Source organism: Nelumbo lutea, chromosome 3 (assembly GCF_056320005.1).
Source record: "Nelumbo lutea isolate HS-2025 chromosome 3, American lotus-T2T, whole genome shotgun sequence".
Lineage (NCBI taxonomy): Eukaryota > Viridiplantae > Streptophyta > Magnoliopsida > Proteales > Nelumbonaceae > Nelumbo > Nelumbo lutea.
The window spans coordinates 55589598-55649998 of NC_142686.1; the positions used below are offsets into that span (position 1 = coordinate 55589598).

A 60401-nucleotide genomic window follows, 5' to 3' on the forward strand; every position below is an offset into this window, starting at 1 on the left:
AGATTCTTTATTGTGTTGTCAGTTCTTCAAGGTAACTGTGCTACCATCTGACACCACTTGATACGATGAAAACTATAAAATTTAGGAAAATTATACAAAAGCCACCATCACCTTTTTATGAATTCTCTTAAACTCATCATAACTTTTCAAAACATCTAAAACTCATCATGTCAGCGAGATAACGGTAATTTGACTAATGGGCATCGTTAATTTACTATTTTACCCTTCATTAATATAGCAAAATTAACCCATCATTCTTCAACCCAAAACCCTACCAGTGAGAAAGCATTTGCTACTACTTTCTTCCTCCATTGACCGTTGCTTCTCCCTTCATCTGAGAACTTGAAGATTTGAGACTGATATAATGCTGATAGCACCAAAGAAGAATGTGTCTCCCATCAACGACTAATGGACAGGATATTCTCTTATGAAGTTTTAGACAATCTCATTAACAACTGTTCCCATCGTCTGAGAAGAACTGTCGGAATATTGCTGCAACTTCTCACCATTGGCCGCTGCGTCTCCCATCGTCTGAGAAGAACAGTCGGAATATTGCCACAACTTCTCACCAGCGTCTGAAAAGAACAGTCGGATTATTGCCTCTTTTATAGCTTGTGAGCTCTTGCAATTCATTTTATCACTGCTCCTTTACATTTTCAGTCCTATGCCCATGTCTTGGTCCAACAGATTGTGAGTTCTTCTTGCTGTCTGATACCATTTTGGTGCAGCTGGGGTCCTGTTAGAATCTAAAGCAAGGATTGAACTGGAGAGCTTGTTAATGGCATCAACAAGACCATTAATGGCTTCCCTATTGATCTCAACCCTTAACTCCTCGATTGCCAGTCTTCTCTCCTACACTGTAAGAAGGTCTTTGTTCCTTCTCTATTTCATATTCTGTTTCATATTTATCAGACAATGTGTTTGATTGGGGTCGTTGAAAAGTACAAGGAGTTATCTGAATTTTGATTTATAGCCCTATAATTGACATGCTAGAACTCTCCACTTATTGATAATTAGAGTTGCCTTTTGATCTTATCTCAAACTATTGCAAAAGTTATCATTTATGATGATGTTTAGGGAAAGTTTTAGTCGCCATTAACATGTTTCTGGATTCAAACCTGCCATTTTAACCTTCTCAAAAACTTTGATCAATCCCAATTTCCTTTATTCGACTCTGTGATGTGAATATGATAATGGATGAGCATGCTTGATAGATTAAAAATTGGACCGAGAGTTTTCTTTCCTTTTCTCTTTCTTTCTAGGGTGGCGTGAGTATGTTTTCTTTGGAAGGAATCATTAATCCACTTAGGATATTCAAGAGGCAGGGTTTGAAAATAATCCGCTTTAAGACTTCCCCTTTGGAACTGCAATTTCCAAAACCATTACTAGAAATTCGCCTTACCAGATGAGCTCTTATTGGAAAAAGATGACACCTTGGTGCTTAATTGAAGTGACGGACTACCGATCCAATAGTTGTTGGTCATAGTTGTAACTCGGTCTGGGCTCAATTCAAATCCAATAGTTGAAGGTGAAATACCTAGTAAGAGGTTCTTTAGATGTTGAGAGCAAGAAGACCCTTCCTTGGTGGTTGACGGGAGACGCATTCTTCTGTAGTGCTATCAGCATTAATCAGTCTCAAATCCTCAAATCTTCAAGTTCTCAGACGAAGGGAAAAGCAGCGGCCGATGGAGGAAGAAAGTAGCGGCAAATGCTTTCCCACCGTTAGGGTTTTGGGTTGAAGAATGGTTGGGTAATTTTGGTATATTGCAAAATGGATCGAATATAATGAAGGGTAAAATAATAAATTAATGATGTTCGTTGGCATATTGAAAAACCATGGTGAGTTTAAGAGAATTCATAAAAAGTGAGGGTGGGTTTTGGAAAATTTTCCTAAAAATTAACAGAAGTTTTGATACCATAAAAAGGAAAAAGCATAACGACAGAGAGATTATCATTTTCGGGTGTGTTGGTCTTTTTCTTCAACAGTATTTTCGGGTACTGATAATATCCCGAGAACAAAGAGAGACAGAGAATGAGATTACCCATTGCCAAGAACTACATGAAGTTCGATTGTGAGGTTCTCTTATTGCTGGGACAAAGGTGCCTCTCTTCAAATTTGGCCTCAGGTAGTTTATCCACCTTTGTCGGCAGCTCTTCCCACACCTTTTCAGACCTACATAACTAGAAACTATCAGAGATCGGCTTCCCAATTATGCTTGCTCTGCATTACAGCAACGTTGTAGATGGGCTAAAAGTAAAGGACGGTACTGGGGACAAAACTCCAACACCCATGTCCTTTCTTGGTAATATGCCTCTACAATTTCTCATCCTCCTCCAGGGACCAGAGGCCTTTCCTCAGCTTTTGCTTGTAACAGCAGGACTGTCTACCCATCTGGTTTGAAAATAAAGTCTACCAGCTGAGGAGGGGCACCAGGATCAAATTCATCAACTTCATCGACCCCATTAATGCCATTAATCTTCTCCTATCCTATCTCCTCATCAACATACGCACCCTCACAGCAGCGCTCACCTTGAGTGTCCAATCTTAGTGTCTAGATGCGATCGAGACCCAAATCGGAGAAAAGCGATACTCCTATCAACACAAATCAGCAATTTTTTTCTTTTCCGACGATGATCAGTAGTGAGAAAGTCAGATTTCTCACTGTCGGAACTTTCTCATCAAAGAAAATCATATTGTTTTTCCTTTTTGGACGATAATTAAAGGTATTTTAATTTGGGTCAATCAGGTTTTAAGAGAGAATGGAAAGAAAAAGAAAATTGAGAAAATTTAGTGGGGTATTTTTGTAAATTAATATTATATTAATTTAATAACAATTTAATAAATTAATAGAATAATTTGTATTTCTTAATAGTAAATTAATATTTATTAATAATTTAAGAAACCAATATATATTATATATATTTATTATGTATAACATAAATACTTTTTTTATTATATGTAATAGTGTCAGATCGGGCTCGGGCCTAGGCCGATCTTATTTGAGGAAGCCTAACCCCGGCCCAAAAAATGATTGGGCTTGGTATTTAAAGCCCGAATCCGAGCCCGCAGGTTTGAAATTTTGTCCAAGCCCAAAAAATAACAAGCTTGGCCATCGAGCTACCCGGCCCATGAACAAGTCTAAATGTGCATATAAACTTTCAAAGGCTGTAATTTTGTGTTCAGTTGTCTAATTGAGGTGATTTTTATACCATGTTGGGGTAGTTATTCAAGATCTATGTGTCCCAAGACACCACCCTACTATTTTCACAAAAAAAAGGCCTTTTTTGGCTTCAAATCACAATTTTAAGCATTTTTTAGAAATAAAAATTAAAAATATAAATTAAACAAAAAATAATACTTATGCAAATATTACATAGAAAATATAATTATGTATTATTTTATTGATAAAATGCATGTGCGTGTATGCATATACTAATGTGTCATGGTTTGACCCACTTGACCCAAACAATTGAACTAGTGATCTATGACTCAAACACAAAATATAGCCTTTGTCATGATCAACTTGCATGGTTGCACCCCTAATTTGGGTATGATGCCAAAATAGAAATATTAATAATTCTTTTGGTAAGAAATAAGAGGAGCTACACAAGACGGGGATAATTCAGCCCCACGAATCATTGATCTCTACAAATCCCTAGGGAGAGAAGAAATACAAAAGGAAAAAGGATCAATAGAGGAAAGAGATTGATGCCCTAACCAATCCACAACTTGATTTGCTTTTTTGAAGGAATGGACGTACAAGACACCACGATCCAACTTACTAGCCAACCTTGAACATTCTTTGATGATGGTTTTCAGCCTCTAAGGCACTTTAGTCTGCTTCTTTAGGCATGAAATTACTATGAGCAAGTCACCTTCAAAACAGGTGGGATAACTTTTGAAATTTTGAGCCATATTATGGGATTCCCAAGCTTTAGCAACATTAATTGTTGTGAAGCCAATAAAGAAAGCTTTGACATCCAAAACTTCCCCACAATGGCTTCAAGCTATAAAAGCAAAGGAACATGCTCCATCCTCTCTTCTCGAGGCATCAAAATTTATTTTAATAGTACCCTCTCTTGACAATTTCAAAACGATGTTCTCCAAGATTTTGAGCCAACTGGCTTGCTACTAGTATCCAAACCCAAAATAGAATCCCTATAAGAGATAAGGGCTCTATCAATAATACTCGAAGGGGGGAAAGACCTATTGTTAAAAACTTTATCGTTTCTGTTTTTCTAGAGATAGCATAAGATGAAGTTGCATTTCCCATAGAGCATCTTATCTCCACTGTGAAGATTTGACCACCAATCCTGAATTAAAGGGCCTTCAAAGCTCTAGTTCACAATACGAGGCTTAATGGTAATCCAAACTTGATTTGAAATGAGCATTTAAGAAAGATATGCTCACTATTTTCTTCTTCATCATAGAAGCAACAAGCGCTATCAATGGGGATTCCCCTAAAAATGAGTAGGATTTTAGTAAGTAAACAACTATTCAAAAACAAGAAAGGGAAAGTTTTTAATTCTGGGAGTATCTTAAGTTCCCAAATCTTACTTAGGATCAAATTAGTGCCCCCTAGTCCTCTTAACATAGAACTAGCTTCTTTATCGGAAGATTTAATGGTGAAATTCCCCTCCAAGTCAAACCTTGTTATGTTATCCTCACTAGAATCTAAAGAGATTAAAATGGGCCTAATGTTATCCCAAACATAGTTTGGCACAATTCTATACATTTTATCTTCCTTCTACACTTTCTTTCTTGACCAATGAAACTTGAAAGCCGCATCTCACTATCAACACTAAAGGGATCTCTGTTAACTAAATCCTCAATGACACCTAAGTCAATCCATTTGTCTTTCTAGAAATTGATATTTTTACCATTGCCAATGTTCCATCCAACCCCTCTTGACAAGAATTCTAGAGTTAAGAATTCCTCTCCAAGCCCAAGATATCCCTCTTCTTATAGGGTCATTCCATAGGTTTTCATTCCTTAAATACTTATGGTCACAACTTTCACCCAAATGTTTTGCTTGTCTTTTAGGATTTCCCAACCAAGCTTTGCAAGACAAGCTTCTTTAACCCAGAATATGTTCTTGAGTCCAAAGCCACCCCATCTCTTGGGTAGAGAAAAACTATTTCAACTCATAAAGTGGAATAGTTTTTTTACCATTATCTCACAAATCACACCCAAATTATTAAGTGGGGAGTAAATGCCAACTTAGATAGGTGCATACCCTTGATGTAGATCTCCTATTATCCAGACATCTTGTTCAATCTGCATCTGTATAGGATTCCATGTTCAAATTCCCATAATCTAATAATAAAATACCTCTGGTTGCATGTTTCTTCCTGTATGCAAATATCCTTTGAATGGCTTATCAGTGCATATACTGACTCACAACACTCATAGCATAGGAAATGCATGGTGTGTCATGCATAGTATAGTAGTTGACCTACCATCCTTTGATATCTCCCCACATCCTTAACCAACTCACCATCTAAAGCATTAAATCTTGTAGTTTGGATCAATAGGAGTATTATCTAGTTCAACTCCTAACTTCCCAGTTTCCTGTAGTAGGTCCAATACATACTTTCTCTGAGAGATGAATATCCCATGCTTGGATCTTGCAACTTCAATCCCCAAAAAATATTTTAATTCCCCCAAATCCTTAATCTCAAATTCTTGTTGTATTGACTTCTTGAGTGCATCAATCTCCCTTTGATCATTTCCTATAACAACTATGTCATCTACATATACAATTAGTATTGAAACCAGTGATTCTCTCTAATAAGGGGTGATTTGGCCCTCTAGTGACATTACATCACATGGCACTTCTAAACCCTTACGTAATACCTCGATGCCATGTAGGCAATTATGTGCCCTCACCAAGTCAACCAGAACCACCTTAGATTCACCTCGGAGCCACCTCAGATGTCTTGAGAGAATGAGCACCCAACATCATTTTGGCTAGGGCTGAGGAGAACATAGCCTTATGCGGTGTACACACCTCGATGGAGTAGACCAACGACCTCAACAAGAGCATACCAAGGACCTTGGCAAGAGGGCCAACCTCCTACCAAGCACTCACCGACCTGACCAAGGTCCGAGGTGGTGACCTACGTCAGCTTCCGCTACGTGTGACTTATCATTTCTAATTCCTCCAGGATCACATCACCTAATCGATAGGACTGACTTTTGTGTCAACCAATTCAAAGATAATTGGATAAATCTTATCGCTATCCACTAAAACCACCTTCAAGGCTGGCAGGCCACTAAGCCACGTCTTCTCGGAAATCTCGGACATGCCACGTGAGACCCATGCCTATATAAAGACACTTCCTTCAACCATAGAAGGTATGCATGAATGTGCACTCAATGCTCTCATGCATTCTAGCTCTCTTGCTCTCTTTTACTCATCGCTAACTTAAGCATCAAAGTGCCCACCTCGAGTAAAGCATCCCGAGTATTTTAACATTGTTCTCTTGCAGTTTGGCCTGCTAACCTCACCAGTTTGACGTCTGAGCTATCTTCTAGTAGGGAGCTACCTGATTGTGCATCATCACTCTCATCTTCATAAAGAGAGTATATTCAACTTAAGTCTGTGTATATCCAAGGTAGATTAATGCTCCCCTAAACCTATCGAATTATGCTCTAGATGACTGTTTTAAACCATATAATGATTTTTTTCAACATATATGCTCTTCCCTCACTAACATTCTCAAAAAAGCCAATTACAATATCCATATACATAACTCTTCCTACAAATCACTATTAAGGAAAGCATTTTTAACATCAAGCTAGAAGAGTGGCCATGAGTAAGTAGCTGATAGAGGCAAGAGAATCAGAACTAACATCATCTTAACTACTGGTGCAAAGGTTTCTAAATAATTTATAGCATAGGGCATAGGTCTGAGTATACCCTTTTACAAACAACCTTGCCCTATACCTTTCAATGTTGTCATCGGCTTTGTACTTTATAATGAACACCCATCTACAACCAATTGTCTCATTTTCTACACAAAGATCAACTATCTCCCATGTCTGGTTCTTAAGCAAAGCCTCTATCTCTTCTATCATAGCTTTCTCCACTCAAGTTTGGAGAAAACCTTACTAACATTCATGGATATAGATACAAAATTTAGTAAAGAAAGGAAGGCACGGTAGGAGGGTGAAAGGACACTATAGGAGAGATGATGTGAAATGCAATGGGCTGGACACTTCCTTTTTACCTTGTGGAGTACAATGGGAAGATCAAGATCAGCTGCAGCATCATCAATATTAGGTGTAAGAACATCATCAATACGACCAAAGGTAATAATAGGCTCAAAGAAAATATTTGGAATTGTATCAGACGAACCTGGAATCTCGGATGAACCAATGGAAAGTGGTGCAAGTTCTTTTACTAGAGAATGTGTGGAGTCAATCCTCTTGCATTGGTGTTGAAAGAACTATGAGGCAAGTCGAGCCATAATGGGTTAGGTAGTGGTACAAGAGTTGATGGTGAAGCACTAGATAGAATTGATGATGGAGCTAATGGTGGAGAAACATATGAAACTGATGGATCAAATTGATGAACAAACTGTAAGCTTTCCCCCACCAAAACACTCCTAAGGAGAACTACCATAGAAAAAGAATATAGACTCAAAAAATGTAACATCCATAGTAACAAACTCGCTCCTCATCATTGGGATCATAACAATAGTACCCCTTCTAGTTTTAAGCATACCCGAGAAAAACACATTTCTTATCTTCAAGGTCTAACTTCCTACGATGAAGACCAAGAATGTGAACAAAACAAACACACCAAAAAACTCCCAAATGTACATGAAATATCTTTCCATTTGGAAATAAAAGACTGAATGGAACCATGAACCCTAGGATGTGTTAAGGAACAAAGTTGATCAAATACACAACCATGAGAACTGCTTCCCCCCAAAACCAAACAGGAACCGAAGTACACACTAAAAGACTCCTTGCCACCTCCATAATGTGTCTACCTTTCCTCTTTGCTACTCCATTCTGCCGTGGTGTATAAGCACAACTACTCTAGTAAATCACCCCAATTCTTCAAAAAATACATAGCCAAATCCTTATCAAATATTCTCTAGCATTATCTAATATGAAAATCTTAGTTCTCACTCCAAAGTGTATGAGAACCATATAGTAGAATTGCTACACTAAAATAGGTACCTTATCACAAGATTTCATTAGATATATCCAAGAATACCGAGTATAATCATCCACAAGCAAAAGAAAATACCGGTAACCACCCATGAAAGAAATATGATAAGATTCTCATACATTACTGTGAATAATATCAAAAGCAGAATAACTTCTTTTATTACTTGGTTTAAAAGAATGTCTACAATGATTTCCTAGTTGACAACTCTCACACTCTAGACTAAAAGATTAAACAGACTCAAACAACTTTGGAAACAAACATTTCAAAGAACTGAAAGACATATGACCTAAACGATTATACCAGAGCATAATTTAACTCACTAACTCTGACCCATTACTACTACCACTACTAATGTTGGAAGCTTATCTAGAATGTAGGCTCTATTCATCTCACAACCACTCATAATCATCATCTTTGACTCTAGGTCCTGCAAAACACAATTATCAAAAAGAAAAGCCACTAAGCAATTCAAATTATTTGTCAAATTACATATAGAAAGAAGATTAGTATGAAGTTTAGGAACGTGTATGACAGAAGACGAAGTAATTCCATTAGTGACCCTAATTGTTCCCTTCCCAACAATAGATACATGAGAACCATCTGCTTTAGAGACTTTATCTCTATCGAAACAAAATTAATATAATTAAAACGGGTAGACATACTGATCATGTGCTCAAATGCTCTTGAGTATATAATCCAGGGAGGTCCCTCCTTACTTGAGGTGGGGGCATAATGTGCACATGTGAACTACCTAATTGAGCAAAGGAAGTAGTGTGACTAGTGCCTGCACTCTACTACCCACTTGAAGAACTAGAATTAGTCAAATTCTTCTTACTCATAAGTTGTTCATACTTTTCCAATTCAATTATGACTGTTGCTATTACAATGAACTCCAAATCGGTTTGGGTAAGAGGTCCCAAAGAGTATTTAGTAACTGCCACATTTACACTTCCCTTCTTGTTCTTGACCCAACATGGTATGAAATGTGGATGGATTTTTCAACAAGTGTTTCTGGTATGCTTAGGCTTCTTGCAGTAATCACCCACCAAATCCTTATCCTCCCTCCTGATCCTCACTACTCCCCTGTCTCTAGTAACTGCCACATTTACACTTCCCTTCTTGTTCTTGACCTGGGATGGTATGAAATGTCGATGGAGCTTCCAACAAGTGTTTCTGGTATGCATAAGCTTCTTGCAGTAATCACGCACCAAGTCCTTATCCTCCCTCATGATCTCATTACTCCCCTGTCTCCATTTGGCTTAGGTTTGATTGTACTAATCATAACCGACTAGTCACCTCTAGGCTATCTCAACATGACATTCATCCTACTCTCCTCTCTAGACACGAAGGCATAAGATTGAGAAAGGGTCACACTCTCTTTGGAAAGGATGTGTTGCCTAGCAATATCAAATTTAGGGTTTAGTCCATCCAAGAATTCAAATACCCTATTCTTCTCTACCAACTTTTAATAGGTTATTGCATCCTTCGTACTCCCCCTATGGAGAAATACATAGCAAGAGGCTTATCTCCCTGTTTTGTATTAATCACCTAATTCCTCAACTAATAGGTTGCAGCTACAATCTATTTTTGGGAATAGGTCTTAGTCACTCCATCCTAACTCTCATTTGTTGTATTTTCCTACGAAAAATTATTTCCAATATATGGCAACATTGAATTATACAGCCAATTCATCACCATGTAATTTTCCTATACCCATCGGGAGGAATTTGTATCAGGTTTCTTCTATTCCCCAGTAAGGTATCCCAATTTCCCATGAACTCCAATAGCCATCTTGGTTGATTGTGCCCACACTAAATAGTTTATACCATCTAACTTAAGTGTGGTAATGATCCCAGGTCCAAAAGATTCTTCAAAGACTACTATACCCAATCCCATGTCACTAGTTGAGCTCTGCTCAGTGCTCAAACCCTTCATAAATCTTAGAATATATTAGAAAAGCAATCATAGGTGAGAAAAAATAAATTTATCACCTTCAGATGTCGCAATCCCCCTTTTAGCACTCATAAACCTCCTCCCACCAAGATTCCAATCTCTATAAGAGCAAGTAGGAAGAAGAGAAAATGTTGTCGCTCCCTCCAAGACCTCATAAATCATTAGAACTTGAACTACCCCTTAAAACTTCACCAAGAAATTTAAGAAATCTAGATCTCCCCTTCCCATATCAAAATTGAAAAGTCCTATTGCAATCGAGATTCTTCCCCCTTCTCCAGTTCTTCCTGATTTTGGTGATCAACCCTAAATCTTTCATAAGGGGTTCTAGATCCACCAAAAAATCCAAAAATTGGGCACTTTTAGGTCTTCAATCAATCCTCTAACTCATCATGCAATCCAATGATCTATGGCTACATGATTGGAGTACAGAAAAGGCTCAAAACCTACTCTGATACCAAGTAGAAATCTATAGAAATAAAATTAAAAAAAAAAAATTGTAGAATAGGTACAATAACAAGTATGCCCTCTCTCATTATTATTAATACTTAAAGGTAAAAAATAGGTATAATAACAAGTATGCCCTTATATGGCGGCTGAACACAATCTCAATAAAGAACTTAAAAAAGGCTCTCTAAAAGACTCCAAAAAATCCCAACAAGTGTGTTATGGTCCCCACTACCTACACAAATAATCAATAAAATTAACTCATAAACCTACAAAAAATCATCAACAATATTAAAACAAACTCTTAAAAAGTTTTAGGGTAAATTGCATATAGGTACTCTATATTTTGGGGTTAGTCACACTTTAAGGCCTGAAATTCCATATAGGCCTGAAAGTCCAATTCCGTTAAAAAAGTTATAGTGACAAGTAAAATTATGAAAGTGCCCATGTACTAGGCTCTTTTTTTCACTATTCATCTTTCTTCTACCTTTGACTTGGGACACAAACCAACAACAAAGTAAGGTCACATGACAAGTCATATGGGCATGTTACCAAAGTTTTAGTCCTTTTATGAACACTTTCAGTCACTGAAACTGACATCATATCAGTGGAGGGTAGAATAAATGATTTCAGATCTGTTGCGCACTAACATTGCGCACTCCATGAACATGACACCATAGTTTTAAAAAACGACCTGGAAATGGAACCATTCTGGCTACTAGTTTCTGGGTAAAGAGTCCGATTGTTCGGTTTGAATGGGTGGCCTGTTCTAACCAAAAAATAAAAAAATAATTAAAAATAAAAAACAACCAAAAACTATTGAACGGGTCAATGGGTCGACAATTCAACCACCCGAGTCAACAGGTCTTTGACTTTTTTGACGGTTTTTTGCCAAAAACCAGATTTTGAGTAAAATGTAACCGGATGCTTGGACGGTTACTGGGCTGAACGGCCCAACTGTCCAGGTCAACGGCAGTTCAAAAACCATCGATGACACTATAGCTACACATCATCAGGAGGTCTCTCTGATACTTGTATATTGTCATTAATGAGGAGATGTTACCAATGTGCAACCGAAGTGTCTTGTTCATAACATGCGCACAGCACTTACCACAGCAGATCACACTGAGAATAAATAACTTGACCCTAAATGAGATGCTTGTTGGTAAACTTGAGTAGAGGTCTTAGCATTTGACCAAAACCCTAGGGGAAGTATAAAGTAATTTACCCCCCAAAAGAAGACAAATTGCTTAGAATTTCTAAACTCAAACATAGAACATGGATAGGTTGTTCCAATGATCCCTATAAAACTCTTCATTGAACATACAGATTTGAGATTTGATGAAACATGAACTTCACATATTGAGGTTTATGTGAAATTCACCCCCCCCCCCCTCATGAATTAAGTGTTATTTCAAGTTGGCAGTCAGCATTAGAACCTTTTGCCAAACTCCTAAAATGTCATTTCATTCTCAATGTACTTCAAATCTTGTTAGTTTGGAAACAAAATGGATGCACAGAAACATGAAAAATGGAACAACTTTGTAGTATTGCAGATTGTGTTAGCAAGTTTTTTCTACATATAACCAAGGTTTTGGCTCTTAAGAGTTAATAGAAGTCCCTTACACAGTAGCTCCCTTTGTTTGGCATACCTTTGCGCCGCCAGAAAGGGGGCACAAACAAGTTGACAAGCGTATTACACAAAATTCAGAAAAAAAAAAAAAATACAACTTTTATTGACCATCAAGAGTGTATACCATTGTCCAATCCCAAAAGGAGAGGCAAAGTGGTATGGTGTCCAAAACTCCTTGTAGCAGTCAACAAAGTACTTTTCACTTATTAATCATTACTCAGATCCTCAATACTCATGCCTACTGTATCTTTAGGATCTGGAATATCAGCAGTATTGGTTTGTCTGTCCGATGTTGGTTTAGTAGATGGAATAGTTGTATCATCTGCTCTTGCACGCTTTGTGGATGGAATAGCAGATGGAATAGTTATATCATCAATGCCATCTGGTTCTAGATCCTTGCAACTGTGGGTTTCAGGCGCTTTTTGCTTCACACCCAGTTTCCTGTAGCTTGCTTCTGCTATAGCACTGGTATCAATGCTGTCATTTCCTGTTTCAGCACAAACCTTTAGGGCATCCACTCTGTTTTGAGTAGAGGATTGCTGCTGCATTGTATCCGATAATGCAGTAGAGGGTTCTTGTGGGTTGGAAGACGAGCCCTTGAACTCGTCATTATTCGCTTTGTACTGTTTCTCGAACATCATCTGAAGATACCTCCCTTGTTCTTCTATTCGCAATTGTAGATTTCTCTGAATCTGAGATGGGAACCAAGGAGATAAGAATATACTGAGAACTATTTTTTTGATGAATAATATACCAAGAACTATTGTTGTATGACAATATATCCAATGTCCCCTAACAAAGTTGGATGCAAGTCTTCATGGTGTGTCCAACTATACCAAGGTATGAACAAATCACCTACATACTGGGTGCAACAGAGTAAATAATACAAGGGTAAATAGGGGAACTTAAAGCTGAGATGCATTTTCAATAGTTATTTTGTTTTTTGGGATCACAAAGTTATCAAAGGATTTTACAGTTGTTTTGTTTTTTGGGATAACATAAGCAGAAAAAAGAAACCATAATTGTCAAATCCCAAGGAAAGAATGGGAGAGGGTAGGTCCTTGCAACTGCTAAGCCAGACAATTTGGAGCTAGAAAACTTAAATTACTTTCATGACAGATATTGGTGCTTCAAACTAGCACAGGGACAGATAACAATGGAGTTGCTAGGTCATTGCAAATAGATCAACGCCAAAGCAACAACTATACAATTGGATCTCCCATAGGCTACAGATCACAAGTGAAAAAGTCTGAAGTCAGAAACTGAAAGGGATATAGATGATGCATTTTCCGCAGCTGGAACCCCAAAAGAATTTATAGTTTATAAGATATAATCACCATCATCTAAGCCTTATCCCAACTATATGAGGTTGGCTACATGAATTTATATAGTTCATATGACATGCCCATCGAAACCCATCATGCAAGCATAAACCCTTCAATGTGAACAATGGTGATAATGTAACAAATAACCATTCATTTTTCCTAATCAGCCTCAGCAGTTAATTTGACATTAGAAATTCATGGTAATAACAACTAAGGGGAAAGGATTAGAGAACAGATCCTCAATTGGAAGCCAATCTTTTAATAACCTCAAGAACTCACTTGCACCTTATTGAATTTTAAGTAGTTTATTTTCTTCACAGTCCAAAGGTTTCAATGGATAGAAACAGAACATTAAAGAGAACAGTAGGAAACCTTAATAAGTGGTGTTGTCAGAATTGGACCAAAGACAGAACTGCTTTTGTCAATGGGTCACAGATCAAATAGTATGGCCATCCAGTTCATCCGTTCAACTCACTAGATTAGGAAAAAATAAAAAAGTAAATAACTTTAGATGATACTTTAAAGCTTTTTTTATATCAAAATAAAGCTTAAAATAATAAATACTACATGTTATAAAGATATTTAATCAAATAAAGTTTAAAGTTACTGCTTACCAATAAAAAAAGAGATACTTCACATGTATTTAAGAAAAGTTTAATTAAGTAACATTTCTAAGAACCAAGCAGCCTAGAAACCATTTTGATTGATGATAAGAAGCATACTGTAGAATTCAGGAAATTGAAGTTAAAGTTTCTCTAAGAAAGAAGCAAAAGGGTTTAGGGCTGAATGGTATCTAGACAGAGATCTGAAATGCACGGATGAGATTAACCTTGGCTAATTAAATTGTCCAATCATATCTGGAGGAGGAAACATATCAAACCTTCATTGTAATGTGTCTCAATCATAAGTTTTTACCTCAAGTTGTTCATGCAATTGCTTCTGAACTTCCATTTGTAGGCGCAATGCTTCAGTGATATCAATACCCCTGTCATTTAGAAGAATTTAGCAAGCTAATTGACAATTAACTGAAATTAAAACATATCTTTAACATCATGAAAGAAAGAAAGCATAATGTCAGACTTCAACTGGATGCAAAACCATTTTGGTCACTGGGTCATAGGTTGAATGGTCCAACCACTGGATGCAAAACATATCTTTAACATCATGAAGGAAAGAAAGCATAATGTCAGACTTCAACTGAATGCAAAACCATTTTGGTCACTGGATCATAGGTTGAATGGTCCAACCACTGGGTTGGTAATGCAGCTACCAAGATGTACCTATTGTTTTAAGTTTTAAGGTGTAACAAGCAGGGTTGATGAGTGGGGGGTAGTGTGCTGGCCATGTATTCAGGCCCTGTAGGAGTGGGAGACTCCTTAAGGGCAGAAGTTCTCACTTTACTCCAAGGTCTCAGATTGGAAAAGCAATGGGGACTGCAGCAGTTAGAAGTGGAGGGAGTCTCCAAACTGGTAATAGGCTGGTTGCAATCTAGAAGCTTGGGCACCTGGCTTGTCAGACAACAGCTAAGAGAAATCTCGGGCTTAGCAAGCGAAATTGGGGTGAGGTTTATTTGGGCAAGAAGATCAGTAAATGGTACGGCTCATGCTTTAGCTAAGGAAGAGTCGAAGGCAGGAGTTGTTTTGGCCTATTTTTGAGGCATTTTTATCAAAGGGTACCTCATCTGGCCCTTGGATGGTGGAAGTTGTAATCTTTATCCATTATTGTTAATGAAAGTTACCATTTCCCATAAAAATAAAAAATAAAAAAAAAAGCAGGCTTGATGAGTAGCCCTGCTGCACAGTCCACTGAAGCAGTCCTTAAACTACTTGTTTTAAGGAAGAAGGGACTGAGTTCTAAAGTGTTGAAAGTTGAAACTGCTAGGGTCTGAAGAAACTGACAGAAACCAGGGCTGATATCCTCTGGTTTTGTGCAGGAAAACAAGTAGAAGAGAAGAAAAAAAAAAACATAAATAAACTGTCTTTCTTCCTTCTAGAAAAAAGTTCTTTTGGGGGGGGAGACACTAGGTACGGTCCTAACCTTTTGCATGTTTTCACACAAAGTGGCTACCTAAACCTGCGTTCTCATGCATGCCAACACAAGGTTTTACCATTATACCAAGTAAGCGCCCCCTTACCAATAGAGATCAGAGCTTATCTCCTCCTCCATAAAATGTTCTTTGGTAGCTTTAACACATGATCCCATAATCATCTCTATCTAATCTACCCTACTCTAATTTGATCTTTCATCCACCCCTACTCACATACTACATCACCTGCAACCATTCATGTTTTGATATTGAATTGATGGTTGAGACAAAAACGTAATGAACAAAGGCTATGGGATGACATTGGAGAAAGCACCAGAAGATGCAAATGGCTTCTTCTTGCCAGTGTTCTCCCAAGCACTAGAAGGGGAAGGATGATTAGGATATTATGAGAGCAGCTGTGTTATAGGCAGTATAGATTATGGAAAGAGAAAAGATGATAGAACCCTCATATAATTGGCATCAATTGGAAGAGCTGATTGATCTAATAACAATCAGGGTGATCCACTTTTTATAGACAGAGCAGGAATTCAGGATGTTAACCACGGATGACAGTGAGAAATTGGAATGCTCAAATCATCCTAAACCCATGGGGTGACATCAGTTGAACTTTGGCAGGACGTTAGATTAGATAAACTTTCATGCTTGCTAAATAGGCAATCCTGGCCCTTCTTGGATGGCTGATGCTTTTGGAAACCTTATGCTCTGATCCACTCATAGCCTGTTGGTAATGGGAACTTACAATCAGGACAGAAATTCTTTCCTTACAATAGGGACTAAAGCTTGCACAATCTATTGGCTACCGATCCTTGGAGGTGGAGTAGGGGTGCAATCGAATCACTTTAATCGAACAGTTCCAGCTTGAGTACAATTAGGCTCAATTCAAATTGGACCAATAAAAAGTTCGACTCTGCCTGGCTAATACACACACACATGTATAGAATAGTAAAAAGATATATTATAATATAATATTTATTTATCATCATCATCATCCATGCTTATCCCAACTATATGGGGTTGGCTACATGAATCCCGTTTCACCAATCTGTCCTATTTAAAGCCATATCCACTGTTAAATTATTAGTGCTTAAATCATTTCTTACTACTACCCATGTCCTTTTTTGTCTACCCTGAGCTCTTCTAGCCCCTTCAATGTGTAACAAATCACTTCTTCTAACTAGCGCAGTTGGTGGTCTTTTATACACATGCCCAAACCCTTAGTCTACTCTCTCATTTTTTCACCTATTGGAGCTTACTCCTAGGTTCTTACAAATAACTTCATTCCTAATCCTATCCTTTCTAGTTTTTCCACTCATCCATCATAGCATTCACATTTTTGCCACATTCATTTTATATTTATAAAATATAAAAATATATTAGTTTTTTAGGCTCTCAAACTGAACTCAAACTCATCAAATATTTAATTGAATCAAGCTCAAACCAGAAAATAGAGTTCAAATCTAACTCAAATTTGAACTCGGACATAGTACTATTTTATTCAAACCAAGCCAAGACATGCTGAACTCGGACATAGTACTGTTTTAGTCAAACCAAGCCAAGGCATGCCAAAGTTCGGCTTGGCTCAGCTCAATTACACCCCTAAATGGCAGGTAGGACTGGTAGGTGGTAATAAGATGGATGAATAAAGGAGGTAGTGGAACCTTGGCCCTTAGACACCACATCAAAATGTACATAATGCTACATCAAGACAATTACAAAAAACAACCCACATAAAGAAATAAATATGCAGTTTACTTACGTTTTCAGGTCTAAAGATGATATCTCTTCAATAGCAGTCTTTTTTTTCTCCGTTGATCCTGCATAAAGAAAAGGGAGGGAATTTAAGAATTAATTCCATATATGTCATTCTTTCATTATACCATCTCCAGTAAAGAAATAAACATGAGCAAGCTAAGAATAAAAGGTTGATATGTCAATAGAAACTCCAAATTAATTCAGAAAAGCAAGCAATTCATCAAAGCCAAAAATGAAGTCTGAAACCCAATGATCAAGCTTTGTCCTATGAGAGCACGGTTGAAGATTTGTACTAGTATCTATTCTCTTATAAATAAAATCATTGATCTGAAAGGCTTTTATTAAATTTAATTTCTGTATCATTTAATAGATTCATTATTAGTCTTGTTCAATTTTAAAAAATTTAATTAGGTGTGCTCTCGTCTAGAATTTGATCAATTAATAGAAAAACGTTAGAATATTCTGTGTGTGTGTGTTTTATTTTATTATTCTATTTATATTAGGTAAGGGGTTCTTAAACTTTTTTTCTTTTTTCTAAAATGTAGCATGTAGTATGGCGAAAAGAGACGAAGATATGAATTAAAATTTCTTTTCTTAGCAACGACAAGTAATTCAATTTCTATGATAGACAGTGAGTGCTATAGATATAGATTCAAATGAGGATATAAAAGTACCAATCAATACGAATTTTTCTCAGATATTGTATGTAATAGAAAAAAAAAATCTTTTAGAAAAACAAAGTATCACATTATTTCATTTTTCTTTTTTGTCCCTAGTGTAGTGATACTCTATGCGATGCACATGTATATATATATATATATATATATATATATATATATTTATCTTTGCATGGTTACCAAGAAGAAAAAAAGAGAAAAGGTCTGACAACCAAAGAATGAGAAAGCCTACAAGTTCATTAGCAAGTAGAGTATTTCAGCAATCAACAAAAAAAAAAGGATAATGGTCCTAAGATTCTTTGATGAAGAAAGCAAGTTACTAGCAGTAATACAATTTACAAAATGTAAATTAAAGTCTGGTTCATGAGTAGTCCCATCCTCATATGTTGTTTTGAGCATTGGGACTTTTTTATCAGCAACAATGAAGTATGATTTTATTGATGAAGCATCAATTTAAAGCTCCTTTGTCCTAACAGCTGAACATCTAAGCAACATTTATAATTAATTTTTTTTGATAAATATGAACATTTATAATTAATTAATAACAAGAACAACAGCATTGTGCCAACCATATATGCATACACACACACAAACAAGCAACAATACTTGAAACCCTACTTGAATCTAATTCATGGACAAAGAGACAAAACCCATACATGCATCGATATAGATACATGCAAATATTTAGGTGCATAATCAGAAATGAAGTGTTTAAAGAAAATAGGGCAAAACAGATGAATTTAAACAAAAGATATGGAATTATGAATAAGAAAAGTGACTGCAAGTCAACTGTTATTACCTTCTGATGAGTCTGGTCTATACCTTGCCGTTCTGTATTTCTGTAATTCAGGAAGCACAAAGCTTAAGTTTTGTTTCTTTATCAGCATGCAGAAAGCTCAAGTCAAGAGAAGGAAAAAATAGAGAAAAGAAAGGGGAATAAAAGTGCAATTAAAGCCTCATTCCTTTACAACTTTGTAACTTACCTTACCCAGATAAATGTTCCTGGGTAAATTCAACTACCCATGTTTTTTTTTTCATTCCTAGGATTCCCAGGTAAATAACAGGATGACATTTTTACCCATAAAAAGCTAAAATATTAAAATGGGCAAAGTTGTCCCATTATGTTTTATAAAATTTTCCCCCATGTGGGAAAGTTACCCCCACCTGGGAGATGGGTAAGTTTTACCTGGGGAAGCAGAGCTGATTTTACCATGGGGCCCATTACTAAATGTAAAAAGAACATTGTAAAGTTGGTCAATGGGAAAAAGATGCCCATTGCCCAACTTTCCCCCTCTTATTTACCGGTAAACGAACGGGGCCTAAAAGGAAACAATCTTTTTTGGGGAGATTGGGGCATAATATACAGACCTGCAGGTGGCTTTTTACATGGTATATGGTCAATCCTTCAACTTTCATGAGTTTGAGCACACCCTTTGGAGTAGCTCCTGCATGTCATGCATAAGAAACGAATAAGTGAAGAAACTCCATGGTTCCTCTGGCTAAAATTAGATCAAGAAATATGGCCCAAATAGTTACACACTTTCACTTCCACCAAGTTGATTGACAGCTTCTACAAAGCGCTCATGAAGCTCTGGTGTCCAACGCATACGTGTCTTAGTTGGAGCACCATTGACCGAAGAACAGGGGCTGGCAACAGAGCATAGTTGACCAGAAGGATCAGGAAGCTGCTGGTGAATTTGGGGTTGGTGCACTGTGAAATTTGGAGGTGGTTTGGGAACCTGGTATGCTGCCTAGACAAAACAAAATAGAATAAAGGAAGGCGTAAGCTCCCCAAATAATGTTTCCCCTTTCAGTAAATGGGACTAAAATGTAAAAGAAAAAAAAAAAAGATTTAGCAAATTTACCAAGAAATTTCAATACATTTGAGCCAATAAAAGAAACCAACCTTTTTTTCAGTATCTGCAACATTGGTGTCAAGAAGAAGTTCATTCCAATTAGAAGCCAAAGGATCATCATCTGTGATTAACTGGTCTGCCCACTCCTGCCAATCATTTCGTTTTGTACGATCCTCAGATGGCATGACACCACCATTGCCACTTTCCATTTGACTGCTCTGGGTAAGAACATTTTCAGGAAAATCAAGAAAACCCTGCAGTTGATCTGCAGTCCAGGATATATTGCTGTTTTCTTTGGGGTAATGATTCAATGCCCTAGATTGATATAGACCTGAATGAGAAGAATGCGTCAATGGCAAAGCTACTCCACTACTTAATGACTGAGAAATAAATGGAGCATTTTTAGAATGCCCTTCACGAGCAACTGAAGAGAATTGGAGATCTGTGGAGAATCCTGAAGCTGATGAAAATATGTGACCAACCACTTCACTGTTAGAGACCAATGGAGGCACTTGAGGAACCACAGGATTTGTCATTATTTCCCTTCCCAAGGAAACTTCTTGTGAATCTGGCAATTTGGGATACTTCTCTTCTAGAGGAGTTGGAAGAACTGGTAGAGATGAAGACATGGCTCCTGATGCTACCAACTTACTGAGCTACCGACTTACATCATATATTCATCCACCTATTATTAGTTTGGCATTCCCCATTTACTCTAACAATACTGAATACTCACTGAATGTAAAGTCCCTATGTGCAGCTTTGTCACAAATTATCAAGCCCCATGCTACACTGCTGTCATCAATTCTGGCATCTATAAAAAGAACGCACTGAAAGAGCCTATCAGTAAGAAAGAATACCTACAATGAACACATTTGTCTCAGAAGAAAAATAAAATAATTGAAACATACTTTTAACAACATATGAAACGGTCATACACATGATAATATTAAGAATTCCCACAAAGAATGCTACTTATATGAGGAATGCAAGTCCATTAGTATAATAGTGAGTTAAATATGATTTTGAAGCAAAATAAATAGAGACTTATATGTGAATACTGAAAGTATCTATATCAAATGCTCTAATATAAATATTTCTTACATGAATAATATGTCTATCATCATAAGCTTGTTTTCCACTGCCCAAATAAATGTGGAGGATTATATCAGGTTGGAAGATGGGATAAAACCCTTTCTTCCAAAACTATATGAACATAAATCCTGAACCATTGTGTTCAGAATGGAGAAATAGATAATGCTTGCTCAAGGACAGGAATAAAAGTTAGCTAACAAATGTATATTGTAAAAGGTGGCAGAAAAGGATGATCATCAGCTTTTCCCTCAATAAGCTGGCTAAGCAGGAGGGGTTTTGTTCTCTGTGACTTTGACAACAATTGGAAGATCTGGCATCAGGTCATATGATGTAGTAATCTTAAGTAAACAGCTAGGCAATTTAAAGCAAAGGCCCAGGTGCTTCGAAGAATAAACCCTTTAGCCATCTTGTAGGGTTTGTCCAAGGAAATGAATGGAAGGATCTTTAATAATGCATCAAGACCAGCTCACGGGGTTTGAAAGGATATCAGTTCGTTCATAATGGACTGAGCTACTTCATGAGTTCAAGGAAATGGGCAGGACAAACTTTTATAGGCACTGCGAGGATTTAATAGGAACTAATGTTAATTTGTGTATTTCTCATCCTTTTGGACATCATCTATATTTTAATAAATGAAATTTTTGTATTTCAATAAACTAGAGCCAGATTTTCAGCTCTAATAGATAGCCCAATATGAACTGCTCATTGAAGTGGGTTCCAAGATCTGTTAATAGTTCACAGACAACCTTGCTAAGGAGCGACTAGAGGGAAGTTAATTTGGGGTTCACCAGCTTCAGGGAGGGACTTGTAATATTGTTCAATAGTTTGATTATAATAAAATTTGTATACATAGGCTGAATTAAGTCATCTCTTTGCTATTGTAGTTTATGTCTTTTGTCCCAAAGCTCAGAAATGGAAGGTTTTCAATCTTCTTTTTTTAATGTTGAGGCATTTGATCTTCATTTTCAATAAAATCTTTTCTGTTGACAATAAAAAAGATTCCTGTCAAATTGATTATTGGTGGGGCTACAATGGAAAATCTAATTAACTAAAAGGATAACAAAAATATGCAGAAGGCATGTGGAAAGTGGAAACTGATAAATGTAAACGAATACAAACTAAATATCCTGAGCTTAGTAAGAAATAATCTGCTGTTTCAATGGACAAGGATTTAGCAAAAGTATGGAAGTAGACAAAGGTGTCATTTGGCAAGTCTTTTTAGGAAGATAATTGATAAAAAAAAAAAAAAAAAGTCTTTTCAGGAAGATATTCCAACAGCCCAAATGGCCAAAAGACGTACTGAGCTTTTGGGGTCTTGTCTTCAAAGATCAAGACCGTTTGGTAAGTATCCTGGTCTACCATGGTCTACTGGGCTGTTAAACAAAATATTTTAGGCACGGAAAAATGGGAAGCTTAGTTTGAAGCTTTCTGATTTTTGGCTGTTCCAGGCTTCTGTGAGCTTTCTGGGACACAGGTCTTTCCAGCTTCCTGTCTTTTGTTGCCAAAAGGAAAATGACTGTTTTTTGGTCTAGCAGTCCTTGAAAAGCCCAAAAGATCTTCTGAAAAGACTAGCCAAACAGGCCCACAATTTTAAAAAAAGAAAGGTTAAACACACAACCATAACCCATGTTCTAGAAAAGGGCCTGGTCCAACCCACTATAAAAATCTATATATATAATAAAATTGGACGGTCCATGTCAGCATGTCTGTCCTTTGAGAGAAGCTATTTATCTATTTTCTCCATTTTCTGCATTTTTTCTTATTTTCTTTTGCTTTAAAAATATAAAACAGTAATCATTGCTTATCTTGATTAGATTAATAAAGTTGCACACTATTAGAGTTGTACACAAAATGTCTTATTTTTAGTATACTTTTATAAACTAATATTATATTAATTTAGTAATAATTTAATAAATTATTAAACTAATTTATAGTTCTGAATAGTAAATTGATATTTATTAATAATGTAAGAAGTATATATATATATATATATATATATATATAATATAATGTAAGTACTTTTTTATATATGTAGTAGTATTGGATCGGGCCCGAGCCGGGCTTATATGAGAACGCCCGAATTTGAGCCCACGGGCTTGAAATTTTGTCCAAGCCCAAAAAAATAACAAGTCAGGTCGGGTCGAGCCGTCAGGCTACCTGGCCAATGAATAGGTCAAATTGTATATATAAACAATTGTATACACCAAAAATCATATGAAATAAAAATTTAAACATCTTTTTCAATTTATTTTAAAAATGGACCTCTCATAGATTGGCCTAGCCCAAGGCTCAGCCCACGGCAGGGCACATGCCTATGCGGGCTCAGGCCATGGGCCATGCCGAACCGACCCCCCAAATTAGGGATGACAATGGGGCGGGTTCGGGGAGGGTTTCGTAAATTCTAGACTCTACCCACCTCCCTGAACTTCTCAACGGGGTGGGCTACCCAGCCCATGAATCAGTGTTTTAAAAGGCACACCTGAGGCACAAGGCGCGTTTTCCAAAGTAGGCACCTCACATGGGTCAAGGCAGCCAAACTTTAGGAAGGCGCTCGCCTCTGCGCCTAAGGCGTGCGCCTCAGGCCAGGTGCCAGGCAGTCCAGGCAAGCGCCTATTTTAAGTTGCCCTTTGTTTTTTTTTTTAATTTACTTTTATAGATTGATGTAATCTCAATTATGTGCCGCAGGGGCATTTTTGTCTTTTTAACCTTTTATTTTTTATGTTGCCCTAACTTATAAATACAAAACCTGGGCACCGCCAGTTTAGGTTTTTTGGTCTAAATATTTCGCTTCTTTCTTCTCTCCTCTCTTCTTCTTTCTTCCTTCTTCTCTTCTCTTCCTCTCATCTCTTGATCGAGATCTTTCTTCTTGCCGAAATCATGGTACCAAAGCAGGTTGGTGCTCTGTAAATTTTTTTTTTGGTCGATGACATCCTCTGTGTTCGCTTGACTGAGAATTGAAGAAACGAAGTCAGCTCTGGACCTGAGAACTCATCGGCTGAATCCCCCTCTCCAATTCTGGGCAGAAACTCAACGGAAGTGATTGCAGAAGATTGTTCTGGACCTGAGAACTCATCGGTTGGATCTCCCTCTCCTGTTCTGGGCAGAAATCAACTGAAGTGATTGCAGAAAATTCTTGATGACTGGTTGAGTCCTTCCAAGAGGTTGGCGGCTCCTTTTTTCCTATTCTCTTTTATTATTCTTGGACTGGAAAATCCAGAAACCACATGAACTGAACTTGGACAGGTTTTTTTAAACCTTTTTCTTTGGTTCTTGGTGCTGGTACCAAGAACAGGTTGAGGGTTGCCTTGACCGAATGGTATAAGGGAGGTTTAACCTTTTCTTTGTGGGTCAGATGATCCAGAAACCTGTGAACTTGTGGAATTAGTTGTAGGTCATGAGTGATCTGGTTTGGTTGACTGTTACAGCAACCGTGTACTGATGCTTGTGGCTTATATTAGCCTTGGAGAAGTCTGTTACACCTGTGAACTTGTTCAGATGGCTAGTACAGCAGCAGAGTATTGATGCTTGTGGCTTATATTAGCCTTGGAGAGGCCTGTTAGATCAGTGAGTGTGTTGCAGCAAGGGCTGTGATTGTGTTCTAACTGTCAGAAAACTTAAAGTAAGGGCTGTGTAGCCCATTTGTGTGTATTGACTGAAGTGAAGGGACTGTTGTTGTCTTAGTGAGCGTCAGTCATGAATTCTGAAGATTCAGCAATCTCTGGAGCCTCTTTTAACCAAGGAGGAATGAACAACAGTATTGACTCCATGAGCTTTCCAATGACCATTACTCCCTTAGATGGCAGAAATTATTTGATATGGTCTAAGGAGATGCGACTGTACATCACAGCCCGGGGTAAAGCAGGGTATATCAATGGAAAAGTGAAGGAACCTAGGACTGGTATGGCTGAATATGATAAATGGGACCAGGAAAACTGCATGATTATGTCATGGCTCTTGACTACCATGCTACCATCAGTGAAGCAGAACTTTATGTGGGCTAAAACAGCCAAGGAAATATGGGAACAAGAAAGGTCAACTTACTCCAAACAGAGGCACTATGCTAGAATCTATCAATTGCAAGCCGAGCCTGCAACGTATAAACAAGGGGAAAGAAGCTCATCCACCTACTATTCTGCCCTCGCATCTATCTGGAAAGAGTTAGATTACTATCAGAATATTGACTGGGAGAGTGAAAAGGATGCCAAAGCCTACAAACAGTTAGTGTCACAGCAGCGGGTGTTTGCTTTTTTGTTGGGACTTAATCCCATATATGAACCCATTCAAGTTCAAATTTTGGGCAGCAAGGATCTTCCCTCTGTCCAAGAGGTGTATGCGTTGGTTCAATCCGAGGAAAGTAGGAAATCTTCCATGAATTCTCCCGAGGGGGAGACCATTGCCTTAGCCGCAAGAGGTAATATCAACTCAGCAAGAAAGGGAGATGGTCAGAAAAGGGTTGATGATAAGGATAAACTGTGGTGCTCTCATTGTCAGAAATCCCGACACACACGGGAGACATGTTGGGAATTGCATGGCAAGCCGAAGTAGGCACAAGAACTAAATAAGAAATCAGCACAAGAACAGAACAAGAAACCAAATAAGAAAAGGTTCACCTCGGCTAACTTGGCCTCTCATGAGTTGCAGAGTGGAGGAACTACTATGAAATCTCAAGATTGCCCCCCCAGGTCCGATCTTAAGGAAAACATTATCACTGTCTTTCGTGACCATTTGGAGCAATATGGTAGGGCCCTCACACAAACTGATTCTGGACCCACTCCTTCAACCTCTTTTGCCTCTTCCTCAAGTAACTTAGCTTCTGCATTCCATGTGTCTACCGAAACCTCTGAATCCCCATGGGTTATTGATTCCGGTGCTTCCAATCGCATGACGGGTAAGTCGACCTTTTTCCAATCATACACCCTTCTTTCTGGCAAAGATAAAGTGAGGCTAGCTGATGGATCCTTCTCCTCCATAGTTGGTCGATGATCTATATCTTTGCCATTTGGCTTACCCCTATCAGATGTTTTATATGTTCCAAAACTGCCTATTAATTTACTATCTATTAGCAGCATTACACACTCTTTGAACTGCTCAGTAACCTTTTTTCCTATGTCTTTTAGGATTTGGCCTCCGGGAGGACGATTGGTAAAGGGAACATGGTGAATGGCCTCTATGTGCTGGAGAATAGAGTTGGTCTTGCAGCCTCAAAGTCTTTGAGTCAGTCAAATAAAAGTTACATTACTTTGTGGCACAATTGTTTGGTTCATCTGTCTTTTGAGTCCTTGAAGTATTTGTTTCTAGAATTGTTTAAGTCTATGTCTATTAATGATTTTCAGTGTCAAGTGTGTCAACAAAGCAAGCATTGTAGAACTTCATTTTCTTTATGTAATAAAAAATCAGATGTTTCCATTTCCATTGTGTATTCTGATGTTTGGGGACTTGTAAATATTCCAACAGAGCATGGCTACAAATACTTCATATCTTTCATTGATGACTTCTCTCAATATACGTGGGTGTACCCTATGCACTCTCGAGACAAAGTTCCTAAACTTGTGAAAGCCTTCCAACATATGGTATACACACAATTCCAAACGGAGATTCGAACTTTCCAATCAGACAATGCCAAAGAGTACTTTCATGGTGACCTCATAGAATTTTTTGAAACTTGTGGTTCTATTCATCGTAGTTCTTGTGCTCGAACCCCTCAACAGAATGGGGTTGCAAAGAGAAAGAATTGCCATCTCTTAGAGGTTGTTCGAGGGTTGTTGATACACATGAATGTTCCAAAAAGGTTATGGGTGGATGTTGTTATGACTGCGGCTTCTCTTATCAATTGGATGCCATCTTGTCTCTTGGAGTACAAGTCCCCTCATCAACTCATCTTCCCTACAACTCCATTATTTCCTATCCCTTTGCGTGTCTTTGTGTGTAAGTGTTTTGTCCATGATCTATCACCTACCCATAGTAAGTTAGATCCCAAAGCCATTGTTTGTGTATTCCTTGGCTATCCCCTTTCCCAAAAAGGTTATCGTTGCTTTGACCCTATTTCCAAAAAGTACTTTGTATCTATGGATGTTTCTTTCTTTGAAGATGTGCCTTTCATTCTTGCTTCTCCTCAGGGGGAGAGTCCAAGTGAGGAGAAACAGAGATAGGTTTTGTTGCCTTCTCCTCCTGACCCCCCTCCATTTCGGGTCTTTCGTAAACAGCGGTACAAAAGTCAAGGCCGTGATCAACGAAGTTCAATAGACACAGAGCATCCTGAAGTTGTGCAACCTATGCCATCAAACTCTCAGGGGTTAAATCAATCACCGCATCCAAGTACTATTGTTCCAGTTGACATCCCTGAGCCCATTGATATTGATACTTCTAATTGTGATCTAGATCTTCCTATTGCTAAGAGGAAAGGTGTCAGATCATGCACCACACACCACCCGATGGCCCTTTCCTTATCCTATGAGCATGTTTCACCCTCTTTTCGTGCTTTCTTCTCTGCTATTGACAGTGTTCCCCTTCCTAAGAGTGTTGTAGAAGCTTTACTTACTCCTGAATTGACAGATGCAATGAAGGAGGAGATCAATGCCCTTCACAAAAATGGCACGTGGGAGCTGGTAAATCTTCTTGAAGGAAAGGAACCTGTGGGGTGCAAATGGGTATTCTCTATTAAACATAAGGCAGATGGCACAGTGGAGAGGTACAAGGCCCGACTAGTAGCAAAAGGTTTTTCACAGGTGTATAGAGTTGATTATGCGGAAACCTTTGCACCTATAGAAAAAATGAATTCTATTCAAGTCCTCTTTTCTTTAGCAGCAAATCTAGATTGGGAACTTCATCAGTTGGACATTAAAAATGCTTTTTTGAATGGTGACTTAGAAGAAGTGTATATGATCCAACCTCCAAGTTTTCGTGTTAAAGGAGATGAGTAGAAAGTATGTAGACTGAAGAAATCTTTATATAGTTTGAAACCGTCTCCAAGGGCCTGGTTCAATAGGTTCCACAATGCAGTTCAACATATGGGTTTTAAGCAGTGCCAGTCTGATCACACATTCTTTGTGATGAGAGAGCAAGGAAGAATGGCAGGTTTAATTGTGCATGTTGATGACATTATTATCACCAGTGATTGGAACTCAGAGATACAAAGATTGAAGAGATTCTTGGCCACCCAATTTGAAGTGAAGGATTTGGGGCCTTTACGTTATTTCCTTGGAATTGAAGTGGCCCGCTCTAATCAGGGTATCTTCATCTCCCAAAGGAAATATGTTCTTGATCTCCTGAAAGATACAGGGATGCTTGGAGCAAAACCTGCTGACACTCCTATAGATGTAAACCACAGGCTCGAGGATTGCAGTGATGAGCCCATAGCAGATATGAAGCAGTATCAAAGATTGGTGGGTAGACTTCTCTACCTATCTATGACAAGACCTGACATTGCGTATGCAATGGGAGTCCTTAGTCAGTTTATGCATGCACCCAAGGCCACACACTTGGAGGCAGCACACAGAGTTCTTAGATATTTGAAGAAATTTCCTGGGACAGGACTCCTGTTTGGAAAACATGGGCATATGAGAGTTGAGGTTTACACTGATGCAGATTGGACTGGTTCTGTGGATGACAGAAAATCTACTAGTGGCTACTATGCTTTTGTTGGGGGAAACTTTGTTACTTGGAAGAGTAAGTAACAAAGTGTGGTGGCCAAATCGAGTGCAGAACCTGAATATAGAGCCATGTCTCATGGTGTGGACTTTCTTCTCAGTGATGTGGCAGAACTTCTATGGATAAAGAATCTCTTGGGTGAATTGGACTTTCTTCTCAGTGATCCTATGTCATTATACTGTGACAATAAGGCTGCTATTAACATTTCAACCAACCTTGTTCTCCATGATAGAACTAAACATATAGAGGTTGACAAACACTTTATCAGAGAAAAATTGGAAAAATGAGAAGTTTGCCCTCCCTACATCAGCTCTGAGGAACAACTGGCAGACATCTTTACTAAAGGATTAAATTCCATGCGGCACTGCAATCCTTGTGACAAGTTGGGGATGATTGATGTCTACACCCCAACTTGAGGGGGAGTGATGTAATCCCAGTTATGTGCCGCATGGGCATTTTTGTCTTTTTAACCTTTTAATTTTTATGTAATCGCCCTAACTTATAAATACAAATCCTGGGCATCACCAGTTTATGTTTTTTGGTCTAAATATTTTGCCTCTTTCTTCTCTCCTCTCTTCTTCTTCTTTCTTCTTCCTTCTTCTTCTCTTCTCCTCTCATCTCTTGATCGAGATCTTTCTTCTTGCCGAAATCATAGATGATTATAATCATATATATATTGTTTATTTCCTTTTATGTGCCAAAATATTGGGATATGGTATGGCAAATTTGAAAGAAAATTCACGACCCAATCGAGAGAAAAAAACTTCCCATGCAAGGTTTTCACAAAAATCTTCTTAGACTCCCAGTATCAGTCGAAGTCTCGAATGGCAAAGTTCAGAGCCCTCAGCCCCCACGTTCTTCTTAGATCATCAAGTTCAGGCCTTCAACTCAGTCGAACAACCACCTTCAAAATTTGATTATCAGAGGCCATCTCTCGGTCGGACGACCAACTGTAGCTTCTTCAACTCTTTAGGCCTTCAGCATTAGGTACTTCTTCTTCTTCTTCTTCTTCTTCTGGAACAGGGGCTCTGCCCAATCTTTTTTTTTTATTTGTTTCTTCACTTTTTACACTAAAAACAGGGGTTCCACCGGCCCCCTTCTTCTTTTCTTCTTCTTCTTTTCTTCTTCTTCTTTTCTTCTTCTTCTCGTTCATAGAAAAACAGGGGCTCTGCCCAATCTTTTTTTTCACTGTATTTCTTCTTCTGGAACTGTTTTACACTAAAACAGGGGCACCGCCCCACTGTTACACACTGTTTTTTTTATCAGCAAATATTAATTCGAAAATAGTAAACCAGGGCTCCACCCCATTCTTTTTTTTTATTTTCAGTTTTTTCTTTACTTCTCCTTGTTTTTTGGGATATGGTATGGCAAATTTGAAAGAAAATTCACGACCCAATCGAGAGAAAAAAACTTGCCATGCAAGGTTTTCACAAAAATCTTCTTAGACTCCCAGTATCAGTCGAAGTCTCGAATGGCAAAGTTCAGAGCCCTCAGCCCCCACGTTCTTCTTAGATCAACGAGTTCAGGCCTTTAACTCAGTCGAACAACCACCTTCAAAGTTTGATTATCAGAAGCCATCTCTCAGTCAGACGACCAACTGTAGCGTCTTCAACTCTTTAGGCCTTTAGCATCAGGTACTTTTTCTTCTTCTTCTTCATCTTCTGGAACAGAGGCTCTGCCCAATCTTTTTTTTATTTGTTTCTTCACTTTTTACACTGAAAACAGGGGTTCCACCAGCCCCCTTCTTCTTCTTTTCTTCTTCTTCTTTTCTTCTTCTTCTCCTTCTTCTTCTTCTTTTCTTCTTCTTCTCCTTCTTCTTCTCCTCCTTCTTCTTCTTCATAGAAAAATAGGGGCTCTACCCAATCTTTTTTTTCATTGTGCTTCTTCTTCTGGAACTGTTTTACACAAAAACAGGGGCACCGCCCCACTGTTACACACTGTTTTTTTTATCAGCAAATATTAATTTGAAAATATTAAAACAGGGCTCCACCCCATTCTTTTTTTCTCAGTTTTTTCTTTACTTCTCCTTGTTTTTTGATATTTTCCAGAGATTTCTTAGAATTTCTACATGTTTGTTTCTATTTTTTCTATTTTTTAGTTTTTTTTATTGTGTGCCTTTTTAAAAAGGCGTATGCCTCGCCTTGCGCCTTGCGCCTCAGGCGCATTTGGAACATGTCACTTTTTGTGCGCCTTTCGCTTTTAAAACACTGCCATGAGTAGGTCAAATTGTATATATAAACAGTTGTATACATCAAGAGTCATATGAAATAAAAATGTAAACATCTTTTTCAATTTTTTTAAAAAATGGACCTCTCATAGCTTGGCCTGATCCGTGGCTTGGCCTGGCCCAAGGCTCGGCCCACAGCACGGCATGGGTCCGTGCGGGCTCAGGCTGTGGGCCATGCCAAACCGACCCCCCAAATTAGGGATGACAACGAGGTGGGTTCAGGGAAGGTGTTGTAAATTCTAGACCCTAACCACCTCCCTGAATTTCTCAATCTGTATCTGCCCCAAAACCCGTAACAGGTTGGATTTTAAGAATCCAAACTCTACCCGCACATGAAAATGCAAAACCCTCCCGGACCCTACCCTCCCCATATTCAAGGGTAGGGCAGATTGGGTTTAGAACCCGGCCCACGAATAGGTCAAATTGTATATATAAACAATTGTATTCATAGAAAATCATATTAAATAAAAATTTAAACATCTTTTTCATTTTTTTCAATTATTTATTAGAAATAATGTATTTATTTCAATAATTAACAGTGTTAGTAATTACAGTATTTTTAATAATTAACAGCATTTACTAATTAGAAGTATTAGTATTACAGTACTTATTAAAAATAACGTATTTATTTTAATAATTAACAGTATTTATTAATTACAAGTAATAATAATTAGAGTATTTATTCAATATAATGTATTTATTAATTAACAGTAATTTAATAATTACAATATTTTCCATAATTACAGTATTTTTCTAATTTTTAATAATTAACATTATTTTACAAAGTACAGTATTTCTTAATTAACAATATTAATTACAGTATTTAATTAATTAACAGTATTTTCAATAAATACAGTATTTTGTTAGTTACAGTATTTATTTAAAAATAATGTATTCATTAAATAATAGTATTTTCAAAAAAATAACCAAAAACAATGTAACTATGTTTCTGAAAATATGAAAATATGTAATTAACAGTAATTATTTTTTATAATTAACATTAATTATTTTATAATTAAAAAATCAACATATGGTTATTTTATAATTAACAGTAACTATTTTTAAAATTTACATTTAATTACATTTAAATAATTACAGTATTTTTAATAATTAGGGATGGCAATTCATACTTTGATATAGACAAGTGAATGCAACATTTAAACTAGGGATGGCAATTTCTACCCTACCCGGTGGGTACCCTCCCCAACGGTGGCGACAGGGCAGGTTTTTTTGCTTGAAGAATGGGTTTTGGGGCAGGGATGGGTTTTGAGATTCTACAACCCGTACGGGTATGGGTAGGGTACGTATTAGGCTAAACCTGACCCTCCTCGACCTGCATATTGTTGGAAAGCATATAAACTTTATGTACTAGGTCTTGAATTTAATAATGTTTTAAATTTTACATGAAGGACAACTGATAGTTAGTGTTTTTTACATGACTTAATCAAATAATTGGAAATTTTGTTGTTATTTGTGTTATTTTTCTTATTTATTACTTTTGTATGACAAGAAATAAAAGGAAATTATATGCGGGTTCTAAACCCAGCCCGCCCTACCCTTGAATGTGGGGAGGGTAGGGTCCAAGAGGGTTTTGCATTTTCATGTGCGAGTAGGGTTTAGATTCTTAAAATCCAACCCGCTACGGGTTTTGGGGCAGGTACAGATTGAGGAGTTCAGGGAGGTGGGTAGGGTCTGGAATTTACAAAACCTCCACGAACCCGCCCCATTGCCATCCCTAATTTGGGGGGTCGGTTCAGCACAAGCCGTACCGTGACGTGGGCCGAGCCTTGGGCCCAGCCAGACCACGAACCAAGCCAAGCTATGGGAGGTCCATTTAAAAAAAATGAAAAAAGATGTTTGAATTTTTATTTCATATGATTTTTGAAGTATACAATTGTTTATATATACAATTTGACCTATTCATGGACCAGGTAGCCCACCCCATTTTTTATTTATACTTTGTGCGGGTCACATGCAGGTCATGTCGGGCCGGCCCAGTACAACCCGATTTACACCTCTACTGGGGACGGGGCGGGGAAATTCGAGGATTCCCCATCCTTGATGAGGAGTGGGATGCCTTGCCCCTGAACTCATTCAACATTGAGGAGTGGTTGCCTTGCCCTAAACCCACTTGACACTGGGGACAGGGCGGGGATGGGGTAGAATGTCTTGACCATGGGGCAGGGACAGGGATGGGGTGCCCCGCCCTGAACCCACCCCGTTGTCATTCCTATATAATTTTTAATTATTAGTGAAATTAATAAAAATGATAGCTTTTGTCGTTATTTTTATTTATTTAAAGTTAATCAAATTTTCATTGAAAAATAATAAAAATAATAAAAATTATTAAAATTACTACAAATTATTAATAAAACTAAATTTATTAAAAAATATTTGTTCATATTAAATTAACAATAATTGTTTTCTGTAAATCAACATTAAATGAAAAATAAAATTATTAAAATTTTAGATATTAACAATAACGTTGAATACTTATAGTTAGTTAACAACAAATTTTGATTATTAATTTAAGATTAATTAATAGTAAATAAATGTATTAAATCTTTCAGATTTGCACGGATCCCCACTAGTTGGAAAAGAAAAAAAAAAGAAAAGAGAAGGGTACATAAATGATATTGATCAAAAAAAGGGCACATAAATGATCCGTGGAAATGAGATGCAGCCAAATCCAAGATGGTTGGAACTTGGAAATTGCCAATCATTCATGAAGTACAGCATACATTTGAAAGTCCCTGAACTACTGCTACAATGATTTAAATACCACTGTTAAAATCACAGATCTATTAATAATTTAATATTTTTATTGATCTCAAATGTTTAGTTTGCAATCCATATATTGAATATTTATTTTACCTAAGAAGCTTAATCCAACTGAATAAATTAATCAACAACAAGATAGAATATTTTTGGATTGCAAGAAAACAAGGATATATTCTGTGAACAATGACCCATTTATTTTATGGTTAAAGGTAATCAAGCTGGTTTTTATCTTAAAGATCTCCTAGGAAGGCTCTACAAAATATAAGGTCCATCTGGTCAAAATCTCTTATAAGTTATCTGAAATAAATTAGGTATCATCATAATTATAGTAGTAAACAGGATATTGAGTGCTTCTTATATGTACTCGATTTGATAGAAGAGAATCAATGAATCATAGATGGACAGTTAAGATATTAATAATGATAATAATAGTATGGCATATGCAACTTAAAAGTCATAATTCTACACCAGTTTTGCTAATACATTTGCGGAGGATATATCATGGGACAAGGATGATGTGTCGATATCATCAAAGCTTGATGTTTACTACCATGGAATAAATAATTGAAAAAAGTCAGTTAATGTCAGTCAGTACACAGATATCAACATAATAGAGAAATAAGTAACTTAGATGCATAATTCATAAAATAATAAATGTTGGTCTGGAATGTCCAAAATAGTGCACGAAGTACTTATTTTCGCAGAATGTCATCATCTCATGTTCAATATCAACATTTGACCAAAAACAAAAAAGAAAAAGAAAAATAGTTCAATTTTTGGGGCAGAGAAACTTCTTTTTGCACTCTTTTCTCCCCAACTCAATTTTTAGGGTGGAAAAGAAAGAGTAGGACTCTTGGAAAAGGAGCAGTAATTTGAGATTTTAGAATCAAGCAGTGAATCTAGGTCAAAATTCATTCCAAGGTTTTCAAAACTGAACGTTTTTTTCTAAACAAATTTTTATTTTTCTTCATAGAGTTTTAGCTTGGTGCAATGGTAAAAACCCAGTCTAACAAGAATGAGAGCACAGATTTAAGTCTGAGAGTGGCTACTTGGTGCCAAAAAATATATATATTAGAGGCTTAGGTCCACATCCAGTCCACTCATTCCAAGACCCTGGATAGCCACGACCAAGACTAAGCGATGGCCCTTTTAAGTTTTATCTGGTCATACATCAGATACAGATCCAAATTCCACTTTTATATTTCTTCCCGTTTTTTTGTTAGTACACCTAACTAAACTATGTATTAGCTAGTTGCAACTTGAAACTGATATACAAGGTCATCAGAAACAATGTATTGGATCTTTACTTATAATATAGTAGTTAAGATGACAACAATTTGAAGCATGTGGGATAGCTGAGCATATCTGCCTATTTAACCCCTTTTCAACATGTTCTCAAATAGTTCATAGTGATTTACATCTTATTTACCTAAATATCAACTAATTTTACAAATTCTAAAAGTTACATTACATCCATAATAATTTACAACATGTATCTCTGATAAACCTAGAATATGTTGATATCCTTTGTGGTGATATGGACATCAAAACTGATATCACAATCCCATAATATTATTGCAAACATTAAAGGAAGTATCATGGAAGGAGACAGAGTCTCGGCTCTAACTGCAACTTGGAGTTTTTCCCCCCTTTTCTTCACTTGGTAGGAAGAGATTTTTTATTTTCTGAAAACAAACATGGATTAAGCAGTAAGCTTAAAACCAACCTGTCTACATTCTCCTTGATGGTATTGTTTCCTTGAGCAATTTAAACCTTATGAAAGTAATAACACATACAAAGAGCACATGCACCAAAGGACTTGCTCTAAGGCAGTTGGCCCAAGCCCAACACTTGGAAGTTCAGGTTAGTCTCAGTTCTCTGTTCTTCAAGAGAAGCCAACAGCAGCCAGTTTTGAGCACTATTATGTATGCAAATTCAAACACCAATTCTAGAACATCTACAATCAATAGGGTGCCAATCCACATGACAATAAGACTTCTCCATCTCATTTTGCATAAACCCTAGAACTGACTTGCAACTCGTAAACTATAAATTAGTTTGCAACGGGAGACATACGTAGGATTTTTCACCTTAAAACAAAGAAATAGCACAACTGCAAATTTGGGATTAACATCCCCTTCCTTTAAACATCTAATTCCACCAAATTTTCCTCTACTTTGCAATTCGTAATAAGATATTCTTGAGAATAATTATCTTCCTTTTTCTTCCACCAAGCAAGTGTACCCAAATTTAAGAATTCAAAATCACCTTATAAAGATCACATCTTGATAAAAAAAAATAACAAGCACACCCAGAACATCAGAATAGAACTTAAGAGGACAAGAACCACAGAAATAAGTATGCAATCGCTATGCATATTTATAGGAGAGATATATAATCCCAGAAAAGGGGTCAATATTTATCAATCCTGAACAAGACACATCTAATAATTTCTCAGTGTTTATACCAAACAAACTTTTAAAAAGATGAAAAATTAAGTAATCAACGCTAACCCCTCCCCACTTCATCCATCATCGAAAAAAGAAAAGAGAATTTGTCCAAAAAATTAAAAAAAAAAAAAAAAGGAGAAAAAGAACAGAGGAAGCACAAGAGCATACTGCCAGATTCTCCATCAAAAAAGAAAGAGAACCCAATTCGAACTGGAACTAGTAGTAAGGGTTGGAAATCACGAAGAACGTAACCGCAAAATCGGCATATCGAATTCTCAAGTAGAAAACGAATCATATCAGACAAGAAGAAGCACCAATATCCAATCTTTCTACCTACAAAAACCCCCAAAAAAAAAACTAATAATCGAACTTTTTTGGTAGAAATAATCAAAATGGGTACCTGGAACTCTCTTCTGAAACAGGAAAAAATGCAGAATTGGAGCTTAAGAGGATCGATGTTGAATCAGAATGGGAAGTATTGTGGGAAACTTGAGAAGCATAAGCTACAAGGAAACAAGAACATTCCGATTGCTCCTCCGGGCGGTCTGATATCCATATCAGCATCAAAATCCAGAAGGACCAGAACTATTAAAGCACGCTGCAATTGCCTAGTATCCCATTATCGTTTCAAAGCTCTTTCCATAGTGAGGTCAAATTCCCTCGTTTGCCCTCTTCTTCTCCCGAAATTTCAAAATTCCTCGTATTCTAACTTCTACGGCTCTATTCCACCGTGTATTTTGTATTTATCGCGATTTTTCAACTATTTTTTTTTATTAATTTAGGTTGTGTTTTGGTACCATTACAGTTTGTTCCTGCAACGTTTTGGGGTTGATCAACAAAATTGATAAAAAATATGAATTGTCATGTTAACAAGGGAGCCACTCCAACCAAAAAAAAGTACAAGGGACTGATCGTTGCAGTTTAGAGTTGAAACATCAAATTTGATGTTTTAAGTAACAGCAACAATTGAATACCAGAAAACAAATAACAACAACGTATTGATCAACCCTCTCATTGTTTGACATGATAATTCATAATTTACCTCCTATATATTGACCATTCTCAAACATTTCATGAATAAACCGCAATGATACTAAACATAACCTTAGTTAGACAACCTCTTTCACGTATCTAGTAAAACTTTGGTAGTACGGGTGATTTTAGGCTCAATTTTCCAAAAAAAAATGCCCACGCTTGTTTGGTAAGGCAATTTTCCCTTAGGCTGTGTTTGATAACAATGCAAATAAATTTGCGTTGATGCAAAATCATGGTAGTACAAATGATTTGAGTATAAATTCTGACTTATTTTTGTTTTAAATTTTAGCTTATTTTGTTTGATTGCAATATAAATGAAGTAAATTAAGACATGAAGTAGAATAAAGTAAAATCGGAAACAAAATTAAACATGAATTTGCATTTTTTACATTTGCATCCCATGCATTTGTACTGCAACCAAACATAGCCTTACTGTTTTTCATGCTCAAGTAAGCAATACAGTGTTAGGCATGAATCTCTTTTACCCTAATACCATTATGTGTTTGATCCCGATCAAATAGTCCTTGTGCAATTTTGATGAACTCAAAACCAAATAAGAAGAATGACAAAAGAGACGGAACTGGTGACGATGGTGGGGCTCAGATGTGAATATTCATAACAAAGTATGTGTTTGGTTACATTTGTGTTTATTGGAGGGGCGTTTATCAAATAATCGTTTATTTGATAAACACTCATTTTAAATGTTTTTCCTTTGGTTGTTTGGTTAGGCCTATTTTGGGTGTTTCAAGAAACACCCCTTTTACAACTCGACAAAATAAAACATCTTTTCATATTTGTTGTTTGGTGGCGTATTTCAAGAAACAACTATATGGGTGTTTCAGTGTGACATTTTCACTTAGATGTATGGGAGCCATTAGTCAATCCAATGGTCCAAATTACCTATGCTTGCATTTAATGAATTAGCTCTAAGAAAATCAATTGAATTTCATTATTTCTATCCTCTCTGCTAAAGCTATATGCATGATCTTTCTTGTTCATAACCTAAGAGAGTAGGGTGATTGGAACTTGGAAGACATTGACCTAACAAAAGTCGAAAAAAGAAAAAGAAACAGAACCTGAAACTAAATTTTATCTCTCTAAAATGGTGCCTATTCTCAGTCTCTTTAGACCTCACTGATGTGTTAAATAATTTAGCAGCCAATAACAAACATCTTCAATACCAAAACCTTTTTATGTTCCAATAGCAATTCTAATGATCATTTCCAGTGTCACATTTACTTTCTTCCTTTATGCACAACAATGGGTTTTGGCTTTATCATCCTATGTATTTGGATCCCTTATTTTCTCTACCTGTATTGACTAGGCTGTAAAGGAGAGTGGATAGGAAGAAACTAGTATTCTCCGATATTTCTCACTCTATTATCCTGACACTGGTCAGACTGATAAGAACACAACAAAGGTTATGTTTTATCAAGACTAGCATTCAATTGCCAGTAAAATTCAAGTCACCTAAGCTTACCAAAGTAATGAAGCAACATCCAGCCAGTTGTGACTGCAAACTCCATTAAAAGGAGATATTAATCCACCCCCCACTAATCTAAAGAAAAACTACCCACTCTAAGCAAAGAGAAGTTTGAGAAGTAAACAAATTTTCATCAATATTCTTTCTTTAATTAACAAATCTTAGAAAAAATAAAAAATTATATTAATTCTTTAGTTATTAGACAACCCCACAAGTTGATTGACACATCTCTACAGCCTTGAGATTTGATCATATGATCTACATGAGATGAGTGCTCTTCATTACAAAAAAACTTTCACCAATTCGCACTACAAATTGACTTTCTTTGTCAGACTTCTAACAAATTAAATTCCAAAACTTCAAAATGTTCAAGTAATCCACAAATAGAACAAAAAATGGTCGTTGGTAATTGGGAAAGATGAACTCACAAAAATGAAAATGAATTTTCTTAAGCTTATTCAATAAACAAATACATCGAAATGTCAATGAAGCCAAAAATGTTGTATACAATGGGTTACTAATAAGTTAACGCATTTGTATTATAGTAGGAACATGTTTTCTGTCTTGAGAAATAAATCTATTTTCAAATCCAATGACTTTGATTTGTTTTGCAACAAGAAAAGGAATTCACGCTGCAAGAGAAAAGCCTTTTAATTTTTAATTAAGAAAGCATACAAATGACAGACTGATTCATATCTAACATCAAGTAGAGAACAACCCAAAAAATAAAAAACGTTCAAAGGAGGGGAATGGCGGACATATTGTTCAAATGGGCAAAAGAAATAGCAATGATTTACAAGGGATTAATGGCGTATGAATCACCTTGCTGATGGGTTACAGAGTTGTAAAAAACAAGGAGAAAATGTTACGATTCATTAGAAAAAAACACCTTGTCGATGTCAAGGCAAGGGATTAACAGGGTGTTGATGATGAACTTACCAGTGTCCACTAGTCAATGTCAATGCGTGAAAAGAAAAAAAAAAAAAAAAAAAAAAAAACTCCTTGTAAGTTCGATCGTCTACAACGTCCACTTACCTCAATTTGATACCCTAATTTGTGGTTAGGGTTACAAAATTATTTTTTTCTTGTGGGATGGAAGATCTGCGATGCACCGGATCAAATTGAGGTAAGTGGACAGCCATTGGGGGAAGCAAGAATTTGATGCTTTTCCTAATGGCTCCTTTCATGGAAATCAATGAAAAAATGTTTATCAGCGTTTTCTCAATAAACACTCTAGCAAACGATAATTTCAAACCCAAAAAATGTTTATTAACCCAAATGCTGATATGGTGCTGAGGTGGCAGTGTTTTTTCAATAAACGTAAACAGAACCAAAAACACGGAAAAGAGACTCAACTGGTCAATACTCAATACATTCATAACAAAAAAATCCTTTTCATACTTGTGAGTCCTGCTCACTTATTCATACCAATGAATACTTGTTTGTTTATAAGTAGTAGCAATGGAAAACAAAAATCTCTCTGCAATATATCTAGCAACAACAACAGGCAATGCAGCAGCAGGCCGCAACAATGAAGAACAAAAAACCCATTGGCAATACAACACGACAAGTAGCGGCAGTGAAGAACAAAAAGGCTGACAATTTAGTGCAATGCGGTGCACATTATCATTTTTAGTTCACACCAAGTTGGATCCATGTAGGTGCCATGTCATTGAGTCGTTGGGGGCAATGATGGCACATTGGGGAAATGACAATTTCAACGTTTTCCACATCATCCAAATCTTGATTTACGAGGCATTGTCGTTTTTCAACATTTATTGAAAAAAATGTAAGCCAAACAACAATTTTTCAAAAAAAAAATGGCCACACTTAGTTGATTCTGACGTAGCATCATTTTTTGGATAAACGGCATTGATACCAAACATCCCCTTAAGAGTAAAAGGGTTAAACTTCCCTCTTGTAACAGTAATAAGTTTTTGGATTCTACAAAACTAATGAAAAGATCTTTTTAACCCTTATTGTTGTTCAAGTTTTCAAACAAAAAGCAAAATTTGTATCATTCCGAATAGCCCCAACATGTGTTTCTTGCAAAATAACAAGAGCTCCATTGTACAAATAGATAAGTTCACAAAAAATACCTATGTTTTTTTGAAGTTTTTAATTCCACCATTAAATTGTTTGGCTTGGAACAAGTATTAAGCTATTGTTTTCTTTGTTAGGTAGCGAAGTTGGTTACACGATGATTGAGATATTAGTCATTCGAATTTAGAATTGTTGGTGGTGAGTGGTTCGATGGGATGAGGAGAAGAAGGATGTTATGGCTTATAAAGCCATAAAACTGAAGTTGAGTGAGAGATGAAGAGTTCTCGTTACCGTGGTGATGTCTATTTGGGTATTCATATATGATGGCAACTGATTTGCCATTGTGTTCTAGCAATGATGACCAAGGGGAAAACTTTGACTATCTGCAATCTAATAGCCTACATTGTCAATAGGCTACTTTTGCACTAAGGAAGAACAAATGGTTTTATAGAAGATTGCATCAATTTTATTGAGCATTATACCATTGAGGATGTCGAATGACAACACACTTGATTTTCCAAAATATACATGTTATGTATTCGATTTAACATCACAGTGCAAGAAACATCCACTTACCATTTAATGAACTTGAAGATGGTAGTGGTCAATTGGATGCCAGTGAGTTTTTTTTAACTTCACCTAAGGTCACATGTAACTAGTTTTTAATGGAACCCTAATAGATGGGAAGTTTTTGTCCAATAACATCTTCCAACAAGGAAGGTATTAGTCCATTTTGACTTAGTACTTAACACAAATATCAAGGGTTGTTTAAGTTTTTTACCCTAAAACTTAACCTCAAATTTGTGTATCAATAAAATAAGAGTTCAATTATGATGTATTCAATGTTGCATGTTCAATCCAAATCTCACTTAATCATTGCATGTTTAATTCAAATCATAATATCAATTACAATAAAGTGTTTATTTTTCATTGGTTCTTTAACAATTCATAATATATATATATATATATTTATGTTAAACAAATTATACCCATCATCACATTCAACCAATTTCAACATATGCATATAGCTTGCAACCACTTTACTTAATTTAATATTTTAATGAAAGGAGCCCAAATTTCCTACCAGGGGCAGAGCCAAGTATACTGGTGGTGGGAGGTCCTTGGCCCCCCAAACTTTTTGTTAAATCATTATTTATATAGGGTTACTAATGGGAGATTAGGTCAAAATTTGAATTAAAATGTAAAGGATCCTACTCTAACTCTCCTCCAACCTCTAAAATAAAAAAAAAAAATGAAATTGTTTATTTTTTCTTTAAAAAATATAAATGTAATAGATTTGAACTTTCTCAAACCATTTTCCCCTATACCCTATTTCTTTTGTTCCCTAGCTATCTCATTTTCTTGTTCAACTTGGCCCCCCAAAAAGAAAATTCTTGGCTCCGCCATAGCTCCTACTAGCCAAAAACTCTTAGAGCATAATAACTAGCCATGCATTAAGAATATCTTCTTTACATACATGCTTAATTCACAAGGAGATGTTGCCAATGTGCATTTGGATGCCCATACTTTCAAAGTATTAATAGGTTTTGCTTTCAAAGACTGTTACCATATGACCTTTTAAGGTCGATGGAAAATATAAAAAGGCATGGGTTCAAGGTTTATTATTTCAAAAATGTAGATGTGTTCTTTTTGTAGTTATTTTCATGTTTTATTTGGTTCACAAACACAACCAATATTCTAGAAGGCATTTTCATTTTTTTGTTGGTTCTAGAACCAATAAATCATAGTTCTAGAACCAGCAAAATCCTTACTTTTTAAACACTCAAAGATATAACTTTGAGCACAACCACACAACTCAAAAAAGCTGAGGTGGCCAAGTGATTCAATGTATTCTAGGCCATATTAATTCCTATATTGTATAAAATGCAATGTATATGTTATACACATAAAAATATATAATTAATTATATATACTTGTTAAAATATTAAATTTATTTGTACATATTATATTAGATTTTTAACATACTATATATTATTGTTCACATATGATAAATAAATAGTCATATGATTGAAGTTGAATGGTGGTAGATGAATATATGACTCACACAAAAAAGCTAACAATGTGCTAAGTCAAAAAAATGAATCATGAACAAAAAAAACAGTGGTTGTGGCTTCAATGTGATTCATAACACAATCACAAACCATACATAAAAAAATGCCTATGATGGTTTAAAACCAATATTTTCATTTTCAAAAAGAAGTGATAAGGTTCTTAAACACAACCAATTAGGTATCTCGCAGGGGTAAGTTGGCCAGCCGGGTAATTAACTAATTTCCCTACGTTTGAGTGTTAATACAATGGGTCTTGTGGAAAGATTATTTTTCAAAGAGCATTCCTGATAGAGGTGTAAAATGGTCCATGCTGGGCCAGCAAGGCACGACCCACGAATGGCCTACGTAAAGTGTGGAGTGGGTTGTATCAGTCAGGCCGAGCCGTGGACTGGGCCAAAGTTATTTATTAAAAAATGAAAAACAAAACTTAAAATTTTAATTTTATATGAACTTTGATGTATATAATTGCTTATATATACAATAATTAAATAAAATAGTATAATAAAATTGAAAATTTTGTTTATTTTATTAATATATTATATACTATATATTATATTATTATATAATTATAATTTATATATTATATAATATAAAAATATTATATATATTATATATATATAAACATATATATAATATGGGTCGGGTCGGGCCGTACCAACCTAGGGGCCACAGGCGGCACGACACGATAGTGCGGGCCATGCTGGCCCGACCCGCTGACCTGAAACCCCAAGCCCGACATGGCCCATCGGCCGATACAATCATGTTGGACCGCGGCACAGCCTGATTTGCACCTCTAGTTCTTAGATAACCAATAGTCTTAGGAATCATTTGCCTGGATAAGCATGTTATCTAGGTAACGTCACCATTCCTCGATGAAAATGCAAACAATTTGCAACAAAAGTTTGATTAAATAAAACAGTTGCAAACCGTAAGCGGTGTTTTAATGATATAGAAACTACACGGTAGGCTTTAATAAATACATTAAAGTACAAAAGGTCTTTGAATAAATAACCATTTTCTTTCTTTTCTAGTAAAGATATATTTTCAACTTTATTTTATGTGCCCGTTTTCTTTTCTCTTTATATTTTCCTTTCTACAAATCTTGTATTTATATATATGTTGGTATTCCCTTTCAACAAATCCAAAACATAAGAAAAAAGGAAGTGAGGAAAGAAAGGGCAAGATTGAATGGATGGAATCGATTTTTAAGTCGGAGAAGTAATTTGGAATTCTAGAGAAAAAATGAATTGGATCATGGCTGCACAGGTGACAACTTGGAACCAAAGTGCTTTGCACATGTTGTGATATCACCATCAATGAAGAAATGTTGACATGACAATATTTTAATCCAAACACTAGTTGATATGATGTTTTTGTTTTTTCTTTTAAATACAAGCCTGTTAATGAGTTTTTTTTTTTTTTAATAGATAATCAAAGTTGATTCATTGCATCAAGATCATGCTGAAAGATAACAAAGAAATTGAAATTGTTCCAAAGCATAGGAAAGCCTGGAGGTAACTATAACACGTTTGCAACTTCATGGGCTGTTGTATTAGCTGATCGAGCACAATGGTGGAAACTGATCTCTCTAAAATTTTGGGTGAGAAAGGTGATATCCTTGATGATGTGGACAAATGGAGACATTGGGCGGAACTCTACCTAAAGGATCTCACGAATTACATTTATTGCATCCACTTCTATGACAAGCTTTTGGATTCCCATTTGAACAGCTAGTTGGAGGACCATTCTCACTATAATGATCTCTACAACATGAACTGACAAACACCAAGATTGGGTTCCATGGAATCTTACTACAACACCTATAGATGATCTTAGGACTACTCCCAACCCATCTTTTAGAGAAGAGGCTATGAAGGATGCATCGATATTCAACTTGTACCAATCGAGGGGAGGGGGATTCCATTTTTAAGGAGTTCTATGACTTATTTGCATGGATGGTTGTGATTGTGAGATTTGATCCCATCAATAGAGCTTCTTCCTAATCTTGCAAAGTATTTGGCCTAGCGATTGATTTTCATTAGAGAAAATGAATATGTTCCTAACTGTCCAGATGTTCCAACAAATTGCTGCCATCAATCGTTGAGTTTGCTTTTTAGGTTCATCCTCTTCTATTTTAATCCATTGCATTAACCAACCCGATAGAGTGTCCTCTTAGCTCAGTTTTGCGCTAAATGTAGAACCAAACCACACTGCCTTGCTAAAGCCATAGTGAATGAAAAAGTAGTCTGTGGTCTCATCACTCCTTTTACAAAGGAACCCATGACTCACTCTCTAGAGAAAATTTTTAATTTTTGGCGGGATTTTAAGGCTCCATACACCTTTCTAGTATGATTTAGGTCAAGGGGGCATGTAGCTCACGGTCTGAGATTCCTCTCCCATCATTTCTTTTGCAACATAATAAACTGTTTTCATTGTGCATTCACCTGAATTGTGAAAATTCCAAATTATGGTATCCTCTTAGGTTCCCCAACTAATAGGAATGCTTTAGATGACATTGGCTTCTTAGGGATGGAACCATTGGCAAACTGTCTCCATATTCCATCTTCTAGGATGTTGGGGTTAGCAAGTCCTGTACTATTTGAAGATGGCAATTCTCCTTGTTTTGGTCATAAGTCTGGATATTGCCTTGATTTGGGATCCACTTGTCCTCCCATATTCTCGCTGAACTCCCATTCCATATATGCCATATACATCCTTCTTTAAGAACATCTCTCCCCCATAGCAGGCTTCACCAGACCCATGATGCTTTATGACCTATTGTAGCCTCCCCCATAGAATGAGGGAAGTATTTCCCCTTGATCAGTTTACTCCATAAGGAATATGGGTTTCTGATAAGTCTCCAAGACATTATGGTGAGAAGAGCTCGATTAAACGCCTGAATATGCCAATAACCCATTCCTCCTTCACTTTTCGAGTTACACAATTTTTGCTAGCTTAGCCAATGAATTCTTCGTTCTTGTTGTTTTTGTCCCCAAAAGAAACTCACCGCCCTTTGATTTATCAATTTACAAATGCTGATTGAAATGTGACATTGCATAGATGGGTGTAGATAAAGCCACAACTTTTAGAAGCACCTCTGTCCCTGCCTATGAGAGGAGCCTCCTCTTCCATTCAGTAGTCTTCTTCTCCACCTTTTCACATATCTCTAGGAAGAGGGTTCTCTTACTTCTATCCATCCCTACTGGAAGGCCTAGCTAAATATTTCCTTGTACCCACAATTGGTATATGGAGCCATTTAGAAATCAATCTTCGGATTCTAGGAAGGGTGTTAAAGCTAAAAAAGATACTTGATTTGCGAAAGTTAATTTTCTAACCTGATAACTCACAAAAACTCTAAAGATATGGATATCTCTGCAATTTACAGTATGTACTTTTGAAAAGACTATATAATTGTCTGCGAAAAGTAGATGAGATATACAATGTGCTGATTTGGCTATCTTCACCCCTTGAAAGTCTTCATTCTTAGTAGCTTGTTTGTAGTAGGAAGAAAAACTTTGCATGATTAGAAGGAACAAATATGGGGAAAGTGGGTCTCCTTGGTTGGATATGTCTAGTAGGTTAGATTCTACCCATTGAGGTCCCATTGATCAAGACACTATAAGAAATTAACTAGGTGCATTTGTCAATTTGCTTTATCCACCTCTCGTTAAATCCCATTCTCGCCATAATTGATTCCAAGAAATCCTAGCTAACATGATCATAAGCTTGTTTGAGATCCATATTGATTCTCATTTCCATTAGTCTTTCCTTTCTTTGATTGTATAGGTGATAAAACAATTCATGAGCCATGAAGATGCTTTCCGAGATCATTCTATTGGGGATGAAGGCATTTTGCTCGAGATCAATAAACCCTTACATAAGGCGCTTCATGCGATTTGTCAATACCTTGAAGAAGATTTTATATATTACATTACTGAGAGATATTGGTCTATAGTCAGCTGTTTTGCAAGGATTTTTAACTTTAGGAACAAGACAAATGAATGTATGATTTAGGTCAGATGGTATTACCTCAAAGTTGTGGATTTGCTTGATTAGGGAGTTGATATCAGCACTGATGTCACTCCAGAAATGTTGGTATACTCCTGCCTGGATGCCATCTGGGTCGAGGGCTTTGTAGGCACTCATTTGGAAAAGAGCCATATGAACTTCTTCATTTGGTATGGGCCTAAGGAGCACTTCATTTTGGTTGTCTAAGATTTTGGTAAAATCCAAGTGTCCTAAATAAATGGCTTGGTCCTGAGTACTGGACTTACTAAATAAATTTTGGAAATATTGCAGCAGTTGCACTTCAAATGATCTAGCTCCTCATTCTCTTCAATCTCTCAATATTATTCACTTGTCTCCTTTGCAGAGTTGCCTAGTGGAAATATCTTGTGTTTCAATCCCCTAACTGTAGCCAATTAGCCCTGGACTTCTGAAACCAAAGGGTTTCTTCATTTCAAAGAATTTCTTGAAGTTCTTTTTTCTTTTACTTCTACATTAATTCATTGTTATCTAAGCTCCATCTCTTGGCTTGAAGTGAACTAATTTTTTATCTGATTTGCTTCTAAAAAATATTTCAAAAAATTCTTTGATTCCAGTTCTTCATCTCCTGGGCTAACTCCTCAGTTTTTTGTTTAAAAACTAATGTAGAGAGTGGAGGGATCGAAATTCATGAGCAGTTCGGCCTACTGAAAAGTAAAGCATGGAGGGATCGAAATTCATGAGCAGCTAAGCTTTTCATTTCTGGTTCAAGGGGGGAGGTTCGATTATGTCATTGTGAGGTTTTGTATTTAATTCAAGTTCTTGTTTTTAATTCAAGTATTCATTGGTTCTTGTGCATATTCTCATTGGATGTTAATGTTAATTAGTCTAACAAATTAATTAATATTGATTTTCCTACTGCTATCCATGGTTTGGTGATCCGTAATTGTCATGAATAGTGTTACAAGTAGCAATTAGGTTAATATCTTTCTAGGTCAATTGTTCATGACAACCTTTGACCAATGTACTGACATGTTTTAACCTAAAGGGAATCGATGGAACAAGATTCGATAATTGCAGCTATCTCAATTATTGTTATTTTGGTTTAACTGTTTTCACAAAGCTTAATGCTATCACTAATTGATATGGAACGCTATCGTATCCAGTTGATTAGTGATAAGTGTTGATCAAATGTTGGGTTTGGTCAACTGAATTAGGAAAACACAAGGTTTATTATGGCTATCCTAATAAATCTAAGGTTAAATGCTTAAACTGCAAGACTATCGAAGTCTACCTATGATTGATGACCAATTGATCAATCCGAACCCTTGAATCAAAATTCGATAAGATTGATTTTTCTTGTTTGTTCGTTGCTAATTACTTTCTTGTTCTTTTAGAAATTTTAGTTATTTAATTTTTCCACTCAGTTATATTATTCATTTGATTGAGAGATTATTGCTTAGCTCCCTAAGGGATTCGACCTAGTACCACTAGGGCTGCCTTGAAACCCACCATTTGGGATTGACTACAATGTCGCCCCCCTCTCTTCTCTCTCTAACTTAATATTTCATTGAAGTCGCCAATAACTAGCCAAACTTCCATGACATAGGCCCCCAAGTTTGCCAAATCTTGCCATGTAACATACATATTATGTTGTTCTGGAGCCCCATAGATAAAGGAGACTGTGAATTTTTCCTTGGACTACAGTTCCACCTCTGTTGTGATTAGGTTACAGGTAGACGAGATGATGTTTAAAGAAATATCTTCTTTCCACATTACAATTAAACCCCCCGACAAACCCATAGTAGCTACTGAATGACTGGATAGGTACCCCAACAGCCTACTAATTCTCTACATGGCCTCTGAAGTGCTTTTTGTCTCCATGAGGTATATGAGGCTTGGGTGGTAGGAACGGGTGTGAACTCTGGGAAGCTCATGACCAGCTCAAAGAGATGGAGTCACCACCCATTTTTAGAGGAAATGGACCCTCATTTTCAGACTTCAAAGTTCAAGTTTAGCTCTTTGGTAGTGACTTTGTCCTCCATGGGAAAGGCACTAAACCAAAAGGTTTTGGGTCTCAAAGATTGGGAGAGGGAAGGTGTTAGGCACCCCTCTCTCCAAGCTGCTATAACAACCCATTACGAGAGTAATTCGGGTTCAAATTCTAGCAAATCGCGAATTAACAAGATTGCTCAAAGCGCCTGAAATCTGAAAATAACGTTCCCAACTTCACCCAGAATTGATTTGAGGTGATGTTATCGGGTCTTAGGTACTGGTTTTCCTAAGACTATCACCTCTCTACCTCTTTTTCTCAATCTGGAGGAAGCTGGGAATGCAAGTTTCCCAAGGTTTTAGGACTTTAAGCAATTTGAAACTAAACTAAAAGTAGAGAAACGGTGGAACGAGAGGTTTACCTCTTGTGTACGACCTTGAAACAAACTTTCATGCAGCTAAAAAGACTTCAAGCAAAACTTAAGAGAGACATGGAGCTGGGCTGAGTGTTTGTGGTGTTAAGTTTGGAAAACAGGGGATGAGGCTTGAGCTTGGCTTCAAGGATTTTGGGATTTCAAGCAAAATGGGTATATTACAGAAGTTGGGAAGTTGCCCCTCTCCTCTCCTCCTCAAGCTTGAGTTAGGCCTCTATTTATTGAGGAAAAGGGAGGGAGATGGGTTTGAAATTTGTTCAGCTATAGTGTGTGATTCAGTAGAGCTCTTTCATTGAAATAGGTAAAGATTTTGAGAGAGAAGAGCCTGCAGTTGATCCTTCATTCTTTTTGCAACAAATTTTCTTGAGTTTGGAAGGCTTCTTATGGATTTCGTGCACCCAATGAGGTATTGGAGCATGCTAGACGTTGAAGCCCCATATTTGGGGTTGACAGCAGCAAAAAATGTAAATTTGATGAACTTTTAAATGGTTTTGTCCTTTTTTAGTTTCAAGTGGGGTCTGTTTGGTATTTTGAGCTTTTTAAGCCTATTAGGCTTGAATTCATTGGTCCATGTGTTTTAATGGGGTCAAGTAAGGATCTGACATCAATCTCCACCCTCTTAAGATCCTAGGTTGGACAATTGATGTTGCTATTCAATCTAGTGCATCAAAATAACGTCTTCCTAGTTTAATAGTCAAACAAGTGAATTAGGACGTGAAATTTGATGTGCTAGTGTTTTTTGGGTCTCTGAACATGGTGGAAGGGTCTGATTGGTCAAATAAGGATTGGATGATGGAGATTCGTGACAGGTGATATTTTAATCAATAAGATTCGTCAAAACGGAATCAAGGCATAATGTTGGGTTAAACAAGAGAATTTTGGGATAAAATTTGGTGGGTAGGTATGGATTGGGATTATGCGGATGTTGGAAGGATTTGATCATGTTAGATATGTGTAGATCACGAGTTTTAGGCTTGAAGAGCATCATAGTATTAGATGCATCGAAATGGAATCTCTAATGGATGATCGGCTAATCTAAGAATTTAGGGTTGAAATTTTGTGTGATTGGTTGTTTAAGGATTTTATTTCATGTGATGAAGTTTGATCAAGGATCAAATATGGTGATGTGGCATAATCAAGACTATCGATAGGGAATCATGTAGATTTAGCGGTGGATTTATGGGCATTTGGGCTAAAATTTGGTTTCTAGGGTTTTGGAATGTTTTAAAGCAATTGGCATGGTCTGATTGGGCATCCGGAATGTAGGAGATGGGACAAAGAAGGGATCGAGCAAAAATCGAGTGCTAACAACGGTCAGGTTTTGACAAGTACTGAATTGTTGGGGATGGCTCCACTCCCTCGTAGTTCCAAGCTAACCAATTCATTGCGTTCGGTGGGGCTATTGTGTAGCCTTTGCCGATCTCTCCAAAAGTATGGGCTGGTTTCTAATAGGAGCTGCTGATGGTCCAACCTTGTCATCTGCTTATGCTATCTTCTGATGTTTCACTAGTCTAGTGTCTTTAAAGTTTAAGTGCTCCAAAGCCTCCTCCATGTCCTTTCCTCTCTTCAGAGCACTTCTAACTCCCTCTGGTATTTGGTTTCCTCTTGTTTTCCTATTTGAATGATCTTTTCCACCATCTTTTGTTCTTTTGGCTTTTTTGCTGATGAAGATAGGGCAAAAGCCGTTGTAACCACTTTTGGATTTTTCCCCAACACGTCGCCTCCATCATCGTGCTTTTCTATGCTTGCCTTTGTAAAATATTCTTTAATAACGACCCCTATTTGTTTGTTCTGGGGATTCCCGTTGGCTAATCCACTATTGCCTTGATTCTCTGTACAAGTCGTTAGCTGATTCTCCCTCTACTGGCCTTCTTCGATTGTCTAGGCAGATTTGAATCATCATTCCCATGTGCATGGTGGTTGCTTTGTTGCTCACCCTTTTGGTTTGCCTACTTCCTATAGCTTTTCCGATCATCCCTTACAAGTGATCCTCTGTCGGCGTATATCACTTGAAGCCAGGGTCCAAATCTTCTAGTCGAATGGCCTACCTCCTTATCAGTATCTTCGTCATCCTTCACTTCTCCATAGCTGCTCAATAGGTGCCCTAATCTCCTACATTGATAGCAATAGTTGGGGAGCCATTCGTATCTGAACTCCACCCATCTTTTGGTTTGGTTGTCTTTTATGCTCACTCATTTCCTTGTTTTCAATGGTTTATCCACATCAATGGTATCTAAGACTCTCATGTAACAATTGACAAGGTTATCTTCTAGGTTTTCCATGCCGACCTTCATAACCTCTCCAATGTATGATGCAATACTTCTAGCAATCTTCTCGATGGTTGCCTCCATCGAAAATTGATGGGTTTGTAACCAAAACCGGTAGGTATTGAGTCTCACCTCTTCAATGTTTATCCCCAGTTTCCACGATTTCATGAGTAGCATGTTTTTCATTAAAAACTAGGGCTTGTTCTCTAGTGTTTTCCTTGCTCCCTTCTTGTCTAAGCAAGTAGCTAGGAAGTTTTCTCTGATTAAATCACCTATACGGACCCCTTTCTTCCCTATCCATAGCTGCGACAATGCTTGCTTGACTCCGTTGTGGTTTGGTCGTTTGTCTGTATGGACATGACAAATAATCATCCATAAATAATAAATACAAGTACGGGAGATCTGCTCCTCACAGAGCATGCCTCACACTGGCCTTACAGCCACATCCCACCCTGTATTGGGAACATCTCCCCATAAATAATAAATACAAGTGCGGGAGATGTTCCCAATGTGTGGCTAGGACATGCTATGCGATCGGTGTGAGGTGCGCTCTATGAGGAGTAGATCTAGACTCCTCAAAATCGTCCTACCAGATCATAGCCACAGAAAATGCATCTCCTCATTTACCAAAAATAATCCCAACCATGAGCCACAAGTGTGACATTAAAGAGAAAAGGATTCTTTAAAGACGGAAAAGCATCGAATTCCAGCATGATAGAGGGAATTCACATCTTCCCCCCACAAAAATCTCCCCAAAAACGTCCCACTACACATCCCAAATGTGTATTGGAAACACCTCCCAATGACAAGTACGGGAAATGTTCTCAATGCACGCTAAGATGTGCATGTGGGGCATTTTTGGGGTGTGTTCTATGGGGAAAATGTGAACTCGATACAAGGAGCCTTGAAGCCTATAAATACAGATAGTTAGCCTTAGCCATGTGGTGGATACATAGTTAGAGGGTAGGGGTGCAAATAGATTGGATCATGATTTGATCCGATCCTTTTTGGTCGAATTTGGATCACCCTTGGTCGGATCTTTGGATTAGATCCTATAATCAGATAGAAATTGGATCAGATTCAGATCACCCCCTATACGATTCGAGAAGATCCGATCCAATGTGTTATATATAATACATATATATGTTATATTATTTATTTATTTTTTATAAAAAACATGTATATATATGATGAAAATAATTAAAAAATACTTGTATTTTTTGTTTTTCTTTATTTAAATTGGTATATTTTATTTTTTTCTTTTAATAATTTATTAATTTTTAAAGAAAACAAGTAAGATCAAATAAGATCCAAAGATCCGATAGGATTCAAATTCAAATGTGTCCTATCAGATTCGATCGAATCTTTGGATTTGATTAGATCTGACATGAACAGTGCGAATCAGATTCAAATAAACCCTAATTCGAATCCAATCCGATCTGTTTACATCCCTATTAGAGGGCCATTATCCAAACTATTTATACATCGGGCGACTCTAGATTAAGCAAGTGTATAATATTTTTTTAGTAAATAAAATGTTCAGATTAGGTATAATAGTAGAGCACATTGGCGCCCCACATCATGGGGAGATGTTCCCAATACACGGGTGGGAGGTGCTGTGAAGTGCTTGTGGGGTGCCAATCTAATCTCATAGTGTAACTGTTTGGGAGGACAGAGCTGAACATTCAACTAAGTTGGTCTAGCCTAATTGAGGTGCTTTGTCTGGATATGCTCCTGACAGAACTTGCCTCAAACCAACCTCACAACATGTCTTGGCCACATATTGGGAACATCTCCTATACTTGTATTTATTATTCATGGGGAGATGTTCCCAATATAGAGTGAGATGTGGCTGTGAGGTCGGTGTGAGGCACGCTTTGTGAGGAGAAGATCCCAATTCCTATTTAAAGAGGCTGAAGTAACAACCAAAAAATGAATGATGGACAATTGACGTGGGCCTTTAGGAGTTTTTTTCCAAACAACTTTAAGATACTTATGGGGCCCACCTAACAAAGTCAAAGGATAGAAAGCTACTACCAATAGAACACTCCCAGCAAGTTACTGCCACCGCACATTTGGAACTAGACCTGTTCATGGGTCGGGTAGCTCGACGACCCAGCCCAGCTCGGCCCGCTCCCCAGTCGGGCTTGGACATGTAGTTAAACCCAGAGACCTCACCTCAGGCCCAAAACACCAAGCCCAATTGTGTTTCGAGCTAGGCTTGGGATTTGTCAAAAAAGCCTAACCCGAGCCCAGCCCAACCTGACTATTTTATATAATATAAAATATATAATATTTATTATAATATATACATGCTTTTATCTTTTTCTTTCTAATTTCTCAAATCTCAAGTCCCAAAACCCTACTCGAGCCCGACGTTCCCCTTTCCTCTATCACTTTGTTCATCGTTTCCCTGAGAAACTCATCTCTCAGAGCTCAAGCTAGCATCGACCAACGGATCAGCAGCCTAGCAGGTCTTCTTATCAATCGTTTTCTTCTTCGGCGAGGTGGTGATCTCTGGTGAATGGACCAGTGGTTCTCAGTTCCCTCTCAACTGTTTTCTTCTCTGGCGATCTTTGACGAATGTAGGCTAGAAGCGGCAGCCTTTCTTTTTTCACATTATCTTCTTTGGAGAATTCAGGCTGACACCTCAATGGCGCTTTCTCTCTGTTCAATGACGGCAGCAAGCCCAACTAGGTCCTCTCTCTCTCTCTCTCTCTTCCTCTCTCTCTGTGTATTAATCTGTATAAAATAAATCATTTTGTCAGGTTGGGTTTCAGGCTCAGGGCCAGACTCTCATTAACAAAAAAAATTTGTTAATGAAGAGCAAAAGCTCGGTTCGGCGCATGAACATGTCTATTTGGAACAACTCCCTTGTCAATATTCATGGAGAGGAATTTGGATATTCTCCTCATAAAGCACTCCTTATATGAACCTCATAATATGTCTTGATGACACATCTAGAATATCTCCCGTACTTGAATATGTTTTGATTGGTCATTACTTACCCACCGTCTTTAAGTTGTGTTAGAACGATGAATGCCTATTACGGTGCCGCCAAACTATTTTTTATTTTATTTCTTAAACGAAAATAAAATGAAATTAAGCAACAAGTTTCACATAATTGACAATATAATTGGAACAATTAGATGATGGCGAAGACAACATAAAAATGAAGCAAAAACTAAAATTAAAATTTGCTTAAATTAAAATATAAAGTCTCTATGGGACCATGGCCTCTATTATCTTCTCCCTCCCCATCTCCCCCTCCCTGCATCTCTTTCCCCCACCACTCTTTCTCTCTCCTACTAGCAAGATGGTACCACTTGTCAGATCAATAAAGAGATTGGATGGTGACTGAAGTAGGATTGGATTAGGAGATGGAGGGGTAGTCTTGGTGAGATCGGCTTCCGTGAGGGCAAGCCTGTGCCCACACCGTTCCAACCGCCTTTTGCTAAAGACTGCTCAAACGGGCTTTTCTTTAACCGAAGCCAAACTCTGTCTTGATTAGCAGGGCAAGATTGAGTCACATCAATTCTCACACACAATCTCTCCCCACTACTAGCAAGATGACACCATAGCAGTGAGTTTGGATGGTGACGGAAGCATAATTGGAGTAGGGGCCAAATGGGTGGCCTTGGTTACTAGGGCAGGACTGACTGACTCAGCCATTATCAAGAGATCCAATTCAGTGCTCACACTGTTTTCACAGCCTTTTATAACCGTATACAGGTCTCTGTACTTTATGCTTTTTTTCATAGAAAGATATTTCCAATATAAGACTACAAGCGATTATGTGAAGAGTTCGGATCTCCTACGAACAAAACACATTCCAACCATCTACTAACATGATCTAATACCGCACATCTTATTCATGGTGAGTCCCAATATAGAACAAGGTTTAGTTGAATGCTTTATCTCTTCAGCAGGTTGTGGAACCAATGATAAGGTTCCATACCAGTATTTAAATACAGAGGGTCTGCATGTTTTACAGTGGGGCCATGGATTTATTACTGACATGAAACCTCATCATTGGTTCCACAACCCATTGAACAATTAAAGCATTTAGCTAATCCGAATTTCTCAGTCCCATAGTGAGATGTATGGTGTTGGATGAAGTTAGTAGGGATTGGAACATGTTTTATTTGTAGGAGATCCCAACTCCAATGTGAATGGTGTGAGCACTGTCCGGACTAAATCCATTTCTATCATCAAATGGTTATACCTTTATTTTAGGGTTAAGTACTTTACAATCCAATGCAGAATTCTGAATAACAAGCCACCATACCCTATAAACCACATCCTACCCGTGAATTTGATATCAATTCACGGTCATGATTCATCTCCCTGTAAGGTGAGAATATAAAATTCTGACCTGAACTGATCAGTCGTTGTCCCTTTATTTTACTACTTTAAGCAAAATATTTTACTTTTAATTTTACCTTTTTTTGTTGATAATAAAGTTTGATGATTTAAGGCACTCGTGTCATGAATTGTGCGCTGAATACATGGGCTGTTTTCATTGGTTTAACACCCCCAATTTCAACTAACCACCAAGTGCAGATATGGAGATTGATTTTTGGGAGGCCAAACCATGATGATATTTGCTGTGTTTCTTTCCCCTCCGTTGGGAGTGGCACCCAATTTCCAACATTCACATCTTCTTCAATTATGCTGTAATTATGTTAGTATTGACGAAGCAATTCCTGATTTTTTCACGTACTCAGATGATTTAAAAGCAATTATGAGAATAACTATTTACTCCAAACTTTTTAATCCTATGATATACGTAGAATGAATCTTGACGGTGAATCCATGTCAATTTCACGAATAGGATGCGATTTGTAAAAAGGGCTATTAATAAATTATGGGGCTGTAATTTCAGATTTATGGAATGGAGTGCATTGTAATTCACCAAAGCAAATTTTTGTCACTTAAAAGAATGATGATGTGACATTGAGTGGCAGAAATGAATGAATACAATGTATGGTACAAAGTGCGGTTGGCTGCTGTGTTGCTATGTTGAAAAAATTGCTGCTACGGCATATAGAACAGAAATATTAAGACTTTTAATAATAAAGCAATCTCCCTCCCATACTAAAACCTCCTTTATGAAATTAATTTCAAGTTTTGAATGGGACTCGATGATTGAACTTAGTAAATAAATCATCATTGTCAAATGGATAAATCTAAAAGAGGATGGTATCAAAAAAAAATTTGATGCTTCGTGCATTTACAATCGATGCACCATATGTAGCCAAAAACCACTTTAGTCAGATTCTAGATTTCAAAGCCTATGGAATAGGTGTAACAACTATTAATCTTGCTGAAGCATGGGCTGTTTGGGAAGCTCACAATCTTGCTCTCAATTTTAACGAAAAATCTATCATCATGGAGGGTAATTCCAAGTTAGTTATTAACAATTTGACGAACCAAGTGGACCCTCCATGGAGATTGAAAAGGATCATTGAGGGCTGTAGGACTTTGATCGAGAGGATGGACGACGTCGTTGGATATGTGAATACGAGCACACTTATCAGGTTGCTGATTGACTTGCAAATTGTGCTCATTCCAACCTTTCTTCTCTTGCTTCTTTTCCTTTCTCTTTAAAATGTATTTCTTGTGCTGACATTTGAGGATGTTCTACCCCTCGCTGTGTGTAGCCTCTTCTTCTTTTTGTTGTTGATTTCTTGCTTCTTATCAAACCAAAAAAAATGTGGGTGGTTGCTAGCTCATTAACACATGTAAAAATGATGTTAATTTATTGGATGGTTTCCATTTATTCGCTGCATCTCAGGTTCAAGTTATGATACATTTCTATGCACCCTTTTATGTTTTTTAGTTATTGTTCAAATTCAATTTTAAGCACATATATATATATATATATATATATATATATATATATATATATATATCATTTAATAAAAAAATAGTTTTTAAAATTGAATTGAAAGAGATGTATAACATTGACACCCAACGATATGATATGATGTGCCTTTGCATCATATTCATCAATGTTTTAAAAACTGATTCGGAATCGGAACCATTCTGGCCATTGGGTCGTTGATCAGGTCAAACAGATCGATGGTTCGATCTTCCAAGCCAATAGGTTATTGATCAATTCAATAATTTTTGGCTAGGGACTGGATTTAGGGTAAAATGGAACCAATTGCCTGAGCGGTTCCTGGGGCGAACAGTCCAACTGTTCGGATCAACGGCAGTTCAAAAACATTGATATGAATCATGTGATACTTTGAACTTTATTCGCCTAATTGTGATGCTTTACCTCAAATCTGCTTTGATAAATCAAAGGAGGGTATACAAGATAGGGGTTAGCACATCCTCCAGCATAACAAAAAGTCAAAAATAAATGAAATATAAGTGCCAAGAAAACTCAATAATGGAAAAAGAGTAATCACTATCTACCTGATCAATTAAACAATTCGCTACTTGATTAGCTTTGCGATGGATATGATGGTATCTAATATTATGACCCATTATACACTAAGGTTATGTTTGGTTTGAAGGAAGAATTAGGAAAAGGTAAGAAAACCTTAAGACAATGATGTTTCTCAATGATGTTTCTTAATCTCTATGGGGAGGGGAACTCATCTTTTGAAGAAGAACTTGGAATCACCCTCTATAATAACAAGCAGACCAGACCACGAAAGATAAGAGCAGTATTTGTATTGTGGGCTTCCCAAACAATTCATGCTTTAGCTTTAGCAAGATTAACAGAAGTTACACTAATAGAGTATGCTTTCACATTTAAGACTCTACCAAAATTGTCCCTAGCCAGCAACGCACGCGGTAGGGCATAACTCATTTAGCCTGCAGGATGCATCAAAATTAAAATTTATAATACCCTCACGAGGAATTTTCCATTGAATTGAATAGACAACCATATCTTATCATTATCATGAGTATTCATAAAAGCATGATTCCCACCTTACTAAGCCTATGGTTTAACTCATTTCCAACATTGAAAATTATCCTTCTGATTTGTCTTTTCACTAGATTTGGGTTAAGGATTCCAAAGGTAAATTCTTCTCTAAAAAAACTTATTTGACATGAGATGACACATTTATAAGTGGAGTTGGCAATTGAAAATTAGGACGTTTCAAAAGGCTGTTCAAGAAGGATAGTATAATTTACTTATTTGTACAGATTCTCCTCATTTTACATGTGATTCACTCTCAAGATTCGCCTTGGACCTGTTAATTATATATATATATTATCAAATTTCCTCTTTGCTTTTTCAAATTGGGCCTTTTTCTTTTTGTTTTATTAACCATAAATATAAAGTTCTAACTCACTCTTTGGCCCAACTTGTCAAGCACACTTCAGAGCTTATTCATTTTGATGATACAGCTCCACAGTGGTTCCCGTGTGTTTCAGACTTTGTAAATCTTTTGGTGGTTTAATCTAATTATTTTATCCAGCAAGAAGGAGAAATCATGCACGTTAAAGCCTTCAAACTTCTTTTGTCTCAAATGTCACATCTAGCCATTTTTTTTTTTCTCTTTTTAAGGGGTGAACTGTGGAAAAAACATTTGTTTGAACTTCTCTTTATTCTCTTTCCAATTAGCTTTGTTTGGCATAAACAACTTAACTATCTACTTAGGAGGCTTTTTTTTTTTGGATTTTGAGAGGGGGAAAGTTGGTCAATGGGATTTTGGTTCCCATTGATCAAGAATCCCATGTTCTTTTTTCATCTTTATGTGGGGACTAGGAAAAGTTTATTTTTCTAGGTGCCTCTTACCCAAGAAAGTGATACCCATCTCCTAAATGGGTAAATAACTTTCCCAATAGGGGAAAGTTGCAAACACTTAAATGGGACAAAAGTGTCCATTTTAATAATGAATTTTCATGGATAAAATGGTCATTGCCTTATTTACCTGGCAAATAAAAGAACATGGATAAATGCACTTACATGGATAAGTTTTTCCCACGAAAAAACTTACCCAGGTAATTTCATTTACCTAGGTAGGTAACTTGCCAAAAAGTGAACGGGGCCTTAGTTCTATATTACTAATCCAACTTTGTGTGGAAATCATAGAAACCAATTTTAGATTTGTTGGGAATGCATGTTTTCTTGCAAGACCAATGCTAAATAAGAAAAGGATAAATTAATTGTATTTATCTAGAGGCAATAGTAGACCTCCCCTTGCCTTTCTACCTATTTATTTATTCATCCCTCATAGTTAGTTTATGTTGCCTGCTCCATCCAATTAGTTTTAGCGCCTGTTTGGGAGGGCTTTCATGCAATATCTTCATGGGGACAGCCTAGAAGCAATGTTTGATTAAAACCTGGAAAGCCAAAATTTTGTCTTAAGTTAGATCTATTGGGTCAGGCTTAGGCTTAGCTTTTGCCAAGATTTGAATGAACCTACTTTGAAGTAATATAACTATAAAATGTTCATATATATGGCCCATGAATAGGTATGCTTTCAGCCAAGAGAAGCTTTGCGTTGAAGCTTCTTTTAGTGGCTTTTCCAATTTCCAAAGCAGCTCGATGAAGGCAATAAGCTTCAACCATTCAAAATGGGCTCTTAATGGTTTGCATGATATTTAAAACCTTTCAAAAGTCATCATACATTTTAGCCACCTTCTTGTATGTTATTTGGATAAAAATACCCTTATTAATTTATACGTCTTGAAGAGGCAACCCATTCCTATCATATCATACTGTTAAGGAGGGAATAAATAGCTAAAATCAGTTTCAGGAAAAAATAAAATAAAACTTTCGTTAATTTCAATGAGTTCAGATCTCCTACCCACATGATATTACATCTAAGCTGTACATTGGGAATATCACCCCATAAATGGTAACATGTAAAAACTGGAGATGTTCTCGGTGTATAACTGTAATGAGACTTGGGTCGGTGTGGGTAGGATTCTTGTAGGCAAGAGATCCAAACTCAATTTTAGGAGTTCAACTATGATGCATTCACTGATATTGGTTGCACAGATCTCAACTAACCATATTAAATACATTATTTTTTTTTATAGAAACAT

At 36.9% G+C, this 60401-nt stretch overlaps 1 protein-coding gene across 4 annotated transcripts; it reads right to left on the reverse strand.

The window, feature by feature from the left end:
- Window positions 1–12108: 12108 nt before the first annotated feature.
- Window positions 12109–37180, reverse strand: LOC148865084 (protein PHOSPHATE STARVATION RESPONSE 1-like). Of its 4 annotated transcripts, none has more exons than XM_088977441.1 (8): window positions 36474–37180; window positions 19924–20687; window positions 19558–19768; window positions 19386–19462; window positions 18817–18856; window positions 17345–17402; window positions 14457–14526; window positions 12109–12908 (listed from the first exon to the last, which is right to left on the reverse strand). In XM_088977441.1, the coding sequence occupies exons 2-8, from the start codon at window positions 20500–20502 to the stop codon at window positions 12423–12425; spliced, it is 1521 nt and encodes a 506-aa protein (XP_088833567.1). In that variant the 5' UTR covers window positions 20503–20687; window positions 36474–37180; the 3' UTR covers window positions 12109–12422. The 4 variants fall into 4 exon arrangements, with proteins under 4 accessions (XP_088833567.1, XP_088833571.1, XP_088833570.1 ...); XM_088977445.1 differs by having other exon boundaries at window positions 19924–20713; window positions 36474–37093; XM_088977444.1 differs by having other exon boundaries at window positions 19924–20703; window positions 36474–36732.
- Between the last annotated feature and the right edge of the window lie 23221 nt (window positions 37181–60401).

Coding starts and splice junctions, on each gene's coding strand:
- LOC148865084 (XM_088977441.1), bottom strand. CDS start 20,502: ATGTCTTCATCTCTACCAGTTCTTCCAACTCCTCTAGAAGAGAAGTAT. Junction 18,857..19,385: donor ATGTAAAAAGCCACCTGCAG/GTCTGTATATTA, acceptor CCTGAATTACAG/AAATACAGAACGGCAAGGTA. Junction 14,527..17,344: donor TCATCTTTAGACCTGAAAAC/GTAAGTAAACTG, acceptor TCTAAATGACAG/GGGTATTGATATCACTGAAG.